Below are 72,089 nucleotides of genomic sequence, written 5' to 3'. Positions count from 1 at the left end.
TTCATGTGATGACTATCAAAGAGTAAAGCAAGCACTGCTGAATAAAGTATGATTTTCTCTTTTACGAAACGTTTTTTTTCATATGGAATGCAGTTGGAGGTCAACCAATCAAAGAACTTGAGGACTGATCACGGGTTCATGGTGTAGTCCCAAACGATAGCTGAGGATTCTGGGTAGTGTAGTGTCTTCTGCCATCCAAAAACTCCGAACAAATATTTGTTTCTCCGAATCGAAGGGGGAAAATACAAAAGCATTGCCCATAATTCAAACCAATTAATGTTGTGTAATTAACAAGGACAATTTGGTGTTTTTTAGTCGATGAGTAGTGCAGATATCACTGTAAAATCAATCGACAGTAAGGAGAATAGGCTACTTACTTCCGGGTGTAAAATTCTCCGTTATCCAATGGGAATGGACGCTCGTAATACAAGACATGATCATTATCTTTTAAATAACGTTAACTAAAGGGAACAATCTATTTGACACAGCTGAAGCTCTGGCCTTCCTTAAAAACTAACTAATTTAATAAAATTAACAGTTGCATTACACACAATGCACGTTGTAGAAATGCGTGTGTGCACCACGACAAAGGAGCCTCATTCACTTTACATTGGGGTTGTTTGCGTGGTGCCGACATGCAAATGTAACAAAGTTCGTGACTCCACCACGCATTGTGGTGTTAAGGAGTCGTGGTGGAGTCATGCATTCTGGTGAGATCAGGTTGCTAATAATTAGGGCTGTCAAACGATTACAATTTTTAATCAGATTAATCACAGCTTAAAAATTAATTAATCATGATTAATCACCATTCGAACATGTCCAAAATATGCCATTTATTTATGTATATTGTTGTGGGAATGGAAAGATAAATGAAAGAAGGCGGATATATCCATTTAACATACAATATCTATGTTCATTATAAAAATGTTCTGCATGTCAAAATGAAAGACAACCCACACACCTATCAATCATCAAACCGTGGGGTCTTAATTCATTACGTGTTGATTTCTATCAACGGGTGAGTATTTCAGGAAAGTCGACAGAGGGGGGGGGGGGGGGGGGGTAGTGGAGTACTTCGTGACCACAGAGTGTGAACGTTGTGATCAGCTGTTTTAGCGCAGTTCTCCAGTGAAGGGGGGAGTCTCCCTCCGCAGCCGGTTGGCGTAGTTTTGGCACAGTTCCGTTGTACAGACCGACGTTAACAGCAGCCCTGTCTGTGCACACGGAGACCGACTCTGTCGTCCGGTGATCTAACCGCCTTCTGGAAAAGTGTCACAAGTACGTCGGTACGCAAATGCGCTTTGTGACACAAGTGACGGTACGCATTTCAGATTACGCACATAACCTGCGTACCAGTTATGTGCACCCCTGTACCAGAGCCATATTATTACTATTAAATGGCTCTGCCCTGTACTACAGCAAAAGTATTCTCCGTCGGGACTTCCTGCAACAACACCACGCCGTTATCAAAGATGTTCTATTGAGAAGACGATCACTACGTGACAAAAGTTTTCAAAACCGTGGCTACTGAAATCAATCTTACTAACTGCTGTCTGTGCAATTTACTCCGCGCGAGTTGGCAGACTTTATTTTGCTTACTTTAACATCATTTTTCAGGGTGGGGCTAAGCCATTTCTTGGTATGGGTGTAGCCTACCCCAGCCATACCCTGGCGCTGCCACTGGTGGCACTGTATGGGGCGGGCCATTCTGCACATGCGTTAAATGCGTTAAATATTTTAACGCAATTAATTCAAAAAATTAATTACCGCCGTTAACGCGATAATTTTGACAGCACTACTAATAATTAGGGCTGTCAAACGATTACAATTTTTAATCAGATTAATCACAGCTTAAAAATGAATTAATCATGATTAATCACCATTCGAAACTATGTCCAAAATATGCCATTTCTTTATGTATATTGTTGTGGGAATGGAAAGATAAATGAAAGAAAGCGGATATATCCATTTAACATACAGTATCTATGTTTATTATAACATTTTTCTGCATGTCAAAATGAAAGACAACCCACACACCTATCAATCATCAAACCGTGGGGTCTTAATTCATTACGTGTTGATTTCTATCAACGGGGGAGTGCTTCAGGAAAGTCGACAGAGGGGGGGGCGCTAGTGGAGTACTTCGTGACCACAGAGTGTGAACGTTGTGATCAGCTGTTTTAGCGCAGTTCTCCAGTGATGGGGGGAGTCTCCCTCCGCAGCCGGTTGGCGTAGTTTTGGCACAGTTCCGTTGTACAGACCGACGTTAACAGCAGCCCTGTCTGTGCACACGGAGACCGACTCTGTCGTCCGGTGATCTAACCGCCTTCTGGAAAAGCTTCACAAGTACGTCGGTACGCAAATGCGCTTTGTGACACAAGTGACGGTACGCATTTCAGATTACGCACATAACCTGCGTACCAGTTATGTGCACCCCTGTACCAGAGCCATATTATTACTATTATATGGCTCTGCCCTGTACTACAGCAAGAGTATTCTCCGTCGGGACTTCCTGCAACAACACCACGCCGTTATCAAAGATGTTCTATTGAGAAGACGATCACTACGTGACAAAAGTTTTCAAAGCCGTGGCTACTGAAATCAATCTTACTAACTGCTGTCTGTGCAATTTACTCCGCGAGTTGGCAGACTTTATTTAGCTTACTTTAACATCATGTCTCATGGTGGGGCTAAGCCATTTCTTGGTATGGGTGTAGCCTACCCCAGCCATACCCTGACGCTGCCACTGGTGGCATGTATGGGGCGGGCCATTCTGCACATGCGTTAAATGCGTTAAATATTTTAACGCAATTAATTCAAAAAATGAATTACCGCCGTTAACGCGATAATTTTTACAGCACTACTAATAATACAAAGTTATTATGGCTGTGTGTACCTTGTGTGCACCGCCTAGTGGTTAAAGCACGTTATTGAATTAGTTGTGTATATGATATGTCAATAAACCTTAGAAAATCTTGAAATCTATTAGTAGAGAATAACGAGTAATGAATATACTTTATAGGGTTCTGCAGATAAATGTTTAGTCTTCTCAAGCACCAACTATCAAATATCTCGCCTGATATCAGATATATTTGATTGTTGGCATTTGACAATTACCTTCCCTGAATTGTACTCAGGTGTAACTAAAGCCTGATTTAAGGGTTGTTTATATTTCACATCATTAATCAGAATCTGCAAAGTAAATAAAATAAATGTAGTGGAGTAAAAATACCAGGTTAACCTCTGAATTGTAGTGGAGTAGAATTGCTGTTTTGTTTAGTAATGGATATTGAATATGGAATAAAGGTGTTGACAAGACCTGGTGTAACAATAATCAAAAAGGACATTAAAAGAGCTCCAGATGTTAATTATCTAAACAAAACAGCACACCTGAAATGTATATTTAAGTACTTTATTAAGGGCAGTGAATACATTTTTTCTGTATGTTTTTCAAATCAGGGTTATAAGTGTCATAGACAGTGTTACATGCTATTATTATCCTTAAAATATATGTAAAACAAAACCACTTATGATCTTTTTATTTGAGTGGTTTACTAATGACAGTTAATTCTGTTTTTGCTATTGATAGTTTCATTTTTGTGAAAAATAATAAAATAATAAAATGCAATAATGTGCTTTAATCACTAGGTGTCCCTTTCTATCAGCTGTGCACCATTATGGTGTAAATACAGCCTATCTACCAATTGGATCAAATATCAAAGTCAGCCGAAATTAGTGTTGATACTGCAAGGAGACGTATTGTGTGAAAAGAAATGTAAGATGTTGTTTAATTGCTGATATATTTATGATCCACATCACATTTTCAGTTTTGGCGGCAGTTCTTCCTCTTTGTCTAGAAGTCTTCTCATCAGGGCTCTATAAATAGAGAACTACGGCAGATATGTAATATTTAATGCAGCCGAACCGTGTATTACAATGCCGTCATGTGATGACTTTTAAAGAGAAAAGCAATCACATTCGGAAGTATTATTTTCTTTGTAAAAAAAGAAATCGGATTTCACATCGCATAAACACCATTTCCCAACGTGCATTGCGGCTAAACCATCGAATCACCGAGCTGAGGATCTTGCCTACGTCTGTTTCCGGTATTGTTAATGACGGATGTATTTTGTTATACACACAGGCCTTCACATTTAAATTAAATTTACATCAAAGTATTTCGTGAGGCCTTCTAAAAGAAGCTGTTGCCTGGCAACGCAATCGCACAACTTCACATCCGTTAATTCCACATCCACACACATGGATTAACATCGATATACATTAATGTAGCCTTTGTTTCTGCTAAAAGAGATGTCGACCAGCTGGCGCAACAAGAAAATCTGCGAAATCGAGTGTGACTATTAAAAAATAAATCATTATTATATTAATATTGACAATAACAACCGACCGTCGGGGTAGCATTTACTTGGCATTTCCGGGTATATCTCCACTGATTGGACCATGTTAACAATACCGTGTAACTGTCACGTTTGAAGGGACGAAATCATGACATCTTCACGTCTCCCAGCATGGTAAATCATCACATGTTCACGTCTTGCCGTGATACCGGGTTGCCTCTGCAGCGCATCAATCTGCTGCTGAGCGCGCCACATTCAAAATGGCTGCGGTGAAGCTCTCTAGCGGAGAATACAGCATTTTCAATAACACTTCCTAAAGAGCGAAATCCAACGTCTGGGAGGCTTTTGGTGTCGTCCTAGATGGAGAAAATAACCAACATCCCACGCTTTTTGAGACAAATATGCAACTGCGTGTGTTAATAATTGCACGTGTTCACCGCTCATATATATATATGCGGGTTTGGGTCGGGTTGCGGATCTTGTGCCAACGGGTCGGGTCGGGTTGCAGAACTAATTGGCAATATGTGCGGGTAGCGGGGCGGGTGCGGTATTGCACGTCGCGGGTGCGGGGCGGGAGCGGGTCTTGAAAATCAGACCCGTGCAGGACTCTACCACCTGCCCCTAATGACCACGGGCTGTACCCGAATATCCGAATATTCGTTCGTTGGAGTACTATTCGGGTTTCAATTTTGTTATTTGGATATATTCGTTTTGTTTGTTTTTTCGGTTTTTTCCCTTTTTTTTTCAAATTGAATTTATTGAAATCTCCAATATCAACGTAAGAGCTTGTGCCTCTTCGGGGGGTGCTAACACTTAACCATAAACGTTATTGTTTACTTTCTCCGACTTTATATGTAGATATTACTTTTCTCCGTTAATCTCCGTCACGTTGTTTCCAATGCAACAACAACTTCCTGTCAACTGCGCTAACTCTCCTTCAAAATAAAAGCATGTCCATAAATAGGAAGCCAAGCCAAATTACACTTAAGACATATACAACTGCAACGAAAGTAACAAACCCAATGCGATATCCTTTTCAATTTCAAAGAACACAAATTGGGTTACATTAACAAATAACTATAAAACAACAATACTGTAGAATAACAAAATGAATGCCGTGAATACACCGAAATACACGTGTTGAAGCTGTTCGCTGCTGATTACTACGCCCCCCCCAGTGCGGGCCGCATATTCGAATATTCGCTGCTGATTACTACCGAATATCCGGAGCCCGAAAAATGGTATTCGGGACAGCCCTAATGATCAGTCGCCACTGAGCATAGAGAAGTGCGGGAATGAGTCCTCACACCCAGAATGTACTCAGCTACTCAACGCATCAGCTAGGGTTAAATAACGTGTTGCCAGCTGAAATACATTATAATAACTGCACTAATTATCCAATGCAAGACTCAGATTGGCTTTGTAAAATCCAGTTGGTGTTTTGTTTTTTTGGACGGGCAGTGTATATTCACATCAACTATTTGTACTGTATTAGTTTCAGTCGTATATTAATAGACCTGGTAAGAGCAGCAACAAACTTTTTTCCAATCTTCATCTGAAAGTTCAGTCGGGAGGTTTTCCTTCCATGCATTTAACCTACAATGTGAATTCTCAAATGAGAAAGATGAGAGCATATTGTAAAATTCTGACATCATATCCTTTTTCAGGCTGTCCTTTATCATCCTTTTCTCCAAAGATGAGTGTTGCGGTGCATCAATTTGATTAGCTTTAACAAAGCTTCTAAGCTGGAGGTATTTAAAGAAATGTTTTTTATCAAGATTGAATTTAGAACTCATCTCATCAAAGGACATCACGACATCCCACTGTCTGCCAAATAAAGGTCCTGTATCAGTTTTAGTCCTTTTGACTCCAATCATTTGAAAGTTGTGTCTGCTCTTCCTGGCACAACACTAGTATTACCCCATACTTGCATATTATAAACTCTTATTGCACTATTGCACTATTTCACTTTTTTGAACAATTTTTCTTTTTGTATTTACTATTTTTACAACACTATATTGTTCTGTGTTATTGTGTTGCACTGCTGGAGAAGCCTGTGACCTAACCTTTTCATCGGCATAACTACACTGTAGCTATGTTCGTATCACACAAATGAAGAACCTTGAACCTTCAACCTACTGGACTGTCTGGTGATAATGAGTGTGATTCTTTTAATTATCTTTTCACATCATACCAGATCTTCATCATGTGTTTCACAATTAGATTTTTTGTTCGTTTGCTTATGTTTTTTTTGGGCAGAATCCTAAAGCATTAGTCCTGCTTTAGTTTCCATGAGTAAATGTGTTTTGCAATGGCTTGGTATTAACTCAAACGCACGACTCAGCGAAAGGTCGGCTGAACTAAAATAATGTGTGTTGGCAACTGGCTAAGTAAGCATTGGGGAAACCGCTGCAGACAGGAAGCCATGTCCAAACAGGACGGAGGATCTTACATGGATCTGAGGGGGGGCTGGATATATACTGGGGAAGCTGGTTAGGATTCAGATGAGGATCAGGTGTGTGGAGAGCAGCTAATTGCAGAGGGAACGCCAAGGTTGCGGTCGGATAATCCAAAAATCAGCTCCTAACGTCTATCCATCGTCTATCCCTTGACCTCTGAGTGAAACGTCACAGGGTTAAGGGTTAGTGGATAGGAGAATTCAAAAGGACTTAGGAGAAGAGACTGCGGTACTTTAGAGAATCCGAATGCACTTTCACTATCCGACGTGTTTATGATGCGCCAGCGGACGTCATTGTGTGCGTCTGCTGCTGTGGGGAAACTATGGAAACTACAGTTTTCTATACAGCGGACTACAACATGGATGTTTAATAAGAAGCAGGGACTACTGTAAACTCATCTAGAGACTCTGCACCGTGCTCTGATGCTGTTGCTTTATGCTTTATGAACGTGGACAACAGAGAAACATATTCTTTATGAACGAGGTTGGAATTTAAATAAAAATATGCAAGAACGTTTTTACTTCTGTAGCAATCCAATTCTTAATCTTCACTCATATAGTGACGTGACTGAATAGTAGTAAAGTAGAAGTAGGCTGCAAAGTAGCATAACATTTCAAATGCTCAAGTAAAGTACAAGTACCTCAAAATTGTACTTAAGTACAGTACTTGAGTGAATGTGCTTAGTTACTCGCACAGAAGTCAAGTGTTTCTGTAAAAAGCAGGCACTGAGGTTTTTTGTTGCTTCAATATATTACAAAAAAAAGGTGGTACTATAAAGGTGAGGCCACAACCCTGACAAAGACCTACAGTGGTTGACACATATTGACTTTATAACGATTTTGCCACTTCAATAAAGATGTTTATAATATGTATACCTCCCTTTATATTGACAGCTCTGTCAGGTCATATGAAGTTATTTGAAATGACGCGAAGTGAGGTTATAATGCTTTTCTGTGATGTTACGTTTGTTGTCGCTGAGTGGCCTCCATGTCATGGCCTGACCAGTGTTCTGTGGGATTATATGTTATTCTAGCTTCTGTCCTGACCTCTGCCACACACACACACACACACACACACACACACACACACACACACACACACACACACACACACACACACACACACACACACACACACACACACACACACACACACACACACACACACACACACACACACACACACACACACACACACACACACACACACACACACACACACACACACACACACACACACACACACACAGAGTAGAGAGGGTGGTCTCGGTGGCAATCGAGTCTCCAGGACAACAGGTGGACAAAGGGGGCGCGGCGGGGGGAATGTGAGGCGAGCAACGAGGTTGGTTGGGGTTGGGGGGGTGATGGGTTGGCTCCTGGAGAGGGGCTGATGTGGGAGAAGGTGGCGGAGGGGGTCAGGCTGACCTTGGCCTCTGAGCGGTGGTCAGATGGGGTGCGAAGGCCACCGGCCGTGAAGGAGGAAGATGAAGAGCGGCCTGTGACGCCTCTCACTCTCTGAAGGTGATTAATGACAAAACACACACACACACACACACACACACACACACACACACACACACACACACACACACACACACACACACACACACACACACACACACACACACACACACACACACACACACACAGAGCACCCCGGCTGACCTCTCTGAGCCCGCTGCTCAAACAGTGGCCCGGGTTCTTTGACGTGGTCACTTTCCCAACACTTCTGATTGATGAGCGATTCCTTTCCCACCACAAATTATGGTAATATTCCTGAAAGAGGCGAGGAGCTCTGCAGCTGCCCTGCACGACTCTAATCACACCGACCAGCAGGATTACAACCTTAAGTGTACTTCTTAATAAAGGGTTATCATTTAAGGCACTTATCTTTGCTTGGTGAGCCAACAGCATGCTTCTACATGCGGCATTTTCTTCTTAGATGTTTTAAAAGTTGAAAAGGTTGATGGCGACTAGGTCAGGGACGTCTCCAGCTGGTGTGGTAATTGCGGCCCAAAAGAAGCATGCTAACATTTTGAGTCGCGTGTGAGCTCAAACGTCGTACAAATACATTCAACATCTTGAGCATCAAACATGGCCGCCTGTTGTTGTCGCAGAACAGGAGGTGATGTGCTCCTGATGATGTTGTGATTTGGGTGTGTGTGTGTGTGTGTGTGTGTGTGTGTGTGTGTGTGTGTGTGTGTGTGTGTGTGTGTGTGTGTGTGTGTGTGTGTGTGTGTGTGTGTGTGTGTGTGTGTGTGTGTGTGTGTGTGTGTGTGTGTGTGTGTGTGTGTGGAGATGGGTAAGTGGGTGGGAGAGAAGGACAAGGGGAAGTGCTACATCATATCACATTAACCTATGTTAGCTTTGCTAGCCCCACACACACACACACACACACACACACACACACACATACACACACACACACACACACACACACACACATAATACAAATGGCGTCCTTGCTCGACGCAACAACAGGAGGTCATAATTTCTCTGTGTGTGTGTGTGTGTGTGTGTGTGTGTGTGTGTGTGTGTGTGTGTGTGTGTGTGTGTGTGTGTGTGTGTGTGTGTGTGTGTGTGTGTGTGTGTCTGTGATGGGAAAGAGCAAAGGAGGGATGCTGGTAAGGAGGTCGTGATGTGACGTCACACCCCTGTGATGCTAACAGCCCCTCACCACCCCCCCCCCTCCTCCTCCTCCCACATCCGGTCCCCTCCCTTCGTGTCCTTCTCCATCCTCCCTGCCTTTTTTTTTTTTTATTCTGCCGCGGTGTGTGTGTGCCTCAGTGATGTCACAGGCCAAGTCATCTGACCCTGGAAGCGACGGACGGGGAGGACGGGGGGAGGGGGAGGTCATGGAGGCGGAAGTGAGCGACCCGGCGCAGAATACACAGACCCTCCGAGATGGAGGCCGAAACCGGAAGAGGGAGCGTTTCCCGAAAAGTTTTGAAAACCCAGCATCAACGATCCCCCCCCCCACCCCCCCTCAACCGACACACACTGAACAAACTGAAGCATTGACTTTAATTAAATGAATTATGTTAACGGATTTCACATAACTGTATTAGGTTAGTTGAATATTAGGTTCAACTGAATATTATTGCTTGCAACTAACCTATAATAATATAATACATAATACATTTGATTAAAGTCAACATGGAGATGAAGGCAGAGATTAACCTGCTGGACTGTTAGCAGCCAACATGTTCACCGTCTGTGATGCTGCAGATGCTTCTAGTATTCAACAGGGAGGAAAGCGGCTTCACAGGAGGTGATTTGAAGAGATTCAGAAAGAAATGAACTTTACGGCGACAGTAAAGAGGTTAGATCATAATACAGCGTACACAAACACGCAGGCGGCCAGTCATCAGTCTATACCTCATCAGCAGATGCCAGCGAGGTTAAATGGCTCTAATGATCTCTCTGATCATTACACTGCTCTCCTAATTGTTTCCTCAAGATATCTTTGTCATCAATATCGCTGCCGATACTGATCAATTCCTCGTTGAGGCGCTCAGCTTCAAGTGAACCTGAAGTAACCCTGACTGCCAGAGGAAAGATGCTGCGGCATCAGCATGCTGCTCAGGTTTCATCATGTTCGGAGGTGAACAATGAGAATGTTTTGCGTGGGAAATTAACAGAGGGTTTGGTTTTATATTTGAATCTGGATCCAAGCTGAACCAAACGTGTTCTCTTCAAACAATTTAGAGATTAGTCTGAACATTCAGATCTGTTTAAATGAAAGAGATGCAATGACAGCGGTTGCTAACTTGTGGATCGGGACACCCGGAAGGACTCACAGGATACAATTAGATCTAATATTTCTACTATAACATGAACTGGTTTTATTTGTAGTCTTTCCTCTTATTGTTGCCCCTTTTTTGTGAGTGACTGATTACTTTGAATTCTTCGGGCCTCTAAAAAGAAAATCTATTTTTGGTCGCAGCTGAGCAGACAGATATTGTTTTAAAGCCAAACAAGTGGTTAATAAAATTAAGAATAAAAAACTAAGAGCATTATCAGATTTGGTTGAATTTGCTGAAGCGAAACCAAACAGGTTTAATTCCTTCAATTAACTTTGGTGTAATAATAAGCTTTTCTTGAGCAAATAAAATTGCAAAGTCACCTGAACCTTTTTTATTTTTTTATTTTTGGACTCAAATATAAAATAGAAGTTGAGTCTCAAAATGCTCTCCCGTTTTGTCACCACTGAACCAAATTCAAAACTGTCGATCAGCTTGTTGCAGACTTCAGTCAAACATGTACAACCCCAATTTACTCAAAGTGATCTGATGGGGACATGAGGAGGGTCTCCTCTCTGATGGGGCTTCAGATGCACTCAGTCAATAGCCAACCTGTGTGTTCCCCCCCCCCCACCCCCACCCCCAACTTGGGTGGTGGTATTTGGACTCGGCACACACACCTCCCCGGGTTTTTAATCCACTGATCGGAGGAAGAGCTCCAGAGCTGCTCTGCTCCTCAGGGCAACACGCTGGGAGCGGATTAGAGCAGCAAATGGGTCTGAGGAGAGCGGCCGCATCCGAGCCGAGGTGATGCTGTGGTGTTAAAATCAAACAGACCCCTGTCTCAAGGAGGCCAAAGTCAAACTGAGCGTTTGGTTTACTTTGGTTTAGTTTGGATGCCTGCATGTCACAGCCTTCCCATTTTGGCAGGAGATGTAACGTCTAATATATTCTGCATATTATTTCAAAACTGAGATAACATTTAGAAATGCAATCTTATTCAGAAAAAAGATTGAAATATTTCTACTTTTGAATACGTTTTTTTAATTTATCATCGTTTTTTGACAATTTTCTGGAATGAAACTGGGTTTTTCCTAAAACAGAATAAATAAATTACAGAAAATAAACCAAAAAATTATAATGTGTTCATACACTTGATTCCTAAAGAATAATGTCAGGTTTATATTACTGACATTTGAAAATTAGAGAACAAATCAAGCATTGATTTCTTTTTAGAGCATAAAATACGACATTTCTACCTATAATTATAGAGAAAATGTGTTTATTTTGAGACCTATTAACTTTAAGTTGTCCCTATATTAATACGATTTAAATACAAATATTAAATATGTAAAGAAACCTGAATGCACATGAGAAGGATGAACAGAAGAAGAACAAAAAGAAAATGAGATGCTTCCAATGATCCTTCATTCTTTATTATTCACCAAGAAACAGTACAAACGAATTCCGTCTTTATTGGCTTGTAATGGCATCCTTTATCAACAGGATAAAGGGCTTGGAAAAGGTCACGGTTTGTTAAACAAAATTAAAATGATACATTCCTGAAGAATTATGCTAATTATAATCCCCAAAACGCCAACAAAAGGCGGGAACAAAAGCTCACCAGTGGAGCGACAATAAACCTTCCCTGCGAGGTTTAGCAGGAAAAAGTGCGAATAAAGAAAGAAGCTGCCTGCCTGGGAAATATTAGTATCACTTCAACAACTTAGAAAAAATATCCCATCTTGTAAAATACTTAATTATCACTCGTTTAGTTTTTTTGCTTGACCTTATTCTCTTGTAGGCCTGTAATGACAGTAAATGTGCAGACATTAGGTACGGACTTCGGTTCATTAGATAAAGGAGCCGAAATAAAAGAAAGTGAGTCAAATGAAGGTAGCAGGAGAAGACTCTGTGGCCCTCTAAAGGCCCCGAGACAGGACAACCCCCACGATACATCAGAGAGAAATATGACTTTTTGACAAAATAAAATAGATCGAATGAGAAACGTTAGTGGGAAAAACGTGTGTGTGTTACGGTGAAGAGGGGTCAGAAGTGCACGAGCGTCAAGCAACAGATGTCCATGCACAATTCTCGGGTTGGATTAAAAATGTAACAAGAATTGCGTTTGGACAATCAGCAGCTAGAGCTCAAAATACGAATCACCTTTAAAGCAGACATGAAAAGAAAACAAACAGCAACATTTAGTTTCGCTTTAAGGCCTGAACAGAGCCGTCTACAAGTAAATGTTCTTCGTCACGATTCACATTGAAGTCCCCAGCAGCGTGTTCACACTCACACAGTGCCCACACTTCAGAGGCCACAGCAGCCATACTATCCAATTACAGCCGCTAATTAGCCACTCTCCAATTTATCAGAAATAATCCCGAAAGCAACAGCAGAGAGAAGAATATCAGCTTCCATCTGTAAACATCACACGGACACTAACTTTGAGATAATATGCAGGGGAATAAGAAAAAAATATCTCGGAAATCAAAAACCCCAAAACTCCTCTCCGCCATATCTGCACCTGTTAAGACGCATCTCTCCTCCATCCCCTGGTTTCCCGAAAAACTACCATCAACCAGCTGCACAAATCTGCAAAGAAATAAAAAAGACGGTGTTGCAGATGCACCTGCTCCACCGCGTGTAGTTCCAGGAGAGATAGCCTACTGGGGGCAGTTTAGGCTACTCCGGGGAAAGAAAAGGCTCCTGATGGAGGGAGGGAAGCGGGCTGGAGGCTTCCCCGCGGATGTCGGCAGGGAGGACGGGGTGCGAGCGCAAGGCACACCGCCGCAGCCACCAGCACTACCGCCACCGCCGACTGCTTCTGTCGCTGCTGACCTCCACCTCCTTCTCCTCCTCCTTTGCTGACCGAATTGGGGGGCTTTTTCTGGGGCTCCTCCAACAATAAGACCCGGTGAGTCCGTGTCACCGAGAGAGAGCTCGGGAGTGGGGCCGGGCCGCTCTTGGTACAGAGATTTGAATAAACACACACATTCACACACACCGCGGGGGTGATGATAAATGCCCATTGTGCACAGAGGAGGAGAAGAAAAAGAAGAAGAAGTAATGAATCTGAGAGAGCGAGAGAGAGAGAGAGAGAGAGAGAGAGAAAGAGATGGAGAGAGAGAGGGAGAGGGAGAGAGAGAGAGAGCAGCTGCGAATAAGGGCAGCAGACCTCTTAAAGACAACGCTCTCATTTGTCCTTCTTTTCTCTCTTTTTCTTTATTTCCAATCACAATCAAAACGCTGTTAACCCTACATAAACCCGGGATTGTAACATTCACACACAGACACACACACACAAGCACGCACGCACACACGCACGCGCGCGCACACACACACACACACACACACACAGACAGACAGACAGACAGGCACATTACAAGATGACGTTTCCATTTTTGCTGCTGTTGTAAGAGCTCAAAGGCTTCCCTCACTGATGATGTGACGGAGGAGAAAACAACAATAACAACAGTAAACAAAAAGCCACACATGGTGTTTTAAGATTCAACTCAACGAAATTAATTTAAAACATAGAAATGTGTGCGTCATTAAAGAGCCAAACACATATTTATTTTTGAGGAAAATAAAAATGAAATTTATTCCAAGATTTTTATGAATTTGATAAATTATTTTTCTTCAAGTCATTTCGATCCTATAGGATATTATTTCGTTTTAACATAATTTTACCTAAGTTTAGATCCACATTTTAGACATTTTTAAATTATATTCAAGTGTTTAAATTAAAAATGTTTGATAGTCATTTCATTTCATAGTACTTGACATTTCAGAAAAAAACATCTATATTGCATATTGAAAGCTCCTGCAAAGCTGGGGATTGAGGTTGCCAACCAAATGGAGGTGAATCATTTATTTTCTTGAGCATATTGCAAGATACTAGGCTTGTTTTTGTATGAAAACTAGAATGTAAACAGTAAATATAGAGCCTTAATAATAATAATTAAAAAAAATGTATGAAAAAACACAAATTTACAATTAACATCTTACCTATTTATAATCTTAAAGATTGTAAACTTTTAAGTGAAATAAAAGATTGTTAACTGACCCATAGCAATCGAAATTGAATCCAATGGAGCAACAAATTAAAAAGCTGCATTTTGAAGGAAAACAACATGGATAATAATGAAAACAAAATGTAACAAACTTTTTGATAGGCTAATGTGATAATCACAAACATCGAAAAAGTCATCAGCCGAGTGATGAGGTGAGTCTAGGGTCAAAGCCAATATCCTCTATTGATTTCCCTTCTGAAATCAATACTGATCAACAAGAGGTCATTGCAGATGTAGCAGTGTTGACATGAAGGTATCAACAAACTGTTACTATTTTTGATAACATGCATCGAAAATGTGGAGAAAGAACACACATATTTAATAATTGATCTGACTTTTAGTACTACAAACTTCCACACCATGTTAAGAATGTACTGTTCCTGTGTCTTTATGACCAGACCTTGAGTTACTCATATTCTGCTCACAATTTATTTTTGTAACCTTTATTTAACCAGATAAAAGCATTGAGACAATCTCATTTGCAATGCTGACCTGGCCAAGAAGGCAGCAACGTTACACATAACACAAGCATATAAAATAGAGAACATAACTAAGAAAACAAAAGACGAAAAAGCAGTCACGACATTGTGCATTAGGACAGTAAGAAAGGTGCACACTTATTACTGCAAGAGCAGCTGGTGGTAAGGACTTCAGACAACTTCAATTTAAAACATGCTATTGAGACAAGTGCCCTCAGTTTTAGGCGTGATTGAAGGACATTCCAAGACCAAGGACCATAATAAAAAAGATTCCTTTTCCCAGCCTCAGTCTGCACAGCAAGAACCTGGAACCGTATCCAGGCACTGGATCTGAGGTTGTAAGAGTCACAAACTGGAGCAAATCTGGCACATATGTACAGTGGGAGCTTACCTAAAATGGCTTTATACATTAATAAAAACCAATGCTGCATCCTACGTATACTAAGTGAGGACCATCCAGTTAGGCTATACAGTTTGCAATGATGAGTCCTATAGGGTGCATTTGATATATAACGCAGTACAGCATGTAGAGTGGGTCAAGTTTGGCCAAAACAGTGGGACAGGCAAATCTATAAATGGTATCACCGTAGTCCAGCTGGGACAGGAATAAGCCAGAGACCAACTTTTTACGGGGTGAAGTTGAAAAACAACATTTAAGTCTGTAAAGCAAGCCAAGAGTGCATTTCAATTTCTTTGACAGAACTTCAATATGGTGTTTGAAGTTCAGATTACTGTCCAACCAAAAGCCAAGATATTTGTATATCGACAAACTCAACAGAGACGCCATCAAGGGTGTCAATGGAGAGGCAAGAGGACGCTGACTTGGGAGCAAAAAGCATTTCTTTGGTTTTTTTACTGTTCAAAAGCAGTTTGGAATCAAGAAGTGCATGCTGCAGCGTGATAAAATCAGATTTTAAATTGGAAATGGCCATATCCAGAGAAGGAGCACATGAGTATACAATAGTGTCATCAGCATACATATGATAGGTAGAAAATTGCATCTGATTACAAATATTGTTTACATATAATAAAAAGAGCAAAGGCCCCAAAATAGAGCCCTGTGGAACTCCCTTCTCCAAGGTGACTGGCTCAGAGACAGTACTACCCAGCCTGACGCATTGAGTACGGTCGGTTAGATAACTCTGAAACCAGCAAATGGCATATTGATTGATTGATTGATCAACATAACATTAGACATAATGTGGTGATCTACAGTGTCAAATGCTTTGGCTAGGTCAATAAACAATGCAACACAAACAGATTTTTTATCCAAAACAGCCTTAATATCGTCTAAGACTTTCAGACTGGCAGTCACAGTACTGTGCTTTGATCTGAATCCAGATTGCATAGGGTTAAGGATGTTGTGTGAATTAAAAAAAGTTTTAGCTGAGTAGAAACTAGGGACTCAAGAATCTTTGATAACACAGAAAGATTTGAGATAGGACGATAGTTATTCAACTCCGTGGGATCACCAGCTTTCAAGAGGGGCGATACCAGAGCTTGCTTCCACACAGCTGGCAGTGTGTGAGTGGACAGGAAGAGATTAAAAATATCAGTTACTAGTTGTGCTATAATCTGAGCTGCAATTTTTTAAAAGAACGGGTCGAGGCCGTTAGGCCCGGCACTTTTTAGGATCAATTGAGTGCAAACCCTGTAAGACTTCAGAGACCGAGAAATAAGCTAAATTAAAAACAGGGGAGTTCATCTCTTGACTAGGGGCTGTGAGTACGACCATTTAGAGAGTCATGACTTTTGCTTTGCAGAAATGTGACCAGCCTTTTTGAAGTGAGCATTGAAAGCATTAGACATACCATCTGAATCTGAAATAAAAGAATCACTGACCTTCAGTTTTTGTGGGAAACTAGAAACTTTCTTCTTCTTAAGTGATTTCATTGTTTTCCATTAGAATGGTCATTAAAACAATCAGTGGTTAAGCTCAGATAGTAATCAGCTTTAGCTTTTTTAATAAGGGCCGAACATTTATTTCTGAGGACACGAAAAAGAAGCCAGTCATCACTAGTGTTAGACTTTCTAGCTAAGGACCATTGCTTATTTCGATCATGAATTAGATCAGATAATTCTCTAGTAAACCATGGAGTGTTCCTATTCTTAACTCTGAATTTTCTAAGGGGGGCATGTCTATTAATAATCGATAAAAAGTGATCAATAAAAAAATTGGACAGCAACATCGACAGATGGAATTAACACTATGAAGTGCCATTTAACCTCCGCCAGATCGTGAAGGAAAGCCTGCTCAGAGAAGTGTTTGAAGCAGCGCCTGAGCACGATAAGGCCCTTGGCTTTGGGCAACTTAGTGCTCCTAACGCAAGCAATAGTGCAATGGTCACTGATATCATTAGGAAAAACACCAACAGACACATACTTATGAGCTGCATTTGTTAGAATGACATCTAGGGTATCGTTATTGGGTTTGGTAGGGTTTATTCTAGTGGGACAATCAATAAGCTGAATTAAGTTCAAAGAATCACAAACCTGCTTAAACTGTGAAGATGTATCACTTAACCAGTCCCAATTGAAATCACCCAATAATATGATTTCAGAAGAAAACATAGACAACAATTCAGTAAGGTTAGTAGTTGCATCCATGATGGCCGATGGAGGCCTATAACAGCGAATAACAGTGAGAGGAGCATTTGCTATAGTTATTTGGACTGCTAGCAACTCAAATTGCCTTGGAATTGAAATTGAGTGAAGGACTGAGCACTGTAGTTTCTCAGCAGTGTATATTGCAACACCATCTGCTCTGAATACATTATATCCATCAATGTGAATAAAAGTGTCAGTGACAGACGGTTTTAACCAGGTTTCAGAAACTACAACAATATCAGGCTTAGCAACTAAAAACCAGGTCTTGAAAACATCTAATTTGGGCAATATGCTTCTAGCATTAACATGCAGAAAACCCAATCCTTGCCTATAGCTAAACTCATTCGGAGTTGGCAAATGATGCAAGGAAGCAGAGAAACACCCAGGACCAGGGTTAATGTTAAAGTTACCAGAGAGTAATAGCAGTAACAATATTAACAGTCTGGAAGATGATTTTTTCACATGGGCTCTGGACGCGTCGCTCCTCAGGGGGGCAGGGCTGCTCCTGATCCTTCGAGTCCAGAGTAAAAACGGCATACGGGAGAGCGCATTTCGTGCCATGAAACGTCAGCTTTTGGTAAAAACTATCCGATGGAGTCAGCGCTCCAGAGGTTCCACCATCCGAATGTCCGAAGTGAACAGAGATATTGCTGGGAGGCAATCCGTCAGTTTTGCCGACATGCGGGCTGACAATTAATCCCAGGAAAAAAGCGAACACAAGGGTAGCTTTAGGCAACATTGTGCCTTAACACAGACAGAAACAAATCAACGTGCTGCCATCTTGGAACACACACCTGGGTGCAATCAGCACTAAGAAGCTAATATTTGGAAATCATAACCCGCCGATTGACAAATGGCACAGGTTCTGACAATATTGATGATAATTATTCAAGTATTGCCTCCGGGTCTTAAAAAACAATGTCAAGGGGGCCTCAGCTGCATTGTTTCTAAAAGCCAGCAACAGGCAACTCCACTTCCCCTGCGAAATGAACCATTGTAGACCATGGTCTACCATGGTAGAACATGGTTCATTTAACCATGGTATAACCATGGTTGACCATGGTAGACCATGGTTGGGATATGGCACCACAGTCAACCATGGTAGAGCACTGATATAAACCATGGTCTACCATGGTCACAATAAACCATGGTCTACCATGGTCACAATAAACCATGGTCTACCATGGACATAAACCATGGTCTACCATGGACATAAACCATGGTCTACCATGGTCACAATGAACCATGGTCTACCATGGACATAAACCATGGTCCACCAGACTGGAAATAATATAAATTAATACAAGCTTTTCAATAGTTGCAAGCATTTAATTTAAAAATATTTGTATAGATCATGTTAATTGCACTTAATTTCATCTACAGTATACTGTCACTCTATAGTTGCACACACACTCATTAAATGCTCATTAAACAGTTGGTGAAAATGTAAAGACTATTTTATATATATACAGGTGACGGTGCCTGCATGAGCCTCATTAAAATGATTGTCGACCATGGTTTCTGTAGATCATGGTTTCTTGAGACCATGGTTCAAATATTCAAATGGTTGACCATGGTTTCTTCCCCATAGTACTGTGACCATGGCAGGCTGACCATGGTGGACCATGGTGGACCATGGTTTCCGGAGTTGACATTGTGAACATGGTAGGCTGACCATGGTTGACCATGGTAGACCATGGTTTCTTCCCCATGGTACTGTGACCATCATGGTATTTAGTGGTCAACCATGGTTACGTTTCACAGGGGTGGTTGGTAAAATAACTCCAGCTGTATAGAAGTCTATGAAAAAATGATAAAATGCTCACTTGATTTATTACCTCAGTAAAGATTTAACTGACAAGTTTATGGTACTAAATTGCTAGTTTCAGATTTGCTTTAACCTGTTAAAGGAATGGTATGCTCATGACACTCATTTTTTAAAAATTATCATCCGATAAAACAGACCAGTCTCTGCTAGTCTCTCTCTCTTTTTTTTTTTTTAATCCGATGACATTATCAGTGATTTTAAACTGATTATATACTGAAATAACATCAACACTGTGGGCGCCGCCATTTCCCGGACGTGACGTAATCCATGCGTTTGGTTTTCGAAGACACGTTGATCTCCATGTTATTTACTGTAGTTTCTCTATTCAAATATGCCTCACTGTATCGCGAAATATTGCCATAATTCGGATAGGAACAATCCACGGAATGCTCGGTTCCATCTGTTGCCAAAAGGTAAGCATAAGAAGTACATTCGGAGGCAGTGGCTAGCGAAATGTGGCCGGCCCGAACCGAGAGATTTACAGGCTCATGTATGCAGCGAACATTTCACATTTCCGGACGACTACTCTGAGAGTATGATCAAACATAACATGGGATTTAAAGAACAACCATTACTCAATGGAGATGCAGTACCATCGGTCTTTCTGGTGTCATCACCGACCAGGACACCAGTTCGGCCAGTAGAGAAATCGCCCTCTGCAAGTGTGAAGTTTTTCCTTGTACAATGTGAGGGTCTTAGGACAGAGGGTGTCGTATTGTCATACTGATATGTATGGCTGAATTCCCCCATCCAATCTCTTCACATTGGTCAAAACTTGTTCCTCTGCTGACGAGTCCGAACTGAAATACCCCGCCATGTTTCCGTGTGTTGACAAAGTGAACGCATGGATGACGTCACGACCATCACGTGACTACTGAAAATGGCAAACATGGCGGCGGCCAGACGGAATATACAGGTCTTGATAAAAAAGAGCTATAAAATCATTATTTACCGGGGAATATCGCTGATTTCTTCAGGGTATGGTTTAAACATAACGTTTCACTAAATACTGAAGTTTTGATTAATTATCTAATGAGTGGACCATTCCTTTAAGCCCTGAGCCTGTTTTTCAGGTTTCAGGCTCGAAAATGACATGCCCAGAACAAATGACCATATCTTCACTTCTCAAAGGGGTGAATTAATAATCTTTTTTCTCAAAGCAATGATACACCTGTGAGTTGGATGTAGAAGAATCAGAATCAATATAGATGTTTTTATTTTAAAGTAAAATTCAGATTGAACATCAAAAAATATAAATTATAGTCTCCGTCCAAAAGAAAAACATTACTTATAGTGAAAACCATCCTTGAATGATGGGATAGTAGACTAAAAGCTTTAGGAATCTAAACTATAACATATAATAAGTACTCTGTATCAAGATTGATGTAAAACAAGTGAAATGTAACCTTTTTAGAGAGGTTTAGCACACCTCTGGGGCAGTGTGCGAACTATACCACGGTCTCCGGGGGAGCCGGGATTTATTTTATTTTTTGCGGGGGGGGGGGGGGGGGAATACTGATCCGTGCATTAATAGCAACAGCACAGACATAGGCCTATTATAAAGAGAAAATCTGTTGCACATGGGGTGGTGCCACAGGTCTACATTTACATGAAACGTCCCGATGGATCATGTTCATGTCAACATATTTCCCGAGCATGTATGGGCTACGCAAACTTCAATCAACTTGATAATAAATAATCCACGGACCACCAATGTAACGTTTGACTGTTTAATTAAATAAACTTAAAATGACTCAAAAACAGGCTACATTGTTTCACATGGGCTATAGCCTATTATGGCTGTAGCCTACATAGAGCCGAACACACACGATAAGAGCAGCCAGCGGCACCAACCATGAACAATATTAATATTAATAATACAGCTATAGCACAACACAACCCTCTCACTGCCTGGAGAGACGCGACGCCACACACACTACACAACGGCTCGTCTTCTTGTGTCTCTTCAGCCCCCAAGTTAACGTTAGCTGTCAAGTTAGCACTAGCACTGACGTTAGCTCCCTCCTCTCTCGGTTCTGTTGTAGCAGCAGTCACAACGTACGATGTGCTCCCACCAGTTACATTCGGTTGGTCTTCTTGATCAGGTTGTTTGGCCGTCTTTTTAAAGAAATTGCCCAAGGTAAGTTGTTTTTTTCTTTTCGACATGTCGGCAGCAGCAACAATGCCTGGTAAACATGCAGTGCTAACTAAACGAGCTTGTGAGTGAGTGGGTAGTGGGTGGAGCTGCGGGCAGCGTGCAAGCAGGCGACACTTTTTTCATGAATCATAAACTCTAAATATACTTTTATTTCACTTATTTTACACCTTTGGAAAAAAAAAACATGCCCAAATTTATTTGGTCATCATATCAGTATTTTAGAGAGCTCCCCCCAAATTTCACAAACCATGTTCCCAGGGGAGCTCATGTCACCACTAGGGGAGTTATAGCTCCCCCTGCTCCCCTCCAGTTCGCACCCTGCTCTGGGGTCATTTGGTGTATTTGGGTGTATTTGCCGTTTCTCTGGAACCCATTGGTCGATTTTGGTGATTGACACCTCTTTTTAACCGTTAGCCAATAGAATCAAGTGGAAGTTCCTCAATCCATCTAAACATTACCATTGAGGATCGAGAGTGATGCGCACGCAGTTTGCCCAAAACCTGAAGCTCCGTCACACTCTATATGAAAAATACGCTTTTTGCCATAAATATGATGATGGATATCAGTAATCATTTCAAAGTAATACAGAGACATTGGATTAACCTTCAGCAGCGTTTGTATGTGTTTTAATGCCATTGAACACACTTTTATCAGCAAACAGCAAAGGTAAGACGTATTTGCCGTTTTGGCTATACGTAAAGCTAAGTTGTGTGTTGTCTGGTTTCGCCTTCGCTGCCGCTCTTAGCTTTTATGATATGCAAACAACTTCACGGCATATACTGCCATCCGAAGTCCCTGGCCGGAAGTCCCCGGAGTTGGGGAAGGCTTCAGTAGAAGCTGCTGGGACTCCCAGCAGCTTCTACTGAAGCCTTCCGAGTAAATCGCCAGAACGCCGACACCTCCTCATCTCCACCGCTCCCATGTTTTATTTTGTGTGACCATTTTGTGTGACTTTCCCATGAAAGTACCTGCTCTCTAGCAGGGACTGAAAAGGGGGTGGAAAGGTTCTCATGAACTAAGTTCTAGTTCCGAATTTTTTTGGTGTGAACGCACATTTTCGGAACTATATCGGAACTATAGCCTACTGGGAAAAGTACTCCGGTGTGAAAGCGCCTATTATTTCTACTGTGAGTTATGTGCTAAGTGCGTTAGCACTTTTTTGCTTAGTGCTCATTTAGAGGCTCGGCGTTAGACTTGTGTTTTGTTACGGTAAAAATGGTTCATATCGTCAGGTAGCTGAGTTTCTTCCCGTTAAGTGGGTATGACACATTCATAGTTTGTTAAATGTTAAGAAGCCCTCAGACGCTGTTTCTTGCAAGATGTTGCGGGAGCCCCCGCCCCCTTAAAAGGTTAATACAGCATGATAAGTTTGTAATGTAGGTTCCAATTTAGAATGAAATAGAAAGTAAAGCAGGGTATGCTTTAGGGCGGGATTACCTTACGATTGACAGGTCCCTACCATGGTGTATCACTACTTTGGGAGCCCCATTCATTAACTTTCACAATGTGTTGCCAGTTTATGAAAGTATATATGTAACATTTCGGTCCTGGGAAAATTAGTTTTTCATTTTTACCAATCTGTACCCTCTTGGGTCACTGCTGGTTAGGGTTGGGGTTGGGGTTAGGGTTGGGGTTAGGGTTGGTGACGGCCTTAATGCCAGACTCAAGAAAAAGTAGTCCACAAACCTTTGGGAGACCTCCTGGTGACTATACAGTCTATGAAATTATGAACAAAAACCAAATGAATATTACAAATGAGAATGTCATCTGTAATATTTTGTCGGTATTTGTCAGTATTGCAACTTCACATGACTTAATTTCACTGCTCATGAACAAATACAGAGATTTGTTTGAAGGTAATCAAAATAGCCTCAGATTTGGTAACTTTCAAAATCGCACTTACGTTTGGCCAGCAGCCAGCTGTTAAGAGCCACAAACGTTTTTTTTCAATTATATTTCAATGATATATATAAATATATATGGTCGAATCATAATTATGTGTGGTTTGTTTTCAGCATACAGAATCCTTATGTAAGTGGTTAAATGACACAGGCATGGCCGTCTCAAGATAAACAAAACAAGAGTCCCTTTGACCTCCAGTTCTGCCGTGGAAAATTATTCTTGTACAGATACTGAATACTTGTGATTTGGGGTCTAGAACTGCAAGCAACCCATTGGACGAAAAATATTTGGCATTGAACAATTCTGCAAAACAATGTTCCTTCAACAATAGCTGTAATAACTCATTCTTAAAGATGCAGCGAAATGTTAAAACCAAAATATATTAATCTTCATTTATCTCAATATTGTTGTCAGTATTGGTCTGTAGATCAGCTTCTCACCATGACATAGATTCTTAGGTCTGGGTTTCACTTCACTTCAAAGCTTTATACCCTCGAATAGGAACAATGAATAGGAAAAAAAACTCAATATGATTGCGTTTTATTGGTTTCTAAAGAAAACCTATCTTGGATCCCAGGGTGATAATCCAACATGTGAATATCCTTTTTTATTGTTGCACCCCGCTCTGTACAAAAACATCAGCGTAAAGGCAAATGTAAACAGTCAGTCAAGGGGTTAAAGGACACATTACACAGCAGGCTTTGCCTTTAAGGTTATGGTGGACCCTTGCTTTCCCTCTCACCAGACATGTCAGTGGATTCCTCTGCTCTGCTGTGTACAGTGAGTTAACATTTCCGTTGCTGGGAACATCTTTGCACGTTGGATGCTCATTTGCCTCTTAAAGGGCCCCGCTGCTGCCTTTTCATGGCACTGTAAGAATAATTTAGTGCGGGAGATCGCTGGAGATTAGAGCTATGAAAGGGGAGAAGGACGCGTTATTAATGCATGCTCATCAGAGAGACGATAGAGAAAAGGATCCCCAACGGGCCTGGATTCATTGTAACACACAGCTCTGCCATGGGAAACCATCACGGCGTCAGAGTGTACTATAAAAGGAAATTGTATCGATGCTGAAAGATACTAAAGATCCCTACTGGAACATTACAGTACTACAGCAAGAGATAAAATACATTAAGGTCACTAAAGACTATTCAGTCCCTGGAGAAATATTATTGGGTATTACATAGGGCATAGGTTATTATCATGAGAGTAACCTACACTGATGGGGATAAAATAAGCACAGTAAGCACAATATAGCTTTATATATATATATATATATATATATATATATGTATACCTGTATAATGACAATAAAGGATTCTATTCTATTATCTATATTGCATTATAATGCTGCAGAAATAAGAAAACAGCCCTATTTCTATGTACTTGGAAATGATGACAGTCATAAGACAATAGATTCTCTACAGTATATCAAAGGAACAGGCCAATAATAATGTAAAAAAAGAGATTGTATACACATCGCAATATACTTATAAAGACCACTACGAGTGTGAGGTCCTGGGGATATTACTCTCTGCTCCACTTCCATGGGGCCCCTACTGGTGCCTGCAACTCAGCTGGAGACTGCTGATGTCCACACTTCAAACTCCTCACACCAAGAATAGGAGTCACTCTTGTTGTCCTTTATGTTGACACTTCTGAAGCCACATGCCGCTGCAGCAGGTTGGGGGTGCTACAGGTTGCCAAGGTAATAGGGTCGGTATGTAGTCAGGATGCCACTTTCCGTATGGAACCAGAACAACTGTGTCTTTTAGAGTGGCCATTCATCGAGAATCAGTTTTCTTGTTGATACATCACCAGGGACAACATGTTTGCATCTTTACATCTGTTTAATAATGTTTACCATCTTAGTGTATGATATTAGCATGCAAACAATTTGTACACAATTAAGTATAGCTGAGGCTGGTGCAGGTCCTGGGTCATGAACAGATGTAACCAACTAATATATTTGAACCTGATGGTGACGCTAGTTGGTGGTTTAGGTGTCAAATTCTTCCTCTTTGTATGATCTACCAATTTGTACCAAATGTAAAGCCAATACATAATAGTTGCTGAGATATCTGAAAGTAAAATACTAATAATCAGTCAATCTGATGGCAGCGGTGGCCCAACGATATCCATGCAACATTTGCTACCAATCCAACAAGTACATTTACAAATATTTGATTGAATAGAGTCGTACAGTAATGAGCCTAAAACCCGGATAATATTTAGAATTTCACCACTTCCGGTTCCAACACCTTGAAGTCAACGTTTTCTTGAAGGTGTTTGTGGTAAGAAGTCTGAAATAATGTGTTTAATAGTATGTGGTTAACTGAAGCTGAAGACTTTTGTTCTACGACATAACATAGAGCAGCAAAAACTGCACAAGTCCGCCGTTAGCTTAGAGGGGGTGATGAGAAGCCATTGACCGTGATGTCGTTATTTTATATCGCAGCGTTAGCTTTTTACTTCTGGTGATTGCATTTCTGCCGATTGAATGGGGCATCCCATTACTTTTTATCGAAGGACCCCTTGCGATGCTAACTTTTTGGCTCACTGCACCACTCTATAGGTGACACCTTTTTGGAAAATTCAATATAATATATCTTCTGGGGAACACCAAGACGAGTCAACACATCAAAGACAAATTCAATGGCAATCCTTCAAAAGGTTGTTGAGATATTTAAATAAAAACACAAATGGCAACACTGGTGCGAAAGGAAAGGTCCTCAAAGGATCAGACGGCATCAAAATTCATGGCAATCCATTCAATAGTTGTCAAGGTATTTCAGTCAGGACAACATTTTCTATTCTGTGTAGTTCTTAAACTGGAGGGTCAGAAGCAAATCGATGGCAATCCTACAAATAGTTGTTGAGATATTTCAATTAAATTAAAAAGTCAACAGTGTAAGAGTCCTCAACAGATCAGACTGCACCAACGTTCATGGCAATCCATCCAATAGTTGTTGAGGTATTTCAGTCAGGACCCAAGTGCTGGACTGACCAACATTCATCTCCATCCTTTGAGCTGCAAGCATGGCTAAAATGTACGATTTCAACTTAAAAAGATGGTAAATGAGAATATATTCTATTCTATGTAGTTCTACTTAATTACCTTCATCAGTTTAAAGCTGGCCTGCATGTTTCTGAAAGGTTAGCACATCTGTGGGAAGACCCCCCACCGGGCCACTGTTAGCCCCGCTACGCCTGACTGTAGAGCATGGGGGAAGGTTGGGGGTCCCATTCCTGAATACGTTTAGGGTCTCTTCTAAAGACCCAGGTGTCCAGCCCCACTGCTGACCTTTGGCCCCTTCAGAAGAAACGTTATTGAAGGCACTGGTGAAGCCCCCTAAAGCTGACCAGCGAGGAGGGGCTGGGAAAGTGGCCTGATGGAGGCGGAGGGCGGCTCAACGGGGTCACAGCAAAGAAAGACGGGGGGTTTTAGGAGGGTGAGGGGTGTTCAGTGTGTGTGTGGAAGAAGTTTCCTTTGAGCCCCCCCCCCCCCCCCCCTTCTCCTCATGTCCACAAGTGTGTCCCTGCAGCTATTGTGACTCTGAGCTACAGCAGGACAGAAGGCCTCAAACAAACCGGCTCTAAACAATGTTTGGCCCCTTTTGTTTCTCGCCTGCCTTTCTTCTTTAGCCCTCCATCGCAATCTACTGGCCCCCTTTGTATTGATTTCCCTCATTCAGCAGCTCGTCGGCCTCTTTCCGCTGTTTTATATGCTCTTTTCTGGCTTTTTTTGTCCGCCACCTCCCCCCACCGAAAGCCTCCCCCCTCCGACATTCTCTCCAGTGTGAGAACGCAGTGCGCCTCTTGACTGGATGCAACTCATTACAGGCATCTAATTGATGAAGAGTGTAATTAGTGTGACAATTGCAAAGGGGAAATCAATATGTGTTAGCCCAAAGAGCCACATCAGGGAGGACAAGATGGAAGAGAGCAGCGTGAGAGGAGAAGCGTATGTTCGGCTGACGGCACGAGGAGGCTCGCTGACACTTTCACGTGCAAACGAGGAGAACAAGAGCTTTTTGTTTTCTTCCGGTACAATTCTTGACTTTCGATTTCTAAGACCACTTGGTAGTCTATTAACTTAAATACCATCACACATAAGAAATACACAAATGAGACCATGCTTAAATTCTTTATCTTTTACGTCAGATACAATCAGGTATTTCCAGTCCCCACACTACAGAGGAGCATACAGACATGTGTGTTTCTAGGTCATGGCTTGAGTCCTGACAAGTGAAATATAATGTGCAAAACTATGAAGTTCTGGAAGAAAAAGAAAAGTCCAGCTTCGGTCAGTAGCAGGATTCCTCAAGTAGAGAATTAACTCTGCAAAGATCCATTTGGCATCAATACGTCTGTTAGTTTCCTGCTAGATCCATCAGCTGATAGCAGTTTATCAAAAATGCATCAGTAATCAATTTTCTTTTAGTGCCAGATTCTTATATACCTTTAAATCCACCTTGCAGATAACCATTTATGACTACATTTTATTTTGTTGTTGTTAATATGAAAGTGATTTGAAATGTCATATGCATCTCCAAAAGTAAAATATATTACTTTAAGGACAATACATGTATATCAATGTTACTTTCTTAAATCTGTATTAGCTTTAGAATAGACAGTGCAGGCAACAATGGTATGAATGTTCCCGATACATGTTTTATGCCAGTCAAGTTTAATATTTAAAAATGTAACGAGATAGATCATATTTTCCTGACTCCACATCAAAAACATAAGCTCTGCTTTTTTTAGCTATCAATGTCAATCAAGAATCACACCAAGACAAGGAAAAACACAACCTCCTTATAGTAACCAATACTTTTGATATTCTGTTGTGCTCATTTTCCAAAATGTGATAATGTAAATTATAATCTTTAAATAAAACCACACATAATCAGTTGCAGCTCTGCTTTAAGGCGGCTGTGGCATCCACCCACACAATTCTGCTGCCAAGGAGAAGCATCAAGTGTGTTGTTTTGAGCAGTTATCATGCTCGGTAGAAATGTGTCTCCTTTGGCTCATTGATCTCAGGGCAGAGAATAAACACATTCACAGTAAAGATCCTCTCTCTGTCAGGGTTCATGTTTTTGAGTTAGGTTCAGCTGTGAGCGGCAGGGGAGTCTTCTGTGCTGCTTGTCTGCCCCCTGCTGGGGAGGAGGGGGACGGCGAGCCCTGTTGGGAGAGTTGGGAGAGGAGGATGTCCACGCTTTGGACCAGAACAGAGTTCAGAACCTTCTTCTCCTCGGTTGAGAATCGGCCCAGGACGTGGCGCTCCACCGTTTGCCCCTCCGGTCGGCCGATCCCCACCCGAAGTCTAGGCATCACCTGTAGGAGAAGAGGATGAGAACAAGCACACGTAAAGATCCTTCAGATTAAATTGGTAATCCAGAGCGAGTTTCTTCACGCTTTTATATATATTTTTATATATTTTATTTTACTGTACGCATAACCAGTATACATGAGAATATTATTATACTAACTTTATTGAGCATCATTGGCAAAGATTGCCTTCTAGATAAACTAAGTTGCATCTAATGAAAGTGTTCCTTTGTCTTAATGTCTGTCTTTCTGTAACGTTGTCGTATCAATGTTGTGTTTTAACAACAGAGAAAAGCCTGTTGACGATGAGACTTATCTGCATGACTGCTATGGAAATATGTCTGAGCTGTTACCATGAGTTTCACCAGCAGATTTACATTTATAAAAGTAATCAAACATAGAAATACAAAGAAATACTATAATATCCAAGAATAAAACTAAATCCAAATAAGAGGAGCAGGTTGTCCCTAATAAATACAAATAATCATGCAGTGACACTTACATCTGTATGAAGACAGTCTACACAGGAGCGCACTCCATTATGACCTCTGTGAACAAGAAAATATGGGGTCAAAGTTCATTTTGCATTTTCACTGTAATTTGAACACAGGTCATCAAACTGCCATTTCCACAAAGACATGACAGGGAGCCTCAATATTTGCTATAACACTGATTCAAGATCTGTGACAAAAATGTCACTGTAGTAGAAAAATCATGTTGATTTTAGTTTTAGTTTATTTCATAGTACAAAGAACAATGGTTTCACCTATTCTCCTGCCCTGTGGCTTTTCCAGATAAGAGCCCATTTGCCCTCTCTAGTGATCCAATCCCACCTGTCTCCAATAAACACCTCATTACCCGATGCCCAAATCACCGGGTGCCCAAAGCTGCATTTCAAATAAAAGCAAGAAAATAAATGTTTGATTATGAAATAATACAAAATCAATGAATAGCTCCGACAATCACAGTATTATAAGATCTGTGTAATTATGTCTTGCACCGGCAGTGAGGTTGGATTCTTGCACAGTGGTGGAACAGGTATTTATAGCATGACACATTCAAGGTTATCATTTTCCAGACCTTCAGATTGCAAAAGGTAGAACTATTAAAGACAGCCTGAGATCTTGAGAAGGTTACGAATGAAAACCAACCTGGCACTTCCTCCATGCTTTATTGCGATTTTCCCCAGAGGTTTGTCCAGTTCATCGTGGACCAGCAGGATGTGTTCAGGCTTGATGCCATATTTAGCAGCTACAGAGGACGACAAAAAGACACTTTATATCATCCATATTGAATATTCAAGAACATGTAACCAGGAATCTTTCCCTTAATGACAGCCATATCGTTTTATATAAGAATAATTCAGGAAGTTACATTTGTACAAAAAAAGAAAGAAAGAAAACCCTGACTGTTGCATAAATGAAAGCAGTAGACTTTGGCTAAGTGCCTTTTATTAGATCAGCAACTTTAGAAATATTTTTTAAAAGCTGACATAACGTAGCAGAGAATAAGCCCTTCGGCTTATTGACTAATGTACTGTCATCATTTTTGCTTTTGTCAAATCTAGGATCTTTGTAAAAGGTCAATTAGTTCATCATCCCTTCACACACACACACACACACACACACACACACACACACACACACACACACACACACACACACACACACACACACACACACACACACACACACACACACACACACACACACACACACACACACACACACACACACACACACACACACACACACACACACACACACACACACACACACACACACACAGATGGTGACCTCACCTGCTTTGGCCACTGACACTCCGTTGATGTTCATCAGCAGCCGGGGCCGCAGCAGCACCACGTGTGTTTGTGCGACCTCTGACAGGATGACCTCACCGGACACGTGCTTGTCGCCACGCCAACGGTCAGCCACGCCGAGCCGGGCGGCGAGCGCGCCGAGCACCGACATGCCGACGTTGTGTCTGGTACCCTCCATCCCTGTGTTACCCAACCCCACCACCTGTCACACACACACACACACACACACACACACACACACACACACACACACACACACACACACACACACACACACACACACGCGTATAAACAAACACATCATTTCATACCTTTTCTTTGATTTTTTTTCCTTCTAAATAGATATTAAATAAAATGGCTGGGGATTTTTTTAAATATATTTATAGATGGAACAAATTACTGGATAATTTAAATGTTTGTACACATGAGCAAAATTCCGATATTGTAATTTTCTTGTTCATTTATTTCATTTTTTTCCTCATGGTTGTCCCATAAGTTTGTAAATAGGTTTACATTTTCCTTTACTGTCTTTTTTAAACTCACACATGATTTATGTGTATTAAAGTACGTGCATAAGAATGGTATTATATAAATAAATGCACCAGCAGATTTAATTTAAAGTCGAAAACTAACAATGAATTTCTTCTCCTAACAAGTACTGTGCGTTTACAACGCCTTTGTTAACAGCGCTGAATCAGATGATTGAGAAAGATCCAATGAAAGGGTTAAACCCCCTAAAGGAGAATGGTAAATGTACTGTTTTCCTGAGAGAACGCCAGCTGGGGGCTGACATAAACACACAGCCACTGCCTTGTACTGATGGTACTGTTCCATTGGCAGCAGCAGCAGTTTTTTAATATAGACGACATTGTATTAGACTCTATGGGCAGCTGACACACTGCACACATTGTGTTCTGTCTCAACACACTAAGTTCTTATTTTCTTTTACCCGAACAGTACTCAGTACAGTAAAGAGAATGTACAATAAAGAGTTTTCTTTTATTGAAACATGAATTACTCATGATCGTCCTTATCATGGTACAATAACAATTCAACTTATATATCATAGTATAGTTACAATGCCTGTTTTGTGTCTTTCAGTCTCCATCAAAGCCATTTTTGTGGCTAAGTTCCTTGGACAAACTATGACTAGTCTCTGACAAAACAGGTGGAAGAAGTACTCAGATCTTGTACTTAGGTAAAAGTAGAAGTACATGTAGCAGAGAGAAAGAATACTTTGTTATAAATGATATGATTTCATTGTTATTATTGATGCATGAAAGTGTTCTCAAAGCTGGTGAAGGTGCAGCTAGTTTTAATGACTTTGTATAATGCAGGGTAGCTTGGGAATTGATTCCAGGTTTAACAAAAGTTGTATTTAAGTGTTGATTATATTTCACATCATTATTCCAAATCTGAAAAGTAACTAAAGGAAAAAAATGAATACAGTGGAGTAAAAGTACACAATCTACGTTTAAATTGTAGTAGAGTAGAAGCAAAAATATTGAAATACTCCAGTAAAGTAGCTACAAGTCCCCTTGTGAGTTCAGTACAGAGTAAATGTAGGCTACTTTACACCACTGCATCTCAGTCACCAAACTCCATTCTAAAATCTATCAATTAAAGAAAGCTTGCATTAGTAACAACAACATGGCTGAAGCTGTCACGTTTCTGTATTAGATATTTACCAAGAATGTAGCACTTTAATATCGAATAATAAAGTGGCCTGAGTTGATCCAGAACATGTATTTAAACGTGAAATATGGGATGGATATGGCAGCGTTGTCCCAACAGTGCTTAATTCCCTGATTCCCTGAATGGTTTTTGGTGGGATTTATGAAGTCCAGTAATCCAGTTTGACAGGTTGAATGGTTTAGAAAATCTATGGTAGACAAAGTCTGCTTTTCTTATAGCATACAGTATGCAACATATTTGAGGTTAAACACTTACCAGCCTCCGTTGGCCTTGTGTGTGTACTTCTGCTTCAATGCCCATGGCCGGTTTCAACCGCCCACACAACAAAACTCGATGAATGACTCTTGTTAAAAGTCGACGCATTGTGACAAAGTTCAAAAGCTTCTTACAAAAGAGTGAAAAATACCGACACAATGTCCCCAAAACGGTGACTTTTTTCAATCGGCTCATAAAGACAAACGGTCAGTCAAATTGCATTCGTTTTTATAAAGTAATGAGCCAAAAATTCCCATTAGAATACCCTGTAGGCTATGTTTATTGATTAATAAGATGTATTTCTCAATGGGATTCAATATATCTGAAATGTATTTTTACTTTTTATTTATTTGTCTTTAATGTATTAAATAAGCTTAATCATTAAACCCTTCGGAGAAAAGTTATTACATCGTATTTATCTCACAACTGTGTGATTTTTAACATGTATTGTTAGCGTTAGCTTGCTAAGGCTAGCTTACAGTAATTGTTAGCTCGAGACAGCTTTACCTCAACAGGCACACTTAAGAGCCACACACTGCGGTTGAACAAGTAAAGCAAACGCACGGTTTAGGCTAATCACACATTGAGAACTAATTCAATTGTAAGATATTCTCTCGTCTCATTTGAGGTTACAACATTTAACACTAACAGCACGACATGCAATGCCTCTCCTCCAAAACAAGTCAACGAGCTCCACAAAGAGAACATGAGAGAACATGCTGTTCATTCTCTGTTGAGCTACAGCACCATCTAGCATGGTGACTGAGAATTACAATGGGCCTATATTTCAATCAACAAAAGCAATGATGTACATTTTATCAGCGGGAGAGTTACTTTAAAAATGTAATCCGTTACAATTAGCCTACTAGTTACTTCTAAGTATCTAAATATCAAAATATAAAATTCCTTTTGGATTATCTCAATATCAAATGCAATGCATTTAAAACTATAAGAGAACATAAATAACAATAGCATGTTTTTACTTAAGTGTATTATGTAAGACCACATAACAGTGAGACCTTAGAATATTTAATTAAGAATATTGTGTGAGTAGCCTATACACTAACAATGAAACACATGAGCATACAGTTTCAAAAAGCAGAAATAAAATCTGAGCTGACAGAAAATGCTCTGTTTTAATTTAATACACACAGTTGGGCACACACTTTGTAATGAACATGTAGGTTCATCTACTGAATTAAGTAAGGAAAAATGTACCAAAGAGAGATAAAACGATAAGGCAGATTCAGGCAGTATGCGTATTGATCCACAGTTAAAGCATTAGCCTACAGAACAGTACAGTTTACAGAGAAGAGATAACATCTTAAACAAACACTATATATTTGTTATTTTACTAACATTGGAATCCTGCTAGTAATCCAGCAAAGTAAAAACTGAGTGGGTGGCAGGGCATAACTGCATTACCTGAAAAACACACCTTCAACTAATCAGGAGTTCAGTGAAATCACCTGCTTTGTTTATCAGGGCGTGACCAGAGCCGTGACTAATGATAAACCGGAAGAATGTGGAAATAATCTCATTATCTCTATTGAAAAAACAACAACAAAACAACTATGCAACCATTATTTATTGGATTATATAGGGATTCAAAATAATTGTACAAATGTATATGTAGGCTACATACGGTATTATTAAATCATTTTGACTTGCTTCTTAGATAAATTAGATTTAGCCCACCTTTACCCAATGCATCTTAAAGTGATGGACATATCCAGACAGTATTATGTAACACAGACATTTTATATTCTGCTTAAAATAGTACTTATTGGGTAAGTATATTTTTAAAGTTCAAACTTTGCTACTTTTCTTTAATTTAAATGTATTTTTGAAGTAAAATACAGACACAGTGGACTTTTGAGTTGGTGGCAATTTAGATGTCTTAACGCTTTTTTATATTTAAGTATATATCAACTTCTAGTCCTGTATTGACAAACACCAATGCATTTAATTACATGTCACAAATGTATTGCCACTTTGCGAACCTGGAGCCTGAAGATCTGTGGCCTTGGTGGTGGCCTGTCCAAACGTATAATCATGTTATGTTGTGGCTATTTATTTTTTGAATCCCTGATTTTGAAAGGTATGTATTTACTACATTTGCCATATCATTAAACTTATCAAATGTACTTCAAGAATTTAAGGAATCCCCTTTCTAATAGAGGCTAAACTGGCTCCAAAATAATCTTTAAAAATAGATATTTAATAAATTGTACATTCTTGTAACTTGACAAGTAGTATTACAAAATAACTCATCTGAAAATGACTTCAGGGGTCAGGTTGGTGATAGTAACTGGCTTTTAATATCTTACTTGAAAGAAAACAAAAAACTGAGTCCTTGACATTTTTTATTGTAATCTATTTGGAAACATTTTTCTTTACATTTGCCTTTTAATACAACACACTGATGATCAGTCTTGAGTTGGGGAACAGGGAACAGCGTCAATCACCGGCTGACATCTCTCCACGACAGCATTGATTTCTCCAACCGTCACGCCGTCGTAGATTCCAGTGATGTACGTCCAGTGGGTGTCCCCGTTGTGGTTGGTCCTGCTCAGCCTGCCAGTGAACGGAATGTCGGCTGTCATCTTTCTGCCGTCCATCCTCACGGTGCAGGAGTGGTTGGGTGCGACCACCAGCTCGACAGAGACGGTGTGACTGATGGCCTCCACCGTTTTGGTTCCCTCTGAAAAGGTGACTGAATGTTCCTTGCTGAGGTCCACAGTCCCTGGGCCAAGGATGGGCACTTTGGCCTTCATGGTGGAGATGGATCCATTGCGGGTCTCTCTGCCAATGTCCCAGGACTTCTCCACAGAACTTGTCTTCTCCAGTTTCACTGTCTTCTTCACATTTCTGCACTCTAGGTTGGTGACTTTGGCGAGCTGCAGGGCCTCCGGAGGATAGTGGAAGAGCTCCATCTGGTCGATGCCATACTCCACATGAGAGATGTGCTGGCTGTAGCTGTCTCTGTTGATCGCAAGAACCTGGTAACTCTTGTACCAATACTCATCGCCCTCCCAGGGAAGGAAGAAGGCTTCATGTTGGGTCACCACTTTGCCGAGACCATACTTGTTTTTGCCCACAAAGATATCTGAGTCAGGGCAGGTTCTGATGGCATAACCTGGGACTGATCCATACGATTCTTCAACCCACTCCAGGAACTCAAAGTGGTCAACGTTAATCAGCATTTCAAACTTTGTGGATGCGTACTCTTTGTCGGCGTACGGGTACTGGCAGAAGTTCCCTTTACTGGGAGAATAGAAGCCGGCTTCACAGTTGACTTTGCACACGTAGTCGGTGCGTTCGGTGTAGCCGTTGAAGATAGCGACGGCACCGCTTGGGAGGAAGCCGCTCCACGTCACCCACTTGAGGTTGGTGTGCTCAGCAAACATGGGGTAGGAGTGTGTGGTCGTCTCAGTTTCTAGAATCTCTCTCATTTCAGCAGCTTGGGTCACTTCCCGGGATGGGACAACATCTTCCAGTGTGGGGTTGAGCCATGCCTCTGAAAGAGAATACAGGATGAATCAAATCAATTGCCATCATTTCAAAAAAGATGACTGGATCAAGTCTCAATCAAAGGTAAACCAATGCGTATTTCTCATGAGCAAACAATATTTTTCACTCCCTTGCCTGCGTATTTTGTTTGAATGTTAAAAGTGTTTCCTCCATGGAAAACATTTACTTAATTGCTTCTGCGAGAGTGTTAATCTTCGAGGACGCATACAGCTGACCGATCAACATCTCTTCATACAAAACGACAAAATAGGTAGATTGCCCGTCATCACATGGCCTTTCTATTAAACGTCGGAATATTTGTAGTGCTAAAATATTTGGTTAGGTTTAGGAAAAGATTGTGGTTTGGGTCAAATTGAGTACCTGATGTAGTTATTACATACATATTTGATAAAGAGGGTTCCACTGACTTTGCTAGATACTAATGTTGTAATGTATTTCTTCCGTAACTTAAATAAAAAACGTGTTGACTTTTGATTACACCTGGGACGCAAACTATTGTCTTTTGGGAGACAATTCTATGAATGCAACATGAAAACACTTCCCAATTTGGGATCAATAAAGTATATCTTATATTGTATGTAATGCAACATGTAAACATAATAAAAAATGGCAAATGGGAAACTGTGTATTGTTAAGACTCACTGCGGAGTTGTTCTTTCCCTTCATGCATCTGGGAGATGTAGAGCAGCGGGTCAGTCTGCAGCGCCGGGCTGCAGAGCTGCAACACTGCCAACACAACAGCAACACACCACTTCATCTGGACCAACAGAGACACACAAAACCCAAATGTCAGCATTGAAAGTCTGTAGCAAAAAAGGAAAACTGATCAAACCAACCAATTATAAACCCTGGGTTCGGTATGTGTACTTGACAGACTAGTTTCCTGCCAAGCAATAATACTTGAAATGATAATGAATTTAATGAAAGAGACGAGTTAAGTTTTGTAGAAAGTACTTGATATGACATGTTCCTTTTCACACATTTCAGGTTTGAAATTGGATGGAAAAGGGTGAGTAAAATAGACCCATACTGCTTGAGGTTTCAGACACTAATAGGTCCATGTTTTACTTGATTTTCTTTCTGAATAGATGATTAATCCGTTTCAGCAATTATTACAATGCAACAATGAATATAGTTTTCATATACAACCATGCTTTTCAACTCAAAAACGTTGGCCATGGTCATTAATCCTTCCTGGTCAATAGTTGAAGTTCAGTTGAAGGGCAGTGCAACTGATAAATAACATACTAAATAGTGCATATTTAAAAAGCTTCCCCTCTTATTAAAAAATAATTTGTCCTTTATGTCTCCGCCGGAGGAGATAGGGTGGTGCCATATACATAACGCAGAAATCTATATATTATTATGTTGATGATGTTGAAGCAGAGATGTTAAGACTGTAATTTTGAGTTTCTTTTTTTAATAGCATGTGAAAAACTCTTTTTTTTATTATGTCAATCTGCATTTATGGTTAAGAGGCATTACCTAAATTGGCATTCATTTTGCCACGTCATATTTAGTATAATTGTTAAATTTAGGATTATTTAAATTGACAAAATACAAAATAATAAGGGATATGCCTTGCCTTGCCTTGCCTTGCCTTGCCTTTTCATAAGTTCTGATTGTCAACCAATATCATGCACTCTAGGAAAAGAATAAGACAGTCAAATTAAGTATTTTGTTTTAAGTCAGCACTTCATTCAGGTATAGAGAATCTGTTTTACCTTGACAGGTTCCTCCTGCAGCGACGATGCCTGCAGTATGTGCTGAGTTTGAAAACCTCTCTGCAGACTTATTGCCCGCAATAAACAGGACGGCGAGCTGCAGCTGACGCAAAGTGTACTCCCTCCTGCTGCTCAGTTTAATGTATTAGTGTTAGAAAATACTCACATGAAGCTTTGCAATGTATTTTTCCCAAATAACTAGTTACAGTTCGTATAAGGGAAGTAGGATGTGTGACTGAGTATGTTTTGCTGGATAACATCATTAGACATCTGAAGGGCTTAATAGGAGCGTGATAAGCGTATTTTCAGGTTTCATATTTGTATTCTCCGCCTCTACTGCGACCCGTTTTAATGTTTTAATGTTAAAAGGTCTTTATTTTTCTCATACTGCAGCACCTCTTTTCACCCTCTGTCTGAAACCAGAGCCCAGTCTGCTCTGATTGGATAGCTGGCCGGCTCGGTTGTGATTGGTCAACCTCTTAGAGATATCCCACCTCCAATGTGTTGGAGAGCAAGCCAATTGAAGCAAGGGTGTAACACAGTGATGTCACATTGTCAAGGAAGTAAACAAAGGACTTGGGGATTTACATGCACAACAACCTACATAACACACTACAGGAAAAGGGATCCATTAAAACCATAATACGGCCCCCTTTAAGGTATATATTAAAAAATAAAACCCATTACAAGCCACCTGCGGTATTCTGCCATTTTAAAATGTGTATATGCTTATTCTTTGTGTTGCATCTTTTTTCTTTTGCCAAGTCATAATGTAAATGTACACAGTGTTTGATTTCAGATTGTTTTAAGGAATATAATGGATTTAGACAATACTGTACAGTATGTGTGTGTGGTCTGGTACATTATGTTTTCATGTACATGGAACAGGTGGCTGAACATACAAAGTGAATATTTCAACATATCTCCTCATACATAGTGAGAGTGATATCTTCCGAAAAAGTACATTTTTAAGCTTTTTCTCAAGATTATCCAATAAAACATGTTACATTTCGCTTATTACGATTAAAATAACCTCCAATCTTCACAGTAAATAACTTGGCTAGGATAAGGCAACACAACTGCTTGGTTAGGTTAAGGAAATATTGAGGTTTGGGTTATGATAACAACGCAAGTGTTGTTATAAATTCGTAAATCGTCAAATAAATCCAAGACGATGTCCGGGATAATAAAAATATTCTCTCTCTGGTGTTTTGGCCTCAACCATCCACTGGATTACTTCCTATGCAGACATTTGCGCGGTTATACTTACATACAAATTGTTTTAATTAGATATATACATATTACACTGCATTACTTGTTGTGTGTTTGTTTAACTCATTGCCTTATTTATTGTTCTGATAGCCAGTTGTCTTAGTAAACAGTTAGATATAAAAAGGACCATCATGCTGTTCTGTCTTACTTTGTCCTTGAATACAAAACGTGTAGCTCAAGCTCTCAAGGAGTGTAAAAAGTCCATCCATGCTGATAATGATTACAGGATGATTTATTGATCCTTGTTTGGAAAACAGCACTCAGATGTGCCTGGCTTTAACATCCCTACTAGGCAATAGGTGATTGCATGAGGTCCAAAGTGCTGCGGCGCTCTTTCTCCATTGATGACGAGATACCATGTGTCTAGATAAGCTCAGGCTAGGAACAAAATGATTAGATCCCCTGTAGTAGTGGGTCGCTGATTAAGAAGGTCCTTGTTACGTAATGCTGCCTGCTGCCAAGATTAAACTGGAGGGGGAGCCACTCAACCCTGACATTGTCCTGCATGTACAGCCCTATCATTGAAAATGGCTGATGTCATGCCCATTGGTGTACGTCCTTGAGACATAAACTGATTATCAATGTATTTAGTTAATTCTGAATGAGGTCGTTGTGTGAAATAAGCTGTGTAAAGGTCATTTACATTGACAAACTGCACTGTCAGGGCCCTCATTGTGTTCATTGTATTACTCAAATGTGTATGTTAAGTTGACCAGTAATGACCATCTTATTCTCACACAATGGGAGCTAATAGTATTTTACACAAGGCAGGTTTTTCTATTTGCGGTGCATAGTAGACATGTCATACTGTACTGTCATGAATGGATGTCTCTCAAAGAGACAGTAGCAACCAAGAAGACACTCAAAATGTCCACAAAGAAACATGAAATTAATAGAAAGAGACTCACCATGACTATGAAAAGGTTCAAAAGAAGTCTGTGTTCTGCTCCTTTGTAGGAGAGGTGGTGGGGCCTTTTCTAAGTATGTGCCCAGCGGCCCACTGTTTTGTTATCCGCCCATGACTGTACTTATCGCCTAAGCTGAATATTAAAAACCAAATGTGTGTCTGGGTAAAGAGAAATAGGCTAATAGTACCAATGCTTTATGATTCATTTCAAGATTCAAGGCTTTATTGTCATGTGCGCAGTAGCTACAGTGAAGATATGACAAACTTAAGTCACAGGCTCCTCCAACAGTGCAGAATGAATTTATATAGGACAAACAAATACAATAATTGAGATGTGCAAATAAAATAGAATAGAAATAGTGCAAGAGAGTCTATATGTGGACATTGCTATAGATTAAGCAAAAAGACAGTAATTTTGAATGGAAGCTGGTGACATAAAGCTTTGAGTCAAGGATTGTCCCTCTTACCCGACCTTTCAGTGCTCCGATGATGCTGTTTCCGTTTAAAAAAGGTTGTTGCAATCAGCAGTACCTCTTAACTACAAGTTAAAAGAGTTAGGTGCTGTTTACACGGGAAAGAAACGGGTGGTATCCGCTACTTTTCTCTTTCGTATAGCCCGTTCGTTCACACGAAGCCGTAACGGAACCCCGGAAACGGACCCCTAAAACGATAACGGGTCCTAAGGTGGATAGATCTGCGGACAGAACACTCTGGGGAGCCAAACGGCTCCGTGTGTAGGTCCTATACAGTGATTCTCAAATGGGGGTACGCGGACCCCTAGGGGTACAACGTGAATTATCGCATACGCCGACTTGGACTCGGACTCGTGAATTTCCCCCCCCACGATGACTCGGACTTGACTTGTACATTGACTCTCTGACTTGGACTCGGACTCGAGCTAATTTTCTCTGGAATCTGATGTGTTCACGTACTGGGCCCCGCTATTCCAGTCTAAAGATGTCACCCCGCATCGTGCTGTATGCTTTCACATACACATATGAATACACATTCTGCTTCCACATTGGAAAAGAGCAGCGCAAAATGCTCGTTATGTGGAAACAATATTGAAAAGAAGGCTCCGTAACACATTACTCTAACGCGCCACAGACGGACCCGGTGTTACATCAATGATGGTGGTGCTCAAACGCCATAGTTGACTACTAACAGACAATATTTCCCTGATGTCAAATTAACAGCCTTATCATTTCCCCCTAGAATTAACTATTGTTTTTGCTCTTGCAAATGTTTCTAAAAATATAATTATGAGAATGCCCTTCTCCTGTTTTTGTTCTGTTTTGTCATGTCCAACCCTAACCCTTAGTTACACATTTATTGTATTAAGCATTCCAGTTGCATAATAACAATAAATGGTCCATTAATCCCTAAATCCTAGCTTTTGTTTTGCAAGTATTTGGTTAACCAAAGTATTAAGATAATATGCTGATGACACTCAACTATATGTCCTCCAGGCCAGGACTGCTGCATCTACTCCGAGGTCAATCTTTGCTTAATGGACATTAAAACATAGATGCAAAAAAACATTATAAAACTTGATTGCAAAAAGTCGGACATCGTTATCATTGGTCAAGACGTCCTTAGCTACCCCATTTACGATTTTACAATCAATATCGATGGCTCATTGTCTCTCCTTCCTCCCAAATCCACAATCTTGGAGTCATCCTTGACCCCATGCGCCAAATGCAGGGTTCTGTAGAACTCATTGCCAAACTTTTATCAAAAGTGTGCCCACATTCTCATCATTCAGAAAAGCCCACAAAACCCTCTCTTCAGGCTTGCCTTCACCCAGCTTGTAATTCCTAGTTAACACAAATTATTATGATATTTTTATTTCATTTGAAGTTTATTTCACCTAGCTATATTAAAATGCTTTTTGTTTATTTATCCCGAAATATGTAAAGCATCTTTGAAATTATGAAAAGCAGAAAAGTCGGATGTATTATTAATTATTGAGATATCTCAGAACAGGAAAAATGGGTTAATATATTTAATGGGTGTAAAATAATTATTTATTAGTGTACTACAAAAACTATAATGCCACATATTTACACTTTTAATAGATATCACAGTTCCATTCATCAAATAAAATAACACCAAACAATTAATAAAGTCGTTTTAAAGTTCAATTTCTCATAACTTTGGTTATGAAATAAATAAAAGCCTTGCAAAGTAAATAGCAGAAGTACATCATTAAGGAACTGTACCTTAAAACTCTCGTGTTTGTGTATGTTGCAAATCTTAAATGAACAATAATATCTCATCAGTTTAATTGTGTAGAGAATGGAAATGAAGAAAAAGTTAAAGTTCCATATTATTTTATTTAGCATTTTCGACATGTAGAATCTTATTCTAGAGCAACATGACACAAAGGACATTTTCCAATTATACATGTGTGGCATTTTTGCTTATTCAGACAAATAATTTGCATCCAAAATCAGATGTCTGTCAGTCTTTCAGGGGCATGGCTTGGCATCAACAACAGGTTCGCAGCGGTCCACTACAGCTCTGACTTCTCCAATCTGGACTCCGTCATATGTGCCAGAGATGGACGTCCACTGGCTCTCTCCGTTACGGTAGGTTCGGCTGAGACGGGCTGTGTAGGGAATGTCCGCCTTGATCTTGCGTCCTTCCATACGGACTCTGCAGGAGTGGTTAGGGGGGACGGTGAGCGCCACAGACACTGAATGGCTCATGGACTCCACCACAGTGGTTCCTCTGGAGAACTGCAGGGTCTTTTCACCGCCCAGCTCAATGCCGCCGGAGCCGATGAAGGGGATCTTAGCTGTGATGCTGCCAGTGATACCGAGCATGGTGGATCGGCCGATGTTCCAGGTTGTCTCCAGCTCTGTGGTCTTTGAAATGGTGACTGTCTTCTCCACCGTCTGGCAATCGTTGTTGGTGACCCCGGAGATGCGCATGGTTTCAGGAGGATACTGGAAGATTGCGACCTCATCAATGCCGTACTTGACGTCAGAAATGTGCTGGGTGTAGGCATCCCTGTTGATGGCCAGGACCTGGTAACTCTTGTACCAGTACTCATCACCTTCCCAAGGCAGGAAGAAGGCTTCGAACTGAGGAACAACCTTCCCAAGACCATACTTGTTCTTCCCAACGTAGATGCCAACACCTGGGCATGTTCTAACCGAATGTTGGGGCACTGAACCATAGGAACCTTCCTTCCACTCCAGGAACTCAAAGTTGTCTTTGTTGGTCAGGATCTCAAACTCGGGGGCGTAGTACTCACTATCTCCGTAGGGGTAGCGGCAGTAGGGGCCCAGAATGGGGTTGTAGAAGCCAGCCTCACATTTGTACTTGCAGACGTAGTCGGTGCGTTCGGTGTAGCCATTGTAGATTGCAACTGCGCCATTGGGCACAGAGCCGCTCCAGGTCAGCCACTCCAGGTTAACGTTATTACCGAAAATGAAAGAGGAAGGTAGATCCTGCTGTTGCTCTAGGTCGGCAGGAGCCAGAGGGCCCAACACTTTGTTACGAGTCGGTTCAGGCACCTGACCCTCCAGCTCTGGGTTCAGGAAAGAAACTGTAAAAAAGAGACAGACAGAACATTTATATATTTAACCAAATAGTTTCTGTTTTAAGGAAAATGAACGTTTGGCAAAGCAAGAGTCAAAGGACTTCACACCAGGGACCCCACAGACTTTCTACAAAACATCTGCTTCAGAGTTGCTTTAGCCTGCATGGTTTTATACCACAGGTGTGGTGTCACGCAAACTATATATGTTTAGGTCAGAACAATACCTTTTCTGTGCAGTGAGCTCTTCTTCACAATGTCCTGCAGACTGGCTGAGGACAGACCCAGCAGGGCCAGCAGAAAAAACACTGACAGCGTCATCTGAAGAAGAAGCACAACATATTCTCCATCAAAAGCCTTTAAACATCAACATCTAATATATGCGTATTACGCAAGGAACATTTTCGTTGATACGTTTTTTTCCTTTGGGCTGATCACCAGAGAAAAAACACCTTCGTCTTAACAACGAATGGGTTCAAATCTGTTGGGACATTATCAATATTTTCCTTTGGTAACGACGATATAGGTCTTTCAACATGTAACATGTTATCTGTGCAAGGTACATTACTAGACATCCGTGTTAAATAAAGCTCTAAAATGTACCAATAAACCTAACATTTATTTTGTTAGCAAGACCTAGGAGCATGCCACTTCGCATTTCACAACAGATATGACTTTTGTATATCAGAAATAATGTTTAGAATATTTTAAGAATTAGGGTTATGGTATTGAAGATAACCGTCAAATATATAAGTTAAATATTAATACCCTGGTAATAATACACATATTATAATAATGCAGTGCCTCTTAAATGTATTTGCCAAAAAAAACCTGCACAGTAATTAACATATTATTTTTCCCGAATTTACAGTAGATATAACCAAAACACAATAATTGTGTAGTGAAAGTATGATATCACATTGATTAAAAAATAGAAGATAACAAAAACTTTAGTAGGAGACACATCTTTTCCCTCTGAAATGGTATCACATATTTAATCATTATTAATATTATATTATATTTGATCATTTGATCAATTATTACAGTTTAATTTAATTAAAATCAAGAACTTAATAATTCCCAGTGGGTCAATTAGGAAATGTTTAGCAGTGCACGTATTTAAGTCTAATTCATTGTATTTATTTAAATGATAAAGTATATGGTAGTTTGACAAAGCAAGTCTTTACGCTATCAGAAACGAGTTCCATGAAATCAATACAAATGCATTACTCTTGATCAGTTGCTAAGTGATTATTCTAAGTCTGGTTGACCGAAGGTGAAAAGAGACTGAACAGCACTCACCCTTACAGGCGCTCCCTACTGATACACTGCCAGTTCCACCTCCAGGTTTATATGCACTGGTTTATTGCTGAACCATAAAGTAGTGTGCACTTTCACTCCATCTGACATTGACCCGAACAGATACAGCTGTCAGTGTCTCTCTCAGACTGTGGCTGTGAGGTCGTGAGGTAATGGTGGTTGTGGCTTTAACATGTTGTTGTATCCTTTGGCAATATACTTATCAACGATGGGTGCATGTTAGCCTACTTGAACAAGGCCCATTGCTCTGTATGAATGCGGTGTGAATGGTGACTTTGTATTCCTAGTCTATTCCCTTTTCTGCAAAAATGTATTTATGGTTATCCATGGCATTTTTGCATGAATTATACTTTGGCCATTAAATGAACATGAGCATTAATCATTTATGTCAATACACAATTACTATCTAAGTCTGTCCACCATAAGTAATACACTTAAAGCCTCAAATCCATTCAATGTTTGTATTATAGCACTTTGGACATCCAAATACAATTCCCATTCCAATTGCAATGCTATCTTCCGGGTCGGCCTTAATAAATATGCTATCACTGCACCACTCTATGGCTTAAGGACACGAACAAGGGGTTGTCAAAAGGGTTAGCCCATCCAATACAGAGAAACAAGGTTTGAGAACTCCTAATGTTTAAGGTCTCCATGCATGGGTAATCCTTTTCCTTGAAGAAACACGAGCCAAGTCTCTAAGAGTAACATGACTTTTGTGGATAAGCTTTGCTTATGCAGGGATGACATATTTTTGTAGGCCAACCAGGAAGTTAGAATCCCAATGAATTCCTCGAGAAAAAACAATGGGATCTTCCCATTGGATTGAGCATTGAGCGTTGCAGTGTCAGCAAAACAAGAGAGACAGAGAGACTCTTCTCCTCCAGCCTTCCTTGACTATTGGACATCAGAGAAGTCAGGAGGAGAAGAGCGCCTGAGCTAAGGGAGCAAAGAGGAGAGGAGAGGGAGAACACAAGGGGGGAGCACATCAATTTTAAAATATCAACTATGCACATACACCACACTGAGGCTGACCAGGAACAATGGGAAGTACCAGCCAAAGTTTAACTACGTAGATTCTCTGCTCTCAAGAAAGTAATCCTTAAGCACTAACAGCATGCAATCCAGCTGCTAGTTTTTTCTGTCTTTCACGTGCATTTTACATTTGCTTGAGGTTAACGAAATAAGGCATTAGCATGACTCGGATACCAGCTTGCATTCTGGTATCCGAGGAAAGCCTTTAATGTACTCTGATTGCTGGTTCACATGGATTAGATTATCAGGTGATAGAGTTAGGCAAAGCAATGGGATTTTTACCACTGGATTTCAGTATACTGCAGAAAATAATCTCTGCCGCAAATACACATTTAAGATACTTCACAGGTTTAGTCCAGGATGGTAGTTTCCACATGTTACCACCACTGTGGTTTTTACAAACATTTTGTTGTCGACACAAAATGTGAAAATCTGTTCAGCTTTTGTTAACCTCAGACCTATTTTTTGCACTATTTATTATTATTTTGTTGTCTTATGTCCTATATATAATATGTTACATTTTTGGAGGAGCGCAGGATCTAAGAATGTATTTGCCATAGCGACACTGTAGCTACTGCGCAATGCGCGCATATGATTATAAAACCATTGAATCTTGAATTTCAGGCGTCTAACCAAAAACTAGCTGACTTTGAGAAGAAGGAACTGGAAGTTTATCATTTTAACTCATGAGTTTTAGCACTTATTCCTGCACCACTCTATTTGATCAATGTTACATGTACTAAGCCTGATCATAAGTGCACTGATATATTAGATAATGAGCTGTAGACTGGCAGTCAAACTATAGATTGAACAGGAATACGTTTTCCTTTGTTCCGCTGTCAATCAAGCTGCTGAACAGTCAGAAACAATTGTGATTATGCTGTTAGGAGTTGTTGGGAGGTGCAATGTTTACAGTAGTTTGTGCAATCGAGAAGGTTAAATAGGGAAAGTACAATATGTGTAAATAGGTATGGACACAATAGGGATAATGTTCAATTTGACAGACACTATGCATAGGTGCAATAGGGAAAGTGCAATATTGATTTGTGTATGAATGCAGTAGGGGAAAGTGCAATATTTTATTTATGTATAATACATTAGGGAAAGTGCAATTTGATTATGTATATGCGATAGGGACAGTGCTGTACCTGTATGTTTCTTTGCCATGTGATATGTGATCTCTGTTTTGTATCTATGACTGATTGACCTGAATGTTTTATGTGTATTATCTCGATGCCCAAGACAAATTTCTCCTAAGGGAGACAATAAAGCTTATCTTATCTTATCTTAGTCCATCTACAACGACTGGTTAGCCATTTCAGATTTTTCACTGCCACCTGCTGGATTTATATAAGATTTTTGTTCAGGTCTTTTTTTTTTCTTTGACCTTATAATTGTGATATGGGTTATTCCTCTCTTTTAATTTAATTCAAGGGAGTTTTTCTTTTTCAGAAATATTGAAAATTTGAACAAAAGTAACGTAATTAATTTTTGGGAACAAAGTATTATTTCAAAGCTGGAAACTACCGTTAGATGGAACAAATAATACCTGTTATTATTATATTTGACATAATCTCTAGGAACAAACCACACACATTCTGTGTTGAAATGCTTCACAATAAACGGTTCCCTCTAAACCCTTAGTGTATACTTCCTCATGTTTTTCACAGAAAAAGGCTTTGTCGCCAAATCAATTCCCAAAGGTGGATGACCCTGAGTGCACAAGCATAATAAATGCATGCATAAGCATATTCGTAAGTACAATAACTCAAATTCGAATACTATAGGATTTATGCCTAACTTTCATTGCATGAAAAACATTGTCATGATTATTGGGTTTGTTGATAGTTTCCAGTTTTATTTTCAAATGTATTTTCACCTCCCCTTTCCAGCTGTCTCTTGTCTCTGTGATTAGAATTGTGTGTATTTAAGTTATTCCCTCATGTTCTGTGTGTTGCCTATGTTTTCTGCCTGTTCCTGTCTGCGCGTTAGCTCCTGTTCCTTGTGTCTTCTGGGTGGCACTCGTTAAATTCTTTGGTTTTTGCATTACCTGGTCTGGTTAATATAAGCTATATATACCTATATCCACCTGCCCTGTGTTTGCATTGCGTTTGGGTTCGGCAGCCTAACCCTCACCGTGGCAAACATTACGTGTATTTCCTGATGCCTTTACAGAGATCGCTCAAGGAGAAAACCTATTATACGTGGAAACCATTAGCAGTATCTCCAAAGCCCACCAAAGCCCACTTCAACCACAAATAGGGAACAAGGTTATATCACTTATCAAACGACTTTCCTTTGTATAATTGAACTCTTTTCCCACAAATATACTTCCATGAACACATAATATCTGGCTATGACATCATGTGTATTTCCGGATGCCTTTACAGAAATCGCTGAAGAAGACTATTACATATATTACACGAAGAAACCATCAGCGACATCTTCTGAGACAAAAACAAACAAACAAGGGGACACCAGTTTACGTTACTTCACAACAATTGAATTACATTTCTCTACTTTAACACTTTTAACAGAAATATAATTCCATGTACAAAAATTGCCTGGCTAAAACATCATGTGTATTTCCTCTCTTCTATTAAACATTATGGTAAAACATACAGTAGGGTTCCTTAACTTATTAGTTACAATATTAAAAAAACAAGGGTATTCAATAAAGAGAAGCTTTGTTCGACTAACTAATAAATCAATAATGTACCAACCTGCTTTCAACATAAGTGGTCAGTAGTTACAGAAGCCGATTTTCCTTTTTAAGATGATGTCCTTTTCTGGATTCCACAAGATGTTTATTGCAGATGCATCAGCTCCAAAACTGATGTTCTGATCTAACCTTTTCAAAGTTTATGTTTAACTAAATGCTGTATTTCAGCTGTAAGAGCCTATGAGCGAGTGTTCAAGTATTGGCCAATTGTGGTTCCATACCAAGTCTATTAAAAGATACGATTTGATATGAATTGAAATTATTTAAACTTGTTTTAAGCTTTCACAATGTGTTTCATAAAAGGTGCAGCCATGGAAGAAAGAAAGAGGTTCTGGGGCGTGTTTGCCAAAGTATTCGGTCAATTTTGTATTCTCCCTTTACCATACACAGATCCCTGAAACACAGCCTGTTCCTGCAATACCGGAGGCAGTTTCAGGACCGCAGTCGTGGGACCGCATTAGGACCCTAGCTAAATTGTTCAATTTAAGTGCTATATGAGGTATGATGCCTTCTTTCTTTGAATAATAGTGAATAAATAAAAGCTTTTCTACACTTAACAAAAATTGGATTTGGATTGGAGTGAATATTTCTCTAAGAAAGCTTCTAAAACAGAGTTAATTGTATATGCTCACTATGCTGCTTATTTATTCTAATATTCTCAAGTCACTTTGTGCCTCTCATGCGTTCTTCCGATTCACTTTAGTTTAAGTGGCTGATTATGTTAATGGTATTTAGTAATACAAATATCATTTTATAGCAAAACTGACTAATAGTGGTGATGACAAAAAAAACTATTTGATTAAATGTACGAGTAAGACTCAAATATATGAACTAATTTGACAGATGTTTTAAAAAGGTGAGGTTTTAAAAGCTTCTTAAAAATACGAAGGCTGTCGCTGGAACGGACATCACTAGTTCATCCAACACAAATGAAAAAGGTTTTACCTTAGCATACAGAGAACTATTATTATCATCTGCACTGACTCACCACCTTCAAAACAATTTACAAAAACTCACCTCTTCAATCTGGTTTTTAATGTGTGATTGTTTTTGTATTGCTTGATTTTTATTTGACTTCAACTATATGTATTTGTTGTTCTTTTCTTTTCATATATCTCTGTAAAGCGGCTTTGAATTTGAGCACCTGAAAAAGGTACCTAACTAAATTAATCTATTATTATCTAATCAGATAAATCAATTTCTTGTCTCAATTTTTAACCCCAAGTATTAATCATGTGCTTTAATCTGTGAGATCTGTGTGATGCATTTTATTATTGCCAAACGACCCCAGTTCTAGTGTGTAATCTCATATATTATTGTTGTTATTACCATTATTGTTGTTCTATAAATTGAAGTTTGTATAGTGTTAATTATGGTTGTTTTAGTGGTTTAAGTTGTTGTATGTCGCTTTGGATAAAAAAGTGTCTGCTAAATACAATAACCATAACAATCTACTTCCCCACTGAAAGACTATCTATCCATTGTGTGTATGTATATTAAATACAATGTATGCTATTATGTGTTTGCTCGACAATAACAAAACATATTAGAACATATTTTATGTATTATTATTATTGTATTACAATGTCTAAACAGACTCACTGTGTAGTAGATTCAATACTCGCTGGTGGTACTTGTATGGGCATCCAATTCCCTAGATGGCGATGTTGCAAAAACAACTAGGGTCCACAACAACGCGGTCCCACGACTGTGGCCCCGAAACTACTGCAGCCTCCGGCATTGCAGGAACATAATATTGGAGTCACAAGAGTTGCTGGCTGTGGGGCAGGGGCATATAAAAAAGCATGTAGAAAGTGTTTTTATAATCACTCTCATCTAAGGGTAAACACGTGGTCTGCCCTGGAAGTAAGGTAGGTGAAGAGCTTTAGAGATAGATAGTTTGTTAAATGGATAATGTAAGGTAACTAGCTTATTAGATACTCTCATGATACCGTTCTAGCCAACAAGCTAGCTAGCTAGCTAGCTAGCTAGCATTTACTGGCTAGTTAGTTAGGTGGAAAGCTAACAATAGATAGCTCGTTTGTTAGATGAATAACGCAAACTAGGTAGCTTGTTTGATAGATCAACCCAGTCTCACGGAAGTTCGTAACATGGTCACGTAATTTAATCTATTGAATCGTGGTCAGGGACACGTAATTCACGTTTTTTTCGTGTTCTTTTTTTAACCATAACGGGTACTTTACACTACATTGAGTCACACTTATCCTTGTTTTAAGGATAATTACGAAACAGGAAACACGTAAATGAATTCACCCAGACTGTGTGAAGTAGTTAAACGGTCACAATGTGCATTTCAAAAAGCTAGTTTTCACTACATAATTCACTTTTTCTGTTCTCTCCTGCAGCACACAAACCCATACACTGGTCTACACCTACACATTCATAAAACCAACGGCACTTTTAACAGCCACACTCTATCTCCCTATCTAGCTCTCTAATATCTATTACCTTTATCGATTTCTTTATTAACCCTGCTATCTATTCTGTGTACTTGTCTATATTAACCTGTGTTTGTTATTCTGTTTGTCAGTCTGTCTGTAATCCCTTTTTCCATCATGCCACGTGGGTCTACAAAAAAAACATGTCCCTTCTGTCTGGGCATTTTATTTTGTGCTCAGAAGATCTGTGCACATTGCCTTAAGGAGCAGCCGAAAAAGCAGCGCCTTGAGAAGAAGCTCAAGATGTTTGATGAGAAGCGAAAGGATTGGGTGTCAGGGCGGAAGAAGAACAACAACATTGGGTCCATCAAAGATGAAGCCATTATCTTGGTATGTACAATTTTTACTGTACGTTAGATGTGGTACAATTTGAGATAAAGTAAGCATTCTATTGCAAAGTTAGAAATAACCCGTTTGCCAATATATTGGGCCAGGATAAAGTTGAATGTTGTTTTTATATACATTTATTTCTTAATGATATCTGTATCTTAGAAAACCAATATACATTTAATATCAACTTCAAATACAGATATTATTGCAAGGGTATTATTTAATATTCTCTTTTCTTTCAGTTCTACTACTCTTATCTTAACTTTCACACCCGAGGGACAATATTTTAATTGAACTTTCACGTTTAAATAAACGAAGCACTTCCTTCCATGTTGTGTTCATTCTTGCTTATGTACAATTTGTAGACCTTAATAAGACTACATAATTGTATGTTACTACTCTATTTTACTCTTACGACTGCAGCCACAACATACGGGAACGTTTTACAGGCACCCGGGCGCTGTGCAATAGCTGCCCACTGCTCCTAGTACTAGACTCCTGGTACTAGGATGGGTTACATGCAGACACCACATTTCACTGTGTGTGTGCTGTGTGCTCTGCATGTGTGACCATTAAAGAGGGGTTCATCCCTCCCTATTCTATTGTATTCTATTTAAATGTCAGTATCGCCAACAGTGGCAAGCTAAAACTTGGATTGTGTTTAATATTTAATTGTACAATACTCATTTTAAGTGTTAACTGTTCATCGTTGAGTGGTCACACATTTGAATCTAACTAATTCCCTTACATATGCTACAAATGTCAAACTTCTATTGTACTTTAACTTTAAAGGTCCCATGTCATGGCCATTTCCACTGATCATAATTCCATTGTTGAGGTCTACTAGAATAGATTTATACTGTGCAATTTTCCAAACTCACATTGGTTTCGCATACAGCATGTGTATTCAGCAGTATTCACTCTCTCCACTAAACGGCTCGTTGCAGCTCTTGATATTGAGTAAGAAAAAGGTTGATAAACGCTGTGAGAATGGGTCTGCAGAGAGAATTTCGCTGCGATCCCAACTGTCTGTTATCAGCCTGCAGCCAGGGAGGAGAAATCAGTAGAGCTGCCTGCACTGAGTGTGTGAGGAAGTCCGTGGATTGGTCAATTTGGACCAATCAGCGGGGGCTTAACGTAACGGCTCCGCGGATTGGTCCATTTCGTTCCGGGTACGGATGACATCATGCGTACCCGGAAGAATCAAATGGACAATTACGTATCTCCAACGAGGCGTTTTAGGGAGGTATTTTCTGTGTTAGAGTTTTACTCGCTACAGGGTGTACTTTGAGGGTTTTGACTCTGCAGACCGTTTACATGCATACAAACCTTCATAACACACAAGGGGACGGGTAATAACCGGAAAAGCATGACATGGGACCTTTAAGATTTTCAGGGTTTGAACTGGGACTCGGATACTGATTTATTTGTGTTTGTCTATAAAATATTGTTCTGCTTCTACTGTGTAACCCTTCCTGGTACATTCATGGTTCTGCAAAAGCTAAACTCAGCATCTAGGTTTATGAATGGCATACACCTAGATGCTGTCATCAGTAATGTTATAGTTGTCTCAATAATTCATATGCTGAGTTGTTGTTGATGTTGCGTTTCCATTTCTTTAAACAGTAAATATATTATTTTGTCATTACAGCTTGAGAAACTCCATGCCATTGGCTTTAAACCAGTGCTGCTTCTTTGCAAGAAAACCAAGAAGAAGGAAAGAAAATGTGAAATACTAACCCCTCGCTGCACACTGACCGCCTTTTCCCAGGACTACCTTGAGAAGATCGGCACTATTTATGAGTTTTTTTGTAAAGGTGAGATTTTTGCACTATATCTTCACAGTTCACATAAAGTGTTGTGTACACAACATCTTTGTATCAATGTTAAACTCTTCTAGAGATGGTTCACCCCTAAAACTTAAGTTCAGTCAACAACTCCTCCCCTCCCTGACAATATAAACGTTGGAGATGTCCTTATAACCAACACAGTTATATGGGATGAGTTTGGATCAACTAATTTAATACATTTAAGTAACAACTTACGGCGACTGTTTCAATCCATCCAAATCTTGAGACAACAACTTGATCCAGTATTTATCCTTTGATACAGTATCAGTCATTCAAGCCATTTATTTGGGTTTGGCAAACTATATTTTTGTAAGACAACACACATCTTTTCTACCTGTTAACCAGAGGTGGCAGTAAGTCCTACATGTGCAAGTCTTAACCTGCAAGTCCCGAGTCAAGCAAGTCACAAGTCACTGTGCTGAGAGTCAAGCAAGTCACAAGTCAAGTCATATGAAATTCTGATGAATAACCCCAGTTTCCGCATTTAAATCAGTTAAAAATATTGTGGTTATGAAAAGTTTAGTTTTATTTTCAACATAAACAGCACTGGAGAGTGGGGCGCTGAATGCATACACTGCCATTTCCCAACATAGACATTATAGTCTGCAATGAAACGGCTGTCTCCTGTGTGCTCCACTCAGGGGCGCCGTAAGGGTGTGAAAAGTTAGGACGATTCTAAGGGCCCGTGACTGACAGGGGCCCCAAAATGTTTAGAACATTAAGAAAAAAAATGTAAGTAACCTTTCATCAATCCTCAATAATTAACATTAATAGAACGTTATATTGATAACGTACTCACTAAACTTACGATTCATTTAACTTATTTTCTTCCAAAAGTTAATTACCCAAAGCCTCTGTACACCCCATTCTATTTACATGTAATGGTTTGGTCCTGCCTCCAAACGCGGTGTGGCACCGGCACTTGCAGAGAGTGAAAGCATGTGAGGACGGATGCCAGTACTTAGCCTACATACGTGTGTTGTACCATGTTTCAACGACCAACAAAGTCAGGCTCTAAGAAAAGAAGAGAAAGGAGAGAAAGACAAGAGAGAGGGACTAAAGGGCGACAGTATGTCACCCAGTTTTTCACAAGAAAGGTGGGTGTGGTCCATGAGTGGTGGAAATTAGTCTGTTAGCTAATGTTTTTTTGTTTACTAAGCTGACATTAAGTACTGATAATATCTTTACAGAAAATTCAGAGGTCTTTCATTTCACTGCTCTTTTAGCTGACATTTAAAGGTATGGTAGGTAATTCACTTCAGAAACACTTGTCGTTATATTCCATGGAATGCTCTTAACGTCCCGATAGCAGCCTTCCATCTGTGCACAAGCTTATCTCGTGCCCTGATTGGTCATGTGCGAGTTCGTGTGTGTTGAAGGAGGGGCTCTGTGAGGAAGTCTGAAGGAAGGGGCAGATTTTTTTCGGTTGTGTATTTTCAAATTCTAGCGCACTCGAGCTGGTTTCTCCATTCTTACCTACCTACCTTTAATAAATGCAGGCACATTTTTGGCAGCTATTCATACTAAATCAGTTGTCCCTACCCCTAGTTCCAGGACCAACAGATCCATCTTTTGGCTCAGCAGCCCTGTCCCCCCATAATGCTGAACCTGAACCAGCTTTTCTCCCAACTGAAGGAGGTGAGCAGCATTGTGTTGAATGACATGTCACTTAACATATCTGAAGGGCGACTGGAATACTATATATATATATATATATATATATATATATATATATATATATATAAACACAAAGCTAACATCTAATTTAAATTATACATTTCAAACACAGTATTTTCCCACGTAGCCAATGATCTATATAAAACAAAAAACTGCTTTTAGTCTATTTAGGATGATGGACAGTTTGAAGCATTGAGTGATCAGTCTGTATTAGGTAAACAAAATGTTAATCGCCGACATTTTGGTTATGATAATACTAATGTTATTATATTAAAGCTGGGGTGGGGAACCTCCGGCCCCCGGTCCATATACGGACCGCTAGACCATTTGGTACGGCCCTCGAGGTAATTTATAAACAAAGTGGCCTGTGCCTGGTGGTGGGGCCCAATGTGATATATTTTCATGGGGCCCAAAATCCCTGGCGGCGCCCCTGGCTCCACTTCCTACTTAGCGCTCCGGTAACTTTCTCGTGCGAACGAGATACAGTAGCATATCTTTTTTTTTTTTCATTGCCCTTTAATACAAATGCAAATATTTAATTAAAATTAAAAGTCCTTTCAAGTCATCTGTCTCAAGTCAAGTCAAATCTCAAGTCATGAATACCAAGTCCAAGTCAAGTCCTTTATCAATGTTAGTTAAGCAAGTCCAAAATATGCGACTCGACTCGAGTCATGTGACTCGAGTCCCCACCCCTGCTGTTAACTGTCACTATATTTAGCTGCAAAGTATTACAAAAGTTGAAAGTAATTGCAAAAGATTTGGGGATATGGAGAACGTTTGATTGTTTATTTTTATAGCAAACTACATACAATAAATACATTTGTAAACACTGAGTATGTAGCCTAATGAGACGTGGCTTACTCTGCAGAGGGGACTTGTGGACATTTAACTGTTATTTATCAGGAAATAGGTAGCCAAGTTTACTTATATTTTTAAAACAATTTTGGGGTGTTGTGCTTCCACTTGCGCATTGATTGTATACAAATAGAAAGTTCTAAAGTTGTTAATGTTAGGTAGTTAGGTTTGATGATGGAAATGTAGTTTTAGGGTTGAGCCATCCCTTAAGTGATTTCCTTTAGCAATCCATTCCTAAACTGTTTCCTTTATCAACGCCCAAAAGGGAGGAAGGTTTTGAGGTTAATGGTGAGAGCACAATACATGAAGACCATCCCAGTTGACCACATATTCAGTTTGGCAGTTCTGTATTAGTGTCATAATATCGCAAACACGAAACCATCAATGGTTGACTGGATACACACCACTATTACTCTGCTATTAGCTTTGAGTCCTACGACATGACGACAAGTACATTGTTGACCCTGTCTGGAAACATACCTTAAGCACGTTGTATTTCTTATTTCTAGATATATGAGTTAACCTCTTTGTCTTAAGCAAGTCAAGACCAACATTTGTTTAACTTGCACAGGTTGGACACAGGACTCCACTGGCCAGGGGGTTAAGGAAGATCCTGATGAAGAGAGAGTCACGCTGAACATCACACCCTGTGACCCGTCGGAACCAACAAACAACTGGCAGGAGGCAGGGACCACTGAGAGCCAGGTGCTGGAGACGAGCATCGTGCAGGTGGAGGTGCTAAAGACCCCCCCCGTGAAGCAGTGCACCGCCACAGAGGTGCGGCAGGAGGAGCCGTCCCAGCAGGATATGGAGGTTGAGCAAGCTACAGAAAATGTGACACACGCTACCACCACGGAGGGGCCAGGTAATAAGGAGAGATTTGCAGATTTTATATTTTTAAAAGTAAAAAGTGTTTTCCGATCTTTCCTAAAAAGATATTGTAGGTCACTTGTTGACAAGTCATGCTTCTACAATGTCTAAAAACACCTAATTGCACTTCTCTTAACAAGTGCTGGAACATGTGACTGCCTATCAGTGAATACTAGAAGTGATTGTTGGGAATAATGATTGTTCCAATAGGTCAATTAATTATAAAAACAATAGCTTAATTTAAACAATTCTAAATAGCAATTCAAACTACAACTTCATGAATAGGAAAGGGAAATGGGATACTTGGGTATGTGTATATCCTTAGGTACTCAGATATAATAAATATTAAACATTTAGAAAAATACAGTCTTTCATTCCTGAACAGACAACATGTGGTTACTATATGGTTATACCTTTTTCACCCAAAAATGCAAAGCAACAGAAGGCTTCCTGTACATTTGAGAAATCACAAAATAAAATGTGATTTTATGTCATTGGTTTTATGTCGTTTGGTTTACACACAGAAAGGGTCTCACATGGGAGCGTTGGGCTGCAGGTCGATAACATCAACATGATTTGGCTCATGTCCATATATGTACGAGAGGTTGATATCATTAATATTGTGGTCTACCTAAAGCAATCCCCCCCCATAGGGGTAAACTTCGAAGCAACTCGTGCAAAAACGTGATGCAGCATATTTAAACTTTATACTCAAAAACTGCATTTAGATACGACACTGTCCCGTAATGAAGATACTTTAGCAAGTGCATGTTAACGCAGTGCTCAGTGAGTTAACAATGCTATATTGTGACTACTTATAACTGATGCATTATCCACAAATCCAAAGGGCTTTAATTGTCTAATTAGACTCAAATACATACAGTCATAGTTGATAAGGTGGATATCAGAATGCAATGCAGTGCAGTATTTTCTTTTGTCATCTCAGGCTCAGCAGTGGTATGGCCATTCAAACAAGCATCCCATTTTAGGACTGAGAGCATCTTGGTTCCATTTCAATGATGTTTCCACTTTTGACCAGTGATTTCATCGTGTAAGTCTGGTTGCTACTTAAGTGTTCATAGTTGTATTTATTTTATTTCTAATATGACTAATACTGTATTTGGAACCTGCTTTGATGTTCACAGATTGCTCCTACCACACTCACCTCGAAGCTTTCCCCATCAGGAGTGTAATAAGCGAAAGAATGAGAAAGGTTTGACAGGAACACAAGTAATGCATAGGGTGCTTTATGATTTACAAACTTCCACCACAATTGTTTGCTAAATATTTAATATGTGTTTGGTCTTTCCGAAATTAGAGATTTGTTTTCTTCTCTTGATAGGGAGAAGCAGAAATGTTGGTGGAGTGGGAGCCCTGTCCAATATGGTATATATCTTCCAGTTACCTGGCTTCGTGTCATCTGATGTAGTCCCATGTTGGAGAACAAACGCATGATATTTAACAAATGCAAAACATCCAAATCTACCACCAGTCCTCTTATGTATTTCACTGTTATTCTGAATCAGCTGAAGTAGTGGAGGAACAAATGATTGGTTTACTTCATTGTTGTTAATGTATGGATGTATTTTTGTTTGTTTGTTTTTATTGTTTGTTTGAAAATGTGTTCTACTTTCACTTTTTCTAAAGGGTGGTGGTCGTTAATAAATGGAAAATGAAACATTTACTTATATAAATTGAGTTATAAGATGATGTGTGCTTCACACATGGTTTCTGCTTTTTGGAAAGACGAAACAAGGACCTGTAACCAACATTATTCCTTTCTGTTTTCAGTGGCAAGGAGTGGGCTAATTCCTGGCAGTTGAAGACTTCTCTGGAATAATGCAAACAAATAAAATCTATTATTTGAACTCCACTTTTGTTTTTGTACGTTTATTCTCTTGTTTATATCCATTTGACTCATATTTAATATTTTTCTATTAGAAATAAGATGAAAACCACCACCAAAATGCATTTGACTTTTCAGGAATATACAGTTGAAATACTACATGATTTCAGTGATGGGAACCCCATAAAGCATTACATTAAGCATATTCATGTGTGAAATCTGTTACTTTGCCATCCACTGCCTTATCTCATTTGTATAACTTTCGAAGTATAACGCTTTGGAGTAGGCTTGCATAGAATTTAATTACAGGCCTATTAAGATGATCCTGATGTGGATCGCTGTGGGTTTGCGAGCGACTACATTTGAAGGCTTTTGGGGACAGATTTAAATGCTTGAGAAATTAAAATGGTAGTGATTACTTAGAATTTTCTTTTTCACTTATTGAAACCCACAACTCGAGTATCAGGATGGCCTTTACCACGTTGTCACACGCTTTGTCACTTCACAGATACGGTACCCGGATCTCAGGGCAAAAGTACACATTTGTATTGTATATTTGTTTTAAACACGCGCACAGCCCCACCTAGTGTCAGCAGAAAGTAATGCAAATAATAATTCCCAAAATATGCAAAAAGAAATACTTTAAGATCATGTTTAGTCATCTGATTTGTCTGTACATTACTGTTTTAGTCTGCTTTCTTCTAATTGGTGTCCACAGTGCCTATTGAGCGATGTGGGGCAAGCCCCTCGCTCTGCTGAATGTGTACTGTAAAAACTACACTGCGCATGCTCAGAGTATTTTTCTATTCATTGTGTGCGGCAACAAAATAATCACCATAGGGGCGCTGTGCTGCCATACCCACCACACGTCATCTCATAATTCATAGAGCTGATTGGCTGTAAGTACGTGTGCCGCGAAAAGTTTAGACGTGAAGAGGAGACGAGAGAGAGCAGTTTATAGCGATTAAAATCAGTAAAACGGAAAGAAAATGAATGAAGTTGACCATCAACTTCAGTTTTGGTAAGTTCATTTTATGTCAGTTTCATTTTTATCTTTAGTTGGTCTTCTGTGTTTTGCCTATAGGCTATTGCTCTGCAAATTCAAGTTAAAGTAATTCCCCAACAACAGTCCCCTATCTATGACCTCATTTCATGCTGGAGGCTGCGAGGCAGGGGTGGATCTAGAAAAATATTCATGGGTGGCAGGAGATTTTGAGGGGTGGCATCCCCTGGCAGAAGTATATGCTGATTTAATCCCAGTCATATCAATCAAAGTTAACTTGGAAAGCCGCAATATTTATATTTTAACTCAATAACATTAGGTGACATTATTGTGGCACATCAGTAAATCCTTACATATAAATATATAAGGTGGCAGACATCATGTCATGAATTTTAACTGAACAATAACTGAATGAGTTTGTCTCACTCTTAGACCAGCAGGGGTACCACATCTATGCAGACTGCTGCAATAAGTACATTAATTAACTGTCTCGTCGATGTTTGTCTGAATTAATATGATAATATTAACAATCATATTATTCCTATCAGCTGTCAATCACTGTTATGATTCACATATTCAGTGTTATTATTAAATAAACTATATTTTTTGGAGGAGTTAATGATGAATGTTCCTCAAGATGCTTGCTCACCCTCCTTCAAATTTGAAAGACAAATTACTATCATATATCAAAAGAACAGTTACAACCTTGACTTTACATCAGAAAGAACAAACATTAAAGAAGTGACTAACTGCATCAGTTAGTGTTAAAACACGTGTATTCAGCTAAAACATATACATCACTGCAGTAAGTTATTATCCAGTGGAAAGTCCATACCTACTAACCTAGTTAAATCAAAGTGGTTACTTTTTTTGGCTGGGCAGTGAAGTTTTACACACCGTCTTATTTGACTTTCTTAAGTTTCTAGAGCGTCATGGTTAGTTTAACATGAAAAGCATGGACAACAGAACATAAAATCAAGTTATGCAAACGGTTATAATATAAGGAGATGTTTCTACACGGACCCTCACTATTGCGGTAAGCGTGTTGTCACTTCCGGTTGTTGTTGTCATCTCCGGGTATCCTGTGTGCCTGTTCTGCTGATGATAGCTTATTATTATCTTAAATCGATCGTTTTAAAATTCTTGATCACGGCAGCTAACTGATGTTGTAATCACACGTTAAGCTTAAGCACTCACAAGTCACAACTCTCCTTCTCTTAGCGACTGTAACTGTTGTTGTCTATGCTTTTCCCTTTTCTCATCCAATGCCATTCATGAACTCAGATCAACCTCACCTGACTGGTACTAAGTCGAGGCAGAAGAGGCAGGTTCGGTCTTCGTCTTCGGTCTCTGCCAATGGCTCGAACCTGAAGTGGGTGACCTGGAACAACTCTGTCCCAAACAATTCTATTTCAATTTACAATAGTGAATTCAAACGCACAGATGTAGTGCTGGCTTTTATGCCCCCAGCCGGGGTCCTCATTGCCACTATGCTACTGCAAAGAAGGCATATTCTGCTTCTCCGTTTGCGCTCCTGAAACAACTTTGAGATCCTGGAGTGGAAGGAGGATTCATATGGTTCAGTGCCCAAGAGTCCAGTCAAAACCTGCCCTGGGGGAGACATTTACGTAGGAAAAAACAAATATGGACTTGGAAAAGTTCCTACTAAAGCTAAGAGCTTCTACCTTTCTTGGAAAGGTAAAGTATATAAGTATAGCAAGTACCAGGTGCTGACCATCACTGAGGATATAATCAGCCAGGAGATCAACGACGTACCACAAGGATGAGTCTAAAATGGTCAACTTTCCTCCAGAGATCATTAGGAAAACATCCATCACTAACAAGGAACACAACTCAGTGGTAAAAAAGGATACCTTCTCAAAGCATATCAGACTCAAAAAAGGTGGGATTACGCAATCTCTGTTAAACTTCAATCAATCAATCAATGTTTATTTATATAGCCCAATATCACAAATGTTACATTTGTCTCAGTGGTCTTCACAGTGTGCAGAATATCAGTATGACAATACGACACCCTCTGTCCTTAGACCCTCACATCGTACAAGGAAAAACTTCCAGAGAAAACCCACAGTTTAAAGGGAAAAATGGGAGAAACCTCAGGGAGAGCAACAGAGGAGGGATCCCTCTCCCAGGACGGACAGACGTGCAATAGATGCCGTGTGTAAATTGAAAAGATAATACATTTGCAACATAGGTAGTCAAAATGTTTGGAAATGCATGTGTGTATAATAGGAAGATGAATCCACGAGGATATCCATCCAGGACTCATGATCCAGGACCACAGCCACGACTCAAGATCCAGGGCTCGCGATCCAGGACACAGGACCGCAGGATCATCCATGACTCCGGATCCCGGCGTATATAGACACCGAAAAGAAAGACATTTGGGGAAGCTGGGTTAATCGGAACATGAGAGTACACAGGTATAGACAGAGAGAAGGAAGAAGTAAGATGTCCCCCGACAAACTAAGCCTATATCAGCAAAACTAGGGGCTGAATCTAATCAGCCCTAACTATAAGCTTTATCAAAAAGGAAGGTCTTAAGCGCACTCTTAAAAACGGATAGGGTGTCTGCCGCCCGAACACAAACTGAAAGCTGATTCCACAAATGTGGAGCTTGATAAGAAAAAGTAAACTTTGTGCTATAACGACCATCGAAGCCGGCATACCTTTGAACCGTTGAAAACAAAATAGGCCACCACAAACGTGACCAAAACATTTAAAATAAAATGAATTTGCCATGAAAGCAACATTTTTTGTATTATTTCAGTTAACAAACTTTGCCATCTTGTGCTGCTAGGCCATCTTATTTATATTGAAACATATATTTAAATAAATGGTACAATACATTTTGCTCTGGTAATCCACTGGAAATCCACCCCTCTGGTTTGATCAAGATAATCAGTTTTTTGGGATAAAACTGATCCCAATCCTGTGTTGTCGGTTTGAACTACCCGTTTTGAAGATTTGATCCAGATTAAAGCTTGGAATTGATTTCCTGATCTGATCGGATGTCAAAGTGATCCTAATCCTGTTTTTTGAACTCCCCAAAATCCAAATATTATCCGATCAGATAGGGATTTAGAACTTCTGGGCCATAGGCCCAGAAATTCAAAACTTGTAATCCCTATTTGATCAGATCAAATTAGGATTTTGGGGAGTTCAAAACCAAACAACAGGATTAGGATCACTTTGACATCCAATCAGATTGTAAAAAATTGTAAAACTGCTTTCCAAACCCGACGCTCAGGAATGATCTATTTAAAAATGTTTCGCTAATAGTCAAACTCTCCCACTCTCTGAATTACTGTAAATTGACGTGAAACAACTCTCATCTCATTTTTTAATTCCCCCTCTACTTTAAAATGTGTTTTTTCTTGTTGTTACTTCACTTGTAACTCCACACAATGTTTGAGCTTCACTGTGCAGAGCTGATGAATATACTAGGAAATACATGTATTTAGTACAGATGATTTTCTATCATTATTTACACATTTCCGAATGCATCTCATAATTCATTAACAAGTATTGACAATTTTGTACAATTCATTACATTAATATTATGCATTTCAGTATTGCAGTGTTCAGACAGCAGAGGGCAGCAACGGACTGACATTACATTTTTGATCAATTCTCTTCACTTCCTATTTGTATGTAAATGTGTGGATAGTGTACATATCTAACTTTATTTCATTGGCTTAGGGTAGATTTCTGTTTGGTTAATCATTGTAATTCCAAGAACAAAATAAACGTCAATTAAGGATTACATGAAGAGGGTTTTATTCCTGACATACTATATATTTCCACTGAATATAAATTATTTCAATTGAGTGCCACAGTGACGCGTCCTAAAACCCAGAAGTAAGCTGCGCATAGGTTCCTTCCATGGATGTATAATAGAGTGCCACAGTGACGCGTCCTAAAACCTGGAAGTAAACTCATTCCGGTTCCTTCGACAAAAACCAATGCAATTTCTCCATAGGATTTTGGGAAATAGCTCGAAATAAAGTCTGTGGTTGACACACATTTAAGAGACAGATCATGGTTTGTTCAGTCGGATAATCTCCACATGTCTAGCCTACTTTTATAATTTTCCTATCATAAATCTACTCTATGAGAGTAACACCTACGTCACTTCCGGGCGAAAATTACGGCCCCGTAATTTGAGAATACAAATTCTGAAGTTTTTGCCAATCCAATCAGAAATGTAAAAAAACGTGGATTTTTGGATCTTCAAAGAGCCCGATTATGATGGCCAGTCAGGCAAACATTACATTAAATCATTTGAAATCGACAATCGATAGCCTATGGTTAAATTAAAATCAGTAGGCGAGGCTGTAACTTTCGCCGGCTGTTACTCTCATGAGCGAGGCGGAAAATAATAGTTTTATCATGCCAAAAAGCTGCTGTGTCGTTTATTGCACCTCAAACATTACAAATAATCAAGAGTTCAGTGTTTCTGTACTTCCTTTAAGAAGAAAGGACAGTAAAATAAGTGCTCTGTGGCTTCAGGCGTGATCGCCGTTCAAATGACAACATTGGTTTCCCCCAAAAGTGGGCGGGGCCGTAAAGTGACGTAGATGTTACTCTCATCTATGGACATCGATCGCCTACTGCTATATTTAACCATATATTGAGCCCGATCTTGGATCTCCAATGATTTAATGTAATTATTTGCCTGTCTGGCCATTGTAATCGGGCTCTTTGAAGATCCAAAAATCCACGGTTTTCTTAAATTTCTGATCGGATTGGCAAAAACTTCAGAATTTATATTGACCACACTGTAAAATGTTTGGCTGTAAAATTACAGTAAATTACTGGCTACTAGTTGCCAGGATTTCACAGTAATTGACTGTAAATATTTCACAGTAATTTACTGTAGATATTTTACAGTAAATTAGAATAAAAGTACAACTAAATACTGTGAGTTTACAGTTGCCATGCCCATGGAATTACTGTATAGCAGTACAGAGCTGTGGTATTATGGTACCTTGCTGTACATAAATTACAGTAATTACATGTATTTTCACACTTTTACTGTAGAAGTAATGCAACACATTAGCCAGTAATTTACTGTAAATATAAAAATGTAAATCTGACTAGTTAACTGGGATTTTACCATAACTACACAATTCAATCAGCTCTAACGAGCATTTATTGATAATCAGCAGTTTGCTCACACAAGCGAAACGGGAAACAAAAAGAGGTCTGGATGACTGGCCAAAAGGAACAAACAGAAGGTGGGAACCCGAGCCAGCCTCACCACGGGCCGTAGGATCCAGAGCTCCCCCCCTAACCATAAATCAATTATAAACCCTATGGGAAACAAAATAAAGCTGCAAAAACTTGACTACCAGGTCCTCCAGGCTAAACATAAACACATCTGCAAAAATATGGCCTACAGCTCAAAATGACAAAGAGGTAAGGAGAGTGTCTCCCGGCGTTAGGATAGGCGAGACATCCTTCTCCTCTAGCTTCTCTTTATATATACACGGCTGAGTGGAATTTGGAACACCTGGGCAGAGGCGGAGCCAGGGGCAGACCAGGTGCACCTGCGCAGCAGGGGGACAGAAAATAAAACAAGGAGGGGAGCACATGTCTACACAGACATCCACTCGAAGTCAATTTTCTGAAGAATGTGCTGACATGGGGGTTTAAATTGCCATGCCTCTTTTTGGCTTTCGAGCCCGTCTCAGGATTAATGCCCAGGAAGCACCTGAAAACAATAAGCCAAGACAACAATTTCAATTTTACATAGATTTATATGTTGCATAGTTTATTTTAAGACACATGCAGCGGTGCCCCTTTCAATTTAAGTAAAACCTGCACCAAAGAAATAAATTAGTATTTAAAGCCAAGCAAGAGCGATAAAAGCAAGAAAATCACTTAATGTGTTGTGTTATCACAGAGGATGGTCTGAATACAGTATTGTACTGTGAAATAATACAGTAACATGTTGTGAAATCCTGGTAATCATTTACAGTGCACCATTCAAATGACAGCTTTGTTTTCCCCCAAAAGTGGGCGGAGCCATACTTTTTTCCCGGAAGTGACGCATGTGTTACTCTCATGTATAGAGAGGCGAAGTCCCTCCCTTTCCGGGGGAGCTCCATGGGACCTTATTTCGGAAAAATTATGTATTGAAGTCAATGGCGAGAGAAAGATTATCTTTCGATCCCGTTTGAATTGTGCCACGAATTACACATATGATGGTTGTCAATTTAAAAGATAATTTTGCAAGTCAAAAAAATTAAAATGTGTTGTAAAACTGCTCAATGACCTACATCTCCCGTCTCACACCACACACCAAGATGGCCGTTAGCAAATTTCACTTATTTCTTTCAGAATGAGGCGAAAAGTATTAAAAGAGGTGAAAATCACTACAAGTCTGGGCACGTTGAGAGCTGTACATACACACAAGGGGAGTTAGTCGGTTCCGTAAGAGCCAGCATGCGGGACCGGGATTCTGGGATTTGTAGTCTTTCTAGTTGCGTATTTTTCATAGTCTTATATTGGTCTGGGATCTTAAACTGGATGCTCTTTTGTTCCAGTGAAATGGTTTCACCCAGCAGCTCTCACTGGCACTTAACCGGAGATAAATAAAACATACACTCCCATCTATCTATATCTCCCTGTCTTTTTTGTGTCACTCACACACACACACACACACACACACACACACACACACACACACACACACACACACACACACACACACACACACACACACACACACACACACACACACACACACACACACACACACACACACACACACACACACACACACACACAGTATACACTCAGCTTTGTTTCTATTCACCTTAAAACACAACTACTCATTCTCTCTGCTTTTCCCAGCCTCTCTTGGCTTTCAGCTGCTCCATATTGCATTCAATGGTTCATTTATTAGCATGACTTGAATATGTTCGTGCAGGATAAAGAAAAGGTTGCATTACTGATAATAAAATAACACATTAGTCATGAAATACATTTACTTAAGTATGAATTTGAGGCGCTAGTACTGTTAGCATTTCACTTGCCACTTGAGAGGCAAACATCATACTTTTTACTCCACCACATTTATTTTAACACTCACAGCTACTGGTTACTTTTTTTTGTACATATAAAAACATGTGATATATACTGATATGGTATAATGCAGTACTGTACTACTAATCTACACAGTATTTGCATTTCAATTTGGTCCACATTGACTATGACACTAAAATAATCTTATATTCTAAAAACAGGATAATATAATAACCATAATAAAATAATACTGTGAAAAGATCAGATGATACTTCTGTACTTTATATTATTCTTAATGGGCCATTGCGCAGAATGAATACTTGTTTTAAAGTACAATTGTATGCTTATACTTCTGTACAAAGCCCCGGGGGTGGATGAGATCCGCGCAGAAATGCTGAAGGCTCTGGGTGTTGAGGGACCGTCATGGTTGACATGTCTCATCAACGTTGCGTGGAAGTCGGAAACAGTACTGAAGGAGTGGCAGACCGGGGTGGTGGTTCCCCTTTTCAAAAAGGGGGATCAGAGGGTGTGTGCCAATTACAGAGGCATCACACTACTCAGCCTCCCCGGGAAAGTTTACTCCAAGGTACTCGAAAGGAGGGTCAGGCCCATTGTCGAACCTCAGATTGAGGAGGAACAATGCGGATTCCGTCCTGGTCGTGGAACAACGGATCAGCTTTTTACTCTCGCAAGGACCCTGGAGGGGGCCTGGGAGTACGCTTATCCGGTCTACATGTGTTTTGTAGACTTGGAGAAGGCGTATGACCGGGTTCCCAGGGAGTTACTGTGGGAGGTGCTGCGGGAGTATGGGGTGAGGGGGTCTCTACTCAGGGCAATCCAATCTCTGTACTCCTAAAGCGAGAGCTGTGTCCGGGTCCTCGGCAGTAAGTCGGACCCATTTCCGGTGAGGGTTGGCCTCCGCCAGGGCTGCGCTTTGTCACCAACCCTGTTTGTAATATACATGGATCGGATTTCGAGGCGTAGTCGTGGGGGAGGGGGTCTGCAGTTCGGTGAACTAAGGATTGCACCACTGCTTTTTGCAGATGATGTGGTTCTAATGGCTTCATCGGTCTGCGACCTTCAGCACTCGTTTCGCAACCGAGTGTGAAGCGGCTGGGATGAGGATCAGCACCTCCAAATCTGAGGCCATGGTTCTCAGCAGGAAACCGATGGACTGTCCACTCCAAGTAGGGAATGAGTCCTTACCCCAAGTGAAGGAGTTCAAGTATCTCGGGGTCTTGTTCTCGAGTGAGGGAACAATGGAGCGTAAGATGGGCCGGAGAATCGGAGCAGCGGGAGCGGTACTGCAGTCGCTTTACCGCACCGTTGTGATGAAAAGGGAGCTGAGCCAGAAGGCAAAGCTCTCTGTCTTCCGGGCCATGTTCGTTCCTACCCTCACCTATGGTCATGAAGGATGGGTCATGACCGAAAGAACGAGATCGCGGATACAAGCGGCCGAGATGGGTTTTCTCCGCAGGGTGGCTGGTGTCTCCCTTAGGGATAAGGTGAGAAGTTCGGTCATCCGGGAGGGACTCGGAGTTGAGCCGCTCCTCCTTCGCGTAGAAAGAAGCCAGTTGAGGTGGTTCGGGCACCTAGTTAGGATGCCACCTGGGCGCCTCCCTAGGGTGGTGTTCCAGGCATGTCCAGCTGGGAAGAGACCAAGGGGTAGACCTAGGACCAGGTGGAGGGATTATATCTCTTCGTTGGCCTGGGAGCGCCTTGGGATCCCCCAGTCAGAGCTGGTTGATGTGGCCAGGGAAAAGAAAGTATGGGGCTCTCTGCTGGAACTGCTACCCCCGCGACCCGACCACGGATAAGCGGGAGAAGATGGATGGATGGACTTCTGTACTTTCGTAAATAACATTTTGAAATCAGGTCTCTTACTTGTAGTGGAGTATTTTAAGACCATAGTAAAGGTTCTGAATATATGTTTCTTCCAATACATTCACTTACATTCATTTTATAGCTTTAGTTCCTTTTAGATTATATTTGTTAAGCTCTCAGAGAGCAACTAATCTGAACGCAATGTGCAAACACTGAGACACAATACAGAAACCAGTGTTGTAGTCAGTCACCAATTCTCGAGTCCAAGTCCGAGTCACCCAAGAAGAGTTAGAGTCAAGTCTGAGACATCATTGCCTGTGTTCGAGTCCGAGTCACAACTCCGAGTCATCATGTCTTAATCTGCGTGGATATATTTGTTTCAATGTAGCTGTTGGTTTGATTCTTATCAATCAATATTTTTTATTGTCTATATTGCTTGTATCCTTTTATTTTCTGCATGTCTTTTATTCTGTCTATTTTATACTTATTTGTGTATTTAACTCATGTGAAGCACTTTGGGCTAAAATTCTTTTGAAAGACGCTAAACAAATATAAAGCTTAATTTTAATATTATTATTGTCAAGGTTGAGTCGAGTTCCAAGATTGCCTCCAACGCTCCACTCAGGCACCTCCAAAGAGCTGGTCTACATTAAACACAATGACCCACTTTCACTATTTCAGGTTTATTTTCAGTTAACTTAAAAGAAACTGAGAGGACATTGACATTATTATTCCACTGACATAATCACTGTACTGAATGACTTTTATTTTATTAGGAATGGGTTCATAAACATGAATAAATAATAGTAATCATTCTTGGGTATCAAAGTCAACTTTTACAATGTGGTTGTTTTCATTTCTTTTTAGCCATTTTCAATGTTCAAACAGTCACAAGAAAACAGTGAACTTCTGCTCATGGAATTCCAAGTTGTCCCAGTCTTTTCCTCAATCTTCCTTTAAAATAAAGAGCATTTTGTGCTGCTCATATTCTAAAATGTAAACATGACCCTTGCAGGTAAAAACACAGGGTGAATATTAGCAAAAAACTGAATAGGAGCAAAAAGTCGCCGTACCGTAGTGTTATCAAGTGTGGAAACAGGATGAACTGGCAAAGACTGGAGATGAGGACCCGGGCTTCTGTACAGGTGCAGGTGAGTAGTGGCCATCAGGAAGAATGAGCAGCAGCTGAGCAGGTGTGGAGGTGGGAAGGAGGGTGTATGTCCGCCAGGCCCAGCCATCTAACTGGTAATGGGTTGGATATTTGCATACACGTTCCAAAATCTTTAAAACATGTCCCGAAACATGGGACCCTCAATTGCTCCGAGTCGCCAATCTACCTATTGGATCAAATATAAAAGTCAGCCGAATTAGTGTTGATACTGCAAGGAGACGTATTTTGTGAAAAGAAATGTAAGATGTTGTTTAATTGTTGATATATTTATGATCCACGTCACATATTCAGTTTTGGCGGCAGTTCTTCAAGTTTGTCCAGAAGTCTTCTCATCAGGGGCCTCATTTATAAAGGGATATACGTTCCAAAAATGGCGCACGCCAGTTTCTACGCAATGTTTGCGATTTATAAAATACTAACTTGACGGGAAAATGTGCGGTCCTCCACGCAAACTCTAACCCATGCGTACGCACTAAGCACAACAACTGGAGAGACGAGAAACTGCGACACCGTTGGCAGAAGGAAGAATGGAGAGAAATATGTGGAAATAATACCATAAATAAAATGTTACCTCTCATTTATCATATGAAGAATTCATTTTCAAACATTGATTAAAGCCAATCTTAAAATGATTAAACAAAAGCCTGTGTGAGACTCCTCAGTGCACACAAAAACATAACTTGGAGAAATAAATAAATACGGATATGTTATTTAAAAGCACCTCGAATATGTTGTGCTAATGTTATGAAATGTTTTCTCATAAATGATGCGGTAAGCAGGAGGACAGAATTACGTTTAAACTGACGCCGTTTTGCATTTCTATACGTTGTAGATACGAGCATGGTTTTATATACTATCATGTTTAATCGTGTTTTATGCCATTTGCCAAGACTTGATAAGTCGCTCATAAAACACAGGAGGTATCGAAACTAAGAACACCATATGTTTGGTAGATTTGGCAGCTGATATAACTCAATACATCAGTTTGTATTTCCTTTAACTGGTGGATATAGAGTTGCTGCAGTGGAGACGCTGCGCACAGCTGATAACTGAAACACAAACCACCAAATAAAAAAATAAACATTAATTGACTCCACTCCGCAGGGATCCCTCGATACCTTCTTTTAGTTGCTCATCAAGGGGGTGTCTCCTGTCCCCGCTACAAATCAAATCAAGTTTTATTTATATAGCACATTTATAAGTGATTTTTGGTCGAGCCAAAGTGCTGTACATATAATAAAAATAGCCTACAGTAGAGACACTTTACAGCAAATACAACAGCACAGATTGTTCAGAATATCAGTATGAGAAAAACGACACCCTCTATCCTTAGACCCTCACATCGTACAAGGAAAAACTTCCAGAGAAAACCCACAGTTTAAAGGGAACATGGGAGAAACCTCAGGGAGAGCCACAGAGGAGGGATCCCTCTCCCAGGACAGACGTGCAATAGATGCCGTGTGGAAATCGAAGCGATAATACATTTTACAGCATATTGACCGAATGTTAGGAAATGCATGTGTCTGTAATAAGAAGATGAATCCACGAGGACGTCAGCTACAATCCTGTGGAAGCCATCAGGGAAGCAGCATGACGAGACCCAAGGCAGGACTGCAGAGACAGGTTCAGCCACGACCCGAAGTCCACGACTTAATCCAGAACTCGGGATAGAGGATCCAAGACACAGGACTACAGCAAGAGGATCAGCCTCGACTCCGGATCCCGGCGTAGATATAGATACAAAACAAGAAAAAAGATTTGGCTGGGTTAATCGGAACAAGAGAATACACAGACACAGACAGAGAGGGAGAAGGTCATTGGATAAAAGTTATTCTTGATAACCCTCTAGAAAGATCTCATGAACTTCCCCACTCAATCTATCAAGACCCGAGCAGTTCTATTAGATATAGATAAGAAACAGAGATAGGGAGTGTACACTGCCTGAGGAAGGTTATGTGTATTAACGTTTTTCGGACCACTTATTTATTTATTTTTGTGACGATCCGACCTCCATGCTGCTACTCTGGTTCAAACTGCGTCCACCAAACAATATGATTGATCTCGACCTCCCCAAAATAACCAAAATCTGACACGGTGTGAGATGTCTTTTTTTTAGCTGTTCTGTCGTCATTTCCTGCGATCTTTTTCATGCAGTCAGTCAAAATGAATGAATGAATGGTTGTTTATTTGACTATTTATTGCAGGGGTCTCAGACTCCATTTACCTGGGGGCCGCTGGACGTAGAGTCTGGGCACGTCTGGGCCGCTTCAAGTATTCCACAAAAAATGTATTAAAAAATACAACATTAACAGTTCTTCAACATCTTCTTAACATGAACGGTTCTTCACAACATAACTATTTACAGTTGCTCTTGC

The 72,089-nt window shown here is 40.1% G+C and overlaps 4 protein-coding genes across 9 annotated transcripts; 1 reads left to right on the top strand and 3 right to left on the bottom strand.

Moving 5' to 3' along the window:
- Positions 1-27,743: 27,743 nt before the first annotated feature.
- Positions 27,744-33,449, bottom strand: ptrh1 (peptidyl-tRNA hydrolase 1 homolog). The gene is made up of 5 exons (XM_034092045.2): positions 32,716-33,449; positions 30,748-30,967; positions 30,098-30,197; positions 29,449-29,494; positions 27,744-28,952 (listed from the first exon to the last, which is right to left on the bottom strand). Exons 1-5 carry the CDS (start codon positions 32,908-32,910, stop codon positions 28,707-28,709), a joined length of 807 nt encoding a protein of 268 aa, XP_033947936.1. The 5' UTR covers positions 32,911-33,449; the 3' UTR covers positions 27,744-28,706.
- Positions 33,450-35,125: 1,676 nt separating this feature from the next.
- LOC117451939 (natterin-3-like) lies at positions 35,126-37,006 on the bottom strand. Its single transcript, XM_034090316.1, has 2 exons — positions 36,895-37,006; positions 35,126-36,235 (listed from the first exon to the last, which is right to left on the bottom strand). The coding sequence occupies exons 1-2, from the start codon at positions 37,004-37,006 to the stop codon at positions 35,145-35,147; spliced, it is 1,203 nt and encodes a 400-aa protein (XP_033946207.1). The 3' UTR covers positions 35,126-35,144.
- A 5,617-nt stretch (positions 37,007-42,623) lies between these two features.
- Positions 42,624-48,850, bottom strand: LOC117451873 (natterin-3-like). The gene is made up of 3 exons (XM_034090223.1): positions 48,778-48,850; positions 43,927-44,020; positions 42,624-43,708 (listed from the first exon to the last, which is right to left on the bottom strand). Exons 2-3 carry the CDS (start codon positions 44,018-44,020, stop codon positions 42,624-42,626), a joined length of 1,179 nt encoding a protein of 392 aa, XP_033946114.1. The 5' UTR covers positions 48,778-48,850.
- Positions 48,851-50,473: 1,623 nt separating this feature from the next.
- Positions 50,474-58,690, top strand: LOC117453114 (uncharacterized). Of its 6 annotated transcripts, none has more exons than XR_011643824.1 (8): positions 50,474-50,647; positions 51,328-51,565; positions 53,217-53,382; positions 54,964-55,053; positions 56,519-56,812; positions 57,743-57,868; positions 57,963-58,030; positions 58,160-58,183. XR_011643824.1 is itself a non-coding variant. In XM_071204331.1 (8 exons), the coding sequence occupies exons 2-8, from the start codon at positions 51,479-51,481 to the stop codon at positions 58,655-58,657; spliced, it is 798 nt and encodes a 265-aa protein (XP_071060432.1). In that variant the 5' UTR covers positions 50,475-50,647; positions 51,419-51,478; the 3' UTR covers positions 58,658-58,690. The 6 variants fall into 6 exon arrangements, 4 of the variants coding, with proteins under 4 accessions (XP_071060432.1, XP_071060431.1, XP_033947880.1 ...); XR_011643825.1 differs by having other exon boundaries at positions 50,475-50,647; positions 57,764-57,868; XM_071204331.1 differs by lacking the exon at positions 57,743-57,868 and adding an exon at positions 58,609-58,690 and having other exon boundaries at positions 50,475-50,647; positions 51,419-51,565; positions 58,160-58,203.
- The last annotated feature ends 13,399 nt before the right edge of the window (positions 58,691-72,089 follow it).

This window comes from Pseudochaenichthys georgianus, chromosome 9, assembly GCF_902827115.2.
Source record: "Pseudochaenichthys georgianus chromosome 9, fPseGeo1.2, whole genome shotgun sequence".
In the NCBI taxonomy this organism is placed as follows: Eukaryota; Metazoa; Chordata; class Actinopteri; order Perciformes; family Channichthyidae; genus Pseudochaenichthys; species Pseudochaenichthys georgianus.
This window is presented reverse-complemented; position numbering and strand designations above follow the sequence as displayed.

Coding starts and splice junctions, on each gene's coding strand:
- LOC117451939 (XM_034090316.1), bottom strand. CDS start 37,006: ATGAAGTGGTGTGTTGCTGTTGTGTTGGCAGTGTTGCAGCTCTGCAGC. Junction 36,236..36,894: donor TGAAGGGAAAGAACAACTCC/GCAGTGAGTCTT, acceptor ATTCTCTTTCAG/AGGCATGGCTCAACCCCACA.
- LOC117453114 (XM_071204332.1), top strand. CDS start 51,353: ATGCCACGTGGGTCTACAAAAAAAACATGTCCCTTCTGTCTGGGCATT. Junction 53,383..54,963: donor TTATGAGTTTTTTTGTAAAG/GTGAGATTTTTG, acceptor CCCTACCCCTAG/TTCCAGGACCAACAGATCCA. Junction 55,054..56,518: donor TTTTCTCCCAACTGAAGGAG/GTGAGCAGCATT, acceptor TAACTTGCACAG/GTTGGACACAGGACTCCACT.
- ptrh1 (XM_034092045.2), bottom strand. CDS start 32,910: ATGAGCCGATTGAAAAAAGTCACCGTTTTGGGGACATTGTGTCGGTAT. Junction 30,198..30,747: donor AGTGTCAGTGGCCAAAGCAG/GTGAGGTCACCA, acceptor CGTCCTCTGTAG/CTGCTAAATATGGCATCAAG. Junction 28,953..29,448: donor TAGACTGTCTTCATACAGAT/GTAAGTGTCACT, acceptor CTTCTCCTACAG/GTGATGCCTAGACTTCGGGT.
- LOC117451873 (XM_034090223.1), bottom strand. CDS start 44,020: ATGACGCTGTCAGTGTTTTTTCTGCTGGCCCTGCTGGGTCTGTCCTCA. Junction 43,709..43,926: donor GAGCTCACTGCACAGAAAAG/GTATTGTTCTGA, acceptor TCTTTTTTACAG/TTTCTTTCCTGAACCCAGAG.